Source organism: Merops nubicus, unplaced genomic scaffold (assembly GCF_000691845.1).
Source record: "Merops nubicus isolate BGI_N331 unplaced genomic scaffold, ASM69184v1 scaffold28201, whole genome shotgun sequence".
In the NCBI taxonomy this organism is placed as follows: Eukaryota; Metazoa; Chordata; class Aves; order Coraciiformes; family Meropidae; genus Merops; species Merops nubicus.
The window spans coordinates 17,114-87,318 of NW_008591205.1; the positions used below are offsets into that span (position 1 = coordinate 17,114).

At 41.5% G+C, this 70,205-nt stretch overlaps 1 protein-coding gene across 1 annotated transcript; it reads right to left on the reverse strand.

Moving 5' to 3' along the window:
• Positions 1 to 3,886: 3,886 nt before the first annotated feature.
• On the reverse strand, positions 3,887 to 43,258 carry GRIN3A (glutamate receptor, ionotropic, N-methyl-D-aspartate 3A; the record flags this gene model as incomplete). The annotated part of the gene is made up of 8 exons (XM_008950166.1): positions 3,887 to 4,508; positions 6,600 to 6,673; positions 7,433 to 7,597; positions 16,937 to 17,088; positions 19,475 to 19,590; positions 21,031 to 21,176; positions 36,115 to 37,162; positions 42,654 to 43,258. Coding segments are annotated over 8 exons (2,643 nt in total), but the record flags the coding sequence as incomplete, so codon positions are not given.
• Between the last annotated feature and the right edge of the window lie 26,947 nt (positions 43,259 to 70,205).

A 70,205-nucleotide genomic window follows, 5' to 3' on the forward strand; every position in this document is an offset into this window, starting at 1 on the left:
CTGCTTAGGCTGATCACTTAGCTTCCCTCACTCGCTGGCTGCCACCCTGGGGCACTCAGTGTCTTCTCAGCTGACCTGCAGTCTCTTCTGGACAGTGTGGTTAGGGTGTGGAAAGAAACAGATTCTGGATCTTGGTTCCTTTCTTGTCTCTTTTCTTTTATACTTGCCCTCAGTTTTTGTGGATTCTTTGTGCCTGAGAGGGCATTTCCCACCTGTCACTTCCAGACTCTCAGGTTGGGAACATCTAACTGAAGTCCTGCTTTGATGGGATGGAAGTTGTCTGTGGTGCAGCAGGGATAAAGGAGTCTTTCCATTTGAAGAGTTTGCTTTGGATGTTAGTTATAAAATCCTAGCAAGGTATGGTGGTATTTTTGAGAGTGAATAGTTTCCCAGTTAAAGGGACAAATAACAAATGAACAGGTACATTTGGTAGACTTCATTGGAGTGATTCCTTAGACATCTGTCTTCCTGAGTCAGGGCAAGAATCTGAAAGCTGGTGTCCTACTAAACATCCTCCCTACCCCCAAAATCAAATGTGCAGCTTCATATACAGAAGAGGAGGAAGGTAAGACATAGGAAAATCTTTGAAAATAGCATTCCACTGATGAACCCTGGTTGATGTGGGCATATTCCCCTAGATTGAAGCATTGCTGTCATTGTCCTTAGTTTCCAGGAAAGAACTTTAGGGGTAGTAATCCCTAACTTTGCCACAAAGATTAATCTTGTAATGCACAATCTAATAAAAGCTATTGTCTGGGTTACTTTTCTGTTTTTCTTATCTCTGGTAGTATCTGTCTGTGCTCCTTCCTTATTAGAGATGTTTTTCACAAGCTTTAAGTTTCTAAAATAGGTTAATTTCTTCCTTCACCTGCTTTCAAAAACTGGTTAACTATAACAACCTTTTTCCTTTTGGCTGTATCTTCCCTACCTTATTCCTGACACAACAGAAGGGCCAAGATGCTGGGTTTTTTGTGCAGTCATTTTGTCATGGCTGCTGGGAAGTTTGTGACAGGGCGTGTCATAGATTATAATTTCTGTGCACCCTGTAGTGCAAGACTGTATTTGAAGTCTGCTCCTAAAATCAAAATGAAGAGTTAGTTACTTGCATCATTCCTTCATAGCGCATAGTGGTTTTCCTGTGAGCTTAATTTTCTTGGAATGCATAATTATCAGAGGTTTGTCTGATCTGTGTACCTTCCCTGAATCATAAAAATCTGTATTGTCTTCCTGTATTCATTGTAGGAAATAATAGAAAAAATAGTAAAGTGAAGCAATTAATCACAGACTGTATATCATATGCATTATTATTATTATTATTTTTATCTTTATCTTTCTGAAAACATTCAGAAGAAATGAATTAAACCTTGTGAGAAAGAACACACGACCCTGTCTTGGTAAGGTGAAGCTGGGATGCTGAGAGTTTGTGCTGTGGGCTGAGGTCTGTTCCAGCATGTGCAGCACAAAGAGAGGCAGAACCTCTCTGCTGTCACTGAGAGTTGCTGCTGGGATTAGTCTGATGGCAAGGTGGAGAACGAGCAGTACATCAGGAATACTAACACTGACGGTCGATTCACCAAAACCAGGACCTGGGTCACCAGCAGACACTGTCCAGATCTTCCAGTGGTTTTAGTGTAACAGCAGCCCTCCTTTTGCAGCTGCAAACAGAGGTAGGCAGCCCTTGTACAGGTGCAGAGCCCCTTTACCCGTTCCCAGTCATTAAGTCATGTCACCTCCCTACTGAAAATCAAGCTTGAAACTTGTGTATAGCGGCAGCATTGGGTTCACTCTGGTCATGGCAGGAAACATGTGCAACAGTTGAATTATGTCTCACAGATGAGGTTTGAAAACTCCTGTCTTCTTGTTCCTCACCAAGAAAAAAGTATTCTTTTTTTAAAACAATATTTTAGTTTTAAGCTCAGGAAGTCATTGAAGCTCATGGTGGGAAGTGATTACATTTCTGTGTTTATAATTTAAACACTGAGAAATAATGAAAATTTTAGATGGTCTGTTTTGACTTGCCAGAATGAGTGGAAAAAATTAAAAGTTTGTCAAGACTAGAAGTATTTTGGGGTAAGAAATTATTAAAGTGGCTGTAAATTTTTTTTTTTTACTTTTTTGTTTTCAAACAAAGGGTGATTTGTTGAGAGATTGAGTGTTTGGATCAGAACTTTGAACGATAAGACATTTTTGTGAAGACACTAGCATTTTCAATGACTTAAAAAAAAAAAAAATTCCAGGTCTTGCACATAGAGATGAGGACCTAACAAACTGTTGATAAATGTACTGATAAAATTGGGCTGAAACACTTATTTCATAGTGTTTGTCTTGTAATAGTAAAAAGAGGCAGCGTTTATCTGTTTTAACCAAATTATCTTGGAGATTGTGAGGTGCTGGATGCTACACAAAACCTATTCTTAAAAAGTTGATGAGATCTAAAGGAGGGAGGGAGGGTAAGGGAAGGCAACAAAAGTGATTGGAGTGACTTGCCCATAGCCATCTACCATGTCAGGAGCAAGGAAAGGAGGGACAGCATAGGTCTTTCAGATCTATCTGATCTGCAGGGATCTGGATCCCATTTTCACCTCCTATGTCCTAACCACTCTTCCCTGTGTTAGTGACTATTGAAAGGAGGAGACACAAAGCAGAGGGCAAGGACTGAGCAGAGAACAGAATAGGAACTCCCCTTGATAGGGCTAATTAGTCTGCATGTTGCCGCCATTTGGTGGTCCATGCAGAGCTTTTCACTGGCAAGTGTTTTTCAAAGGTTAAAGGTACAACAAGGCAGACTGCCTTTTTCAAACCACGAAATGCAGTTTCAGATGTGCCTGTAGCCTTTAAACCATACCTGGTGAGAACATCACCCCTGGCAACGTTCACACAGGTGGCTGGAAATACAGAGTGTAAAAATTACTTCAGGGATTTATTTAGGAGACCAGAGTTAGTTCTGATAGTGTAACAAACGTTCTTTTTCCCTGTAATATGGGATGTGTTGGGAACCGTTGTTTAAAAATTCATAGAAATCCTGTTTAAATAACAGAGTCAGTTGGGTTGATGCAGTATTTATTCAGATGCTGAACAGCTTACCCTTCCTTCCCCTCTACTCATGCTCCAGGTGGGAGGGAGCTCCACTCAGTACATTGCCTTTGAAACCACAACTTTCATTCACCTTCACAATGAGCCCTGGTCCACAGGGAGGCTTTGGTGACTCCCTTTGACTTTGTTGGGAGCTTGGTGTCAGAATAAACCACGGACCAGAGCCTCTTTGTGTCACTTTGGCTGTGAGAAAGAACCTTATGTCAACTGAGCACAGAGAACATTAAGCGAGTAGTTTTGCATTGGTAAATAGTTCACCTTTGGCAGTAGGGATGATTTACAGTACTGCCCTCCCTCCCTTCCCCCTCATCCTCGCTCTGTGAACCCATCTCCTCACATCTGCCAGTGCAGCTGTTTGTATGGCTTCTCTCTGGGCAGGAGTGGAAGCCAAACCGGGGCTCAGAAGCAGACAGAAGTGGTGGTTTGGTTTTTGGCAAGTTGATTTTAAGCTGGGCGAGCTCCTTTATCACAGTCACAGAGCAGCCACATCTGCGTTTGTGCTGACAGGGCTGAGGGAATGGTGTGTACTGGGATTGCCACCAAGAATTTGTCTTGTGGAACCACAGCCTGTGCCAGGAGAGAAGGGATTGCCAACACAGAACTAGCACCTAGTGTAATGAGGCAACCGTAAGGAGCCTTGGCATGAACGGAGACTAGACCCACAGATACCACAACAAAAACCAACAAGGAACATGCTTCCAATGAGCAGTTTAAATTTCCTTTTTTTTTTTTTTTTTTCCTCTTTTTTTTTTTTTTAAATTAATGCACAGAAAGGGTTAAAAAAGTGGGACCCTCACTATATTATCAAGTGGAGGAACCAGGAACTCTTGCTGTTCTGATGCTCCTTGTTTCTCCAGTCCCTTGGGAATGGCTGATGTTTGCCAGGAGAATCAGAAACTTATGAAAGGAGGACTCAGGAGGGTGGCAGTGGCTGTGGGCTGCTGCAATTCTGCTCTCAGGAAGAGCATATTGCCCGTTTTATTTTTGCACCACTTTCTGGCATTACAAAAGTGTCTTACAAATTTTACAGAGGAAGGGGAGAAAGGAAGAAAAGGGGAAAGGGCCCAGGTATGCTGGCCTAAGGCTCTACAGTCCTGTTTGTCCTCTGAAACTCTTCCAGCTCTGACTTCCTGTCCATTGCAAGCTGGAGCTCCTTCTTGATGATTTCGATCTGCTTCTCCAGCTCCGTCAGCTCTTGCATCACTGAGGTCCTAGCCATGCTGAGGGACTCCGCCTTCCCGTTGGTCGTTAGAGAAGCAGGAGGGTCTCTCCTCACCTGTGGCAGGGGGATGTCCTGGTGCTGCCGGGTGCTCACCTCGTTGTGCCCCTCGTCGGCGCAGGTGTATTTTTTCCGGTGGCAGTTGCCCAGACTGGCCATGTTCCACACAGCGTGCTGGCTGTTCCCTGCGTGGGACCTGAACAGAGAGGTGACAGTTAATGTGGAACTGGACCCTACTCTTCTGCGGAAGCAACCCTCCCCTGCGAGCCATCCTACTGGAAAAACAGGATGCTGCTATTTCTATTACATAGAAATATTATTCCTTCATCCCTGGAATTGCTTTCTTCTTGAGGAGCACAAATCACAAATGTAAATGGCTATATTTTTGTGATTAAACCGTAGCAGAGACTAGAATAGAACCTTATAATTCATCTTACCCAAAATGTTCTTTTTGTTGATGTGAGTCCTCCAAAGCTTTCTGAAAGTGAAGTACTCCTTGTGCTTTTTGTACAAAGCACATTATTTCTGATTTGAGAGATGGACATGATGATGCATATCCAAAACATGCACGTACAGACACAGGCGTCCCTTCTGCACAGTGAGGGTGGTAGGGCACTGGCACAGGTTGCCCAGGGAAGTTGTAGATGCTCCATCACTGGAGGCATTCGAGAACGGGCTGGATGGCAACTTGCACAACCTGGCCTGAATGTGTCCCTGCCCACGGATTCTACCCTTTACAAGCATAAAGATATCACTTGAAAAAACAGGTGGGTTTTCTTCCTTGAGGAAAACAGCAGTAGCATAATATAAATTCTTTCCACCTCTTTTCATCATGGTTTTGTTTTTAATTCCACATTTCTCAGCAGGCATAAAAACTATAATAATATAACTGATTTCAGAACTGTGGGTTATACCTTGTCACATCAGTGTTCATGATAAGCTGGGCACCATGTTACTAAGTGTCTTGAGTTAAATTCCCCATAATTTTATGCAAACAGCAGCTCAGACCATGAGAAGAGCAAGGATGGTGAGTGGGTGTGTATGTGCAGACATGGGTTGGAAGCTGTGTGGGCACAAGTTTTGGGGCAACAGCACATCTCTCTCAATGTTAATATTTGTGTGGTTCTTTTTCTAAGCCATTCTCCGTGGGTCTTATGGCCACCTTATGAAATTCTTGCACTGCTCAATACCTGGCAGATAATTCAGCTGGTGCTTTTTCTATCATCAAAGATACAGAGAGACCTCTCCTCTGGAAGACTTCTCTGGCTAGGTTAGCACCTTGTGAATGCTGCCAGCGAGGAAGGTGTAGAAGGAGAAAATGTTTTGCACCCATCAGCTCCTGGTACTGCTGTTCAAAGACTGAAATCGAGGAGTTGCTGCATGTGAGGAGGTCCCACAGTATGGGGTTTTGTGGGGCAATGAGACGAAGGAATTAACCGTGGAAATCAATTGCATGCACTTTTATACATCTCTCTATAGACAGCCTAGAAGCTTACAGATGCAGGAATGGCAAAACAAACACAACATACATTTATATATGTGGGCTTCAGTCATGACGAATATCTAGCAACAGCCTAAAAGACATTTTTTTCCTATAGTCTGTGGCTGAAGTTATCTCTAGAAGAGCAATTCTGCTGCCTGTATCCTTAAAAAGTGCACTAATAGTTTTGAGTTACTGAGCAAATTTGTAGTTTAAAAAAAATGCCTTGTGTTTCTGGTAGCTATAGATAAAGACTGTCTCCTCTTCAGAATACACAGGCTGTGAAAACAAGGCAAAGTTGTTACCTACAGTTTTTCTCCAACAGGAGTTTGAGACAAAGGTTTCTGAAAAGACTGCATTTTCCTCAGCTTTTTTTATTTCTCATTCTGAAAAATAAAGCTGAAAAGGTTTCCAACATACACACTTCCTGACCTCTCATTTGCTGTGAAGCTAACTCCCAGGACCCTAGTTTCTGCGAGTGATTTATTATGTGAGTAATTAATTACCTAAAACCAAGTGTGACAGACTTAAACTGCAAAGCCTGTATTTAGAATGGTGATGCTCTTATTAGCTTTACGTGAGACAATGAAAGATCATAATTTCTACATTTAATACTTTCTATTGGAAACAATTAATTTCTGCCTCCTTCCACAGTCACTTCTATATTGTTTCTTATTTTTTTTGTTTTGTTTTGTTTTTTCCCTATTATTTTTGGAGTGTATTAGATCCATAAGCAGATATGCAGATGCAACATAATTTCAAAGTAATTTTTGTAGTTTGTGTTTTACAGCATGCAAAACTTCCTACCTCTTTTCTACTCGTTTGGTTTTAGGCTGGCGTTTGTCCTCAATAAATGAACTGTTCAGAGCACGATGCAATCTCTAGAGGGAAAAGAAGAAAATAAATTAGTAAAAGCAAGATTAAGACTAGCTCCATAAATAGGTAAAATATTTGGGCTTTATGTGGTGGACCTAAGCATAAATTATTTTGCATGTTCAAGGATACAAGCAATGTCTGTGCTTTGTCATTACAACAGATTTATTTTCCCATGGTTTCCCAAGGAAGGGCAGTCTGAGAGGCTGATAAATAGTTTGCAAGCAATTCCTGGTGTTAGAATTCGTCAGAAAAATTGTGGATCTTGGCAAGTGCCATTAATTTCACCGTGCTGCTTTAAAGTAATAGAAGTGTTTCGTTTTTGCGCCTTTGGCTGCAAAGTAACCTCCTCCTTTAGAGCAAACACCTAGAGCAATTTTCTTCCACGGTTTTCCCTAGAATAACGAAGGAGGCTACCTAGCACTGCCTGCATGCATCAGAAGGTTTGGAGCTTGTAACAGTGGGATATATAAAATGTTCTCGTTAGCCACTTGAGGATAAGAACACTTGTTTCTGGTGTCCACAAGAGCTGTCAGGTTAAAAGTGCAAACAGAAAGGTCTCTTCTGTAAGTTTTGCAATTGTGAATATTTGAACCGTTTCCCGTGTTTCTAGTTCCACCATTAAGTAAGCCTCTCTAAATTCCAGAATCTCCTGTCACACTTCAAATGTCAATCATTCATGCCCCTACAATCTTTTACTCCTTGTTTTTGTCCAGTCTTTCTTAATCACTCACAGAACTTTCACAGGGCTCCTTCTGAATACATACCTGACTTGTATGGAGCCAGTACTTCATCTTGGATTTCTTCCTCATTCGTGGCAGGACCAGTCTGTACATGATGTGTTCCCCAATGGTAGTGAGAATGGACAAGCCGAAGCCAATGCACAACATCACAAAGAGCCCAGAAAAATGTTTTATCCCCATTTGGAGCGTCTGTGAATTAAATCAAAAGGGGAAGTTCATGAAATAAGCTGTTAGTAGTGTCTTTTAAGAGATGCTTCTGTTCTGTCACTTTGGAAATGTGGTCTGACAATAGGGAGTGGTGAAATACTGCAGAAGACTCTGGCTACTGTTCACAACAAAGCCTTTCTGTGCTGCAGAAAGCTCAGTGTTCAATCAGAGCAAAAGACCTGTCATGGGAATGAGAATCAGCCAAAGACCAGACAATTTTCCCCTTGTGCTGTTTCCCTAATGAGACTGTGTTGAACATGTACAAGAATCCAGTATTTGTGGTGTCACTGCATTTGTAGAAACAAATACTGCTTGACAGAATACAGTCAATGAACTGCAGAGCAAGTCCTTCAGCAGCAGTGAGCTACGACCAACTGTTCATATTTTCTTGGAATTGATCATTAACTTCCCCTTTTTGTGCTTTACCCTTCACAGAAGGTCATGGAGAAAATGTCTTGTAGTAGCACAAACACGGGACCTCTCCACTCTCTACATTAATGGGACTGAAATTGTGCTTGTTAGGAACCCTTCTGAAGAAGAGGCACACCCTCACCTTGCTCTGCTGGCCCACCCTTCTCATGCAGGGTAGGAAGCCTTTAATTTGAGTCTCTTACTGGCACTAATTCTGTCTGAAGACCAAGAAACCATCCACAGTCTGTACTACAAACACCTGCGCCCCAGTGGGAAGGCCAGATTTGCAGGTTATGTGTAACCTTAGCACCTTTGCTCTGATGCCTCTGTAACTTGGTTAGGAGTTTATCAGTGACTAAAGCCACTAATAGTTACTGCCTATGGACAACTTTGGAAATACTTCCAAAACCACAAGTTCTACTTGTGCCTTTCCATTAAAGAATGTTATTCCCTAGGTCAGAAAAAAAAAAAAAAAAAAAGCAGGAAATTGTTTGGGTAGTGTTGTGTGTCAGGAGATGGTAGCTGGGGTGCTACCACCCTTGAAAATTGACCTGTGGGTTTCTTCATTTTATTATTGGTTTGATGGGTGGGTGGATGGTGGTGGGGATTGTGCTTTGTTATGAATATAGCTGTGTAATCCAGAAAATAAACTGGATTTAGTCGAAAGATAAATCAGAGAGCATTTGAAAATTCTTGTTATGAGGTCATTTAAGCCAAAGAGGTGATGAGTGACGAGGCCTTTGAAGCTGAAGGCTTTCCCTTCGTGTACTTTTGTTGGGCCACTGTGAGCAGTATTTCTCTCTTCTGGTTTCTGTATTTGATTTCTGTTCTTTAAAACTCAATGATATGAGATAGCATATGACAGATTTTCAACAAGAAATGTTCAGCAGTCTAGCAGAGTGAGAAGTTTTGCACGTGGCATTGGCAATGATCTCTTATTTCAGGGTTTTTCTGCCAAAATTGAACCTGCTTGCCCTGAAGTGCATTAAGCAGAATTTCTGGGAAGAGAATTTTTGTACCAGTGAATAAACAATTCAAGGGTCTTGCAGGGTAAAATGGGGGTGTAAAAGCAATTTCTAAAGAAACTTACTGCCACCTGGAAAGGGAAGTGGAAAACCATGTAGAGTGGATCTGGGATAGAAGGCTCTTTTAAGTCTTGGCACGAGGGTTTTCTGATACTGAGAGTTCATCAGTTCAATCCAAAAGCAAAACTTTTCCTATACTTTGTTCTTTTAGTTGGGGAAACAGGAGGGTCACACAAAACTCACAGCTGCTAATGCTTTAAACCATTCAGAAAACAAGGCTTTTTGGGTATCTGGAGGTCTGTGTTACCTGGCATGTTTCTTTTAACTAGCAGTGAAGCCCAACTTTTAGCCCATGTAGTGTAGAAGTAGAATGAGGCTTCCATGTCTGACCTTTTTCTTAGAAGTCTTCAGAGCCAAGACCTCAGTATGGCACATCTGTGAATTCAGCATGTATAAATTTCTATCAGAAGCTAAAAGATTGCTATCTGTACTAGCTGAGCATAGTTAAATGTGCTTTTGCTAATTCTTCAGGAAGCATTAATGCAAATCACTTGCTTCCCAAAAAGGTTGTTCAAGGGCAAGTATAAAATAACTTCCTTAGAGATGTAGAGTTAACAGTAGCTCTAAGAATAAACTGAATGAGAACCAGAATAATGATTAAAAAAGAAACTGGTTTGCTTAGTCATCTGAAGAACACACCTGTCTGTATATGATATGTGTGTATATAAATATATACATATACATATCTACATGGTCCTGGGCCACTGCTGTTTGGTGTCACATAGAATAGTAAGAGTGGGCATTGCCATAAACTCCCTCAGTGGCAGGAAGCAGTGAATCAGCTGGGTAAAGATTATTTTGTTTGTCATACTTCAAGTATGCAGAAGTCCCCAAAAGCAGGGAGAAGAGTAAAGAGGCCTGATCTGCTAGCATTAGGTTGCTGTATGTAGGGAGCATTAATGTTGTTCTGAGAATAGAACTAGCTTTAATGAAATACAATAAAACTCTAGCCATTCAAAACAATAATTTTAGAAAAGAGACATAGTAGCAATTTCAGTGGGGATTCCTGCACGCATGAGATGTCTCCTCCAGCCTGAGGTCAGTGTTTGATGCCATTCCAGTACTGCTGCAGAGAGAACACTTGGCCAGCTCCTTACATGAAAAATAACTCTTCTTGTCTTCAGTAAAACTGCTCTGATTTATGCTGATGAGGGTCTGGCTCACTGTCCTGTTAGCTCTGCAGAATAGTTTTCTACCTTCCCTGGAAACAGGTGAAAGAAATTCCAGCACTGGCATCTCAGATGCATTTTTCATTTATAATGGATAGCTTTTGAGGTTGTCCCAAACAAGACATCTTTTCCTAGGAAAGCAAATGCCAAAACAAAGCATCAATAATATGTCATCTAGCAATAAAGAAGATAATGCATTGAAAGACCTGCCTGGTAAAGGCTGCAAAGGAGAGGGAGTTTTTTGAGACTAAATTAATTGGGGAAATGCAGTAGGGGAGAAATAATTAGCACAGTCATACAGTGTATGGAGTGATTATTTATAGCACTATCAGCACATTTACGTACCATTTTAAAAGGGCAATTTATCAGTTGTTCATAATTACCATAGACACACACGTTAAATAACAAAGGAAACCATCTAATAGAGGCACTTATTTTCATACCTCCATGCTGATTGCTACCAAGGCAGCAAGCTCTACTACTTATTTTGTAGTTTATGTATGTGTTTGTAGGTGCAATGTATATGTTTGGGAAGTGCAGCAATAAACTAGAATCTCTGTATTCCTCTCTGATGAAGTGCTAGGGGTCAGGCGTGTGCGTTAGATCTTTGCTGCCAAGAGAAAACCAACTGATAACTTTCTCTACTGCAATCATCTTATTTTCCTTTTTTATGTTAATTTTTTTCATAACATGGTATATTCTCTGCTAACCCAGGATAAAAATAACAGTCCTTGCTCCAACTCTGTAATCATAAATTCAAAAGGTAGCTCCCTGCATTTTTGGAGAAGGAACTCAAATTAGGCCCATGTAGTGGTTCTGAAGCAATAAGCACCCTTAGTCTATCCTGGGATAATTACAGCTAACGGGTGCTAAGCACCACGCTGGCAACAGACTCCAAGTTACTTGTTGTTTGCAGATTGGGAAATTGTCAGTTTCTGAAAAACAACAAATACAAGAACAGAAGTGGTGGTATCTGCTTTTTTATATATCCTTGGAGAGACTTTTCTGATTTATCAACCCGTATCTGCAATTGCTGCCTAAACAGGTCCTCCTGTCTCCTCTGTCGTTACAGACTTTTTCTTTGGGTCCTGAACAGAAGGAAGGGGATGCAGAGAAGATAGTTTGGTGTTAGTGTTAAGGGGCTAGCAGAGACAAAAAGCAACACTCAGTGGTTTCATCACTGGACTCCATAGGCAAAACTCCTGCTTTACTGCCTACTACAAAAGACTTATAAATGCTTCACTCTCCCTGGCTGTACTGAGAGCAGTGAGTAAGTCATCAAATTTGGCATCAAATATGCCAAATATAGTCAATAGCTTTGACAAATGAGAAGCCTCTAAAGATTTTCGTGGGTACTTTGCAGGCTGGCAGCACAGCACAGGTATTGGTGCTACTCTGCTGAATCCAACACTAAATATGGATATTGTGTTTATTAGCTATAATAATGAGCTATCCTTTTTTGATAGCATTTTCCCCTCAAGGATTTTAAAAAGCTGTGCTGAGATCAGGAAGTTAAATTCTGCAGCGCCTCTGTGAAGAAGGAATTATTTCCAGCTTTACTAGGGATAAATGGATAAGAAGGGCAGCTTTCTAGACTCATTTGGGCATCTCAGTAGGTTTTCAAAATCTAACCAATGCTGTATGTGTTTAGGTAAATAAGCAGTATTGAAACCTGTCCCTGTCTCCAGACTCTGGCATTCCTTGTAGCTGCAGAAAGTCTGTTATTTATTTATTTACTTATTATTAGTTCTTATGCCTTTCTGTGCTTTCAAAGAAGTGGCAGCAATGAAGTAATATATATATAACTTCTTTAGAGGGATGATCCTTAGCAAAGACCAGTGACTGTGGCTTAAGGGTTTCATGTGCCAGACTTCAAGATAGTGTAAATCTCACATTAGCAAGGCAAGTTTATTTTCTCTCTTGTTTTGAGGACTTTTTCACAGTTCTGGAACAATACTCCATTTTGTAATAAATCTTTGTCTTTCAACTCATCTATTTTCTGAGCCCTTTCCATAGTGGGAAGAAAAACAATACACATATATCACCCAAATGAGGTACTGAGAAGATGTTTGCTTCTGTCCTATTGCAGGCTAGTAAATTGGGAGCAACAGCTTTGTCTCCTTAGATACAGTGAACTACCTTTTTTTTACCAGTTTTGACAGATCAATCTAAATCTGTTACTCATTCCCAGGATCCTCAGAACATGCTTCTCCTGATTCTGTTGTCAAGACTCAGTATTCATACACACCCTTCTTCAGGATCGTTGTGGAAAGTACTTTTTCCTAGAGCAAGTCCAGGTGCCATTGGTTCTCCCCACACTGAGACAACCCCTTTACAAAGCAATGTCTGTCATTTTGTGATAACCTTCTTCATAATGTTCTCAGTCCTCCAGTGGGCAAGGACCAGCTCTCCTCCCCAGACAGTACATGTGCAGACTGAGTAAATTGTCTTGGCAGAAAAGTCTTTTTTTTCCTGTTCCTTGTGTTTGTTTTCCACACACTGGCAACAGTGCCCTGTGAGAGGTGACTGATGGACAGGTTTATTTGTGAGCACAGGGCAGTTCATTCGCTGTGTGGAGGGCTCTGCATGGCCTTCCCTTGACACGTGCACTGCCCTGGAGACAAACCTACAAACCAGAGCTTCAGGGTAATGGCTAGAAGGCTGACTGTTGAGTAGTCAGGTGGTTAGTATAACAAAAGCGTAAGCTAACTTTTGACCTTTAGTGAGACTAGGCAAAACAAAGGCACAGTTTGCTGGAGATAACTGGATAAACTCATGGCAAGATAAAGGAGACACTGTCTGACTGCAGATCCCGGGTGATGCCAAGGCCAAGCATCTCCAAGCCACAACAGGTCAAGTTTGAGCAAGTTTCTCCAAAGACTCCAGAAAGCAGCTGTTAGTGGATCCCACCACTGATGAGAGAACAGGAGAGGATGTGTCAAGGATTAAGGCTTTTGGCTTGCCACTGAACAAATGACAGATGCTCTCTAACAACACCCCTCCATTCCCAGAACGGGAAGAGGAAGGGAATAAGGGAGAGAGCCTTATAGGTTGGAAAAAAAAATCCTAAAACAGCTTCAGTGTTAACAGTAACAATAAAAAGAGAAGATAATAATAAGACAATAATAATATACATGTAAATATATACAAATCCAGCACTGAATTATCCCAAAGTCCAGGCCGGACTCAGCAGCAGTTGCAAATGGATTCAGGAACTGGACTCAGTAACTGGATTCAGGAACTCACAGACTGGGATCAGAGGCAGAATAGATGGAGTCCTTGGGCACTAGACACATAAAAAGAGAGCTCGATTCTCATGATCCCTCAGCTTTATACTGAAGGTGATGTATATGGTATTAAACACCTTGTTTGTCAGTTAAGGGTCACCTGTCCTGGCTGCTCCTCCCTGCACGTGTGGCCTTTTTACTTACAACCCTTTCACTTACAGCACAGCGCCCACTGTGGCACACAAGATGTGGCAGTGGCCATGATTTCTAGATGAGCAAGCATAAGCAGGAGCCCTTCTGCGTAAGCCAATAGTGTGTGTGGTAGCAACTGCAAACATGGAGTGTTACCGCTGCTAGAAGCAGACACTGTCTGCAAAAATCTACTGTTAACTTCAGCATCTGCAGTCGGTTAGAAGAGACCTAGCTGAGAGGTAAAATCACTGAATGGAAAATTGGTTCTGTTCCAACTCAGACCAGGACATAATGGGAGGACTTTGTTCTTGCTGTGTGCCTGGTCTGGATCAGAAGGAAGCCCACGGTCACTGCCCAGTCCCTACCACTAGCAGCATGGACCTCCACCTCAGGCAGTGGCAGGGGGTGCATGGCACTGTGCCTTCCACGGCGTCACCAGCGGCGGTGAGAAGTAGTGGGTCTGCAGTAACAGTGTCAGTTTGGGACACTGTCATTTGTGTGGCTGCAAATATGGTTATTATAAATGTCAGGTTAGATGCTGTTTGTGTGAAGCATCAGTAAGTTGTTGATATTAATAGCTGGGGTGTTGTTATGTAATAAGATATGATTCTGTATTGGTTGTTAGCTGAATAAACTGCCAGCCTATGTGCAGTCTCTAAGTTCTAGAGCTTCAGCTGTCCTGTGACAATTGTGAATAGAGAGCACAAAAGCCTTTTAAGTGAAACATAAGATACTGTGTCAATAATAATGTTTTTAAAAATGTAGTTTAAAGGCTGTGAAACAGTCTGTAGGCATAGTTAGCTCTTCCCAAAGCCTGACTACTCCCTGTACAAGGAGATTTCTTCTCTTTCATACTGTCTTAAGAAAGCACAGTGTGCCAGCTCATCTCCTCTGGACCCTGCCCTGATCATTACTGTCTCATCTGAACAGTCAAAACCAGTGCTAATTGACAGGCAATGTGCCTGTTCAGCCCATCCACCCTGCCTGCTGTCATAGTGACTTAGTGCTGTAGCTGTTTCACTACCATGAGCAGAATACTGCAAAGCTGCCAATTCACTGTATTTTGGTTCCCAAAATTGCCACAGAAAGAATCTGCAGCCTCTACTGGGCTTGGGTGGAGCTAATGTGCTGGAGGGGAAAGTCCTAGAAGCCTGGCCCCTGCTGAAGTGGCATTAATGAGAGCAGCTAGTGCAGAGGAAGGGACAAGAGTATTGTATGAGAACTGAAAACAAACAACAGTGATTATGTCTGGATGGAGTGTGTGCAAATGTGACTCTGCCCACCTCACTTTCCTCCTGCACTACACTCTGCTCTCAGTAAGACTTAGCAAATTTACAACAAAGAAACTCTTGAGACCAGAGCATGACTACTGTAAATCAAGAGTACTCAAGTGATATTGCTGGCAGCTAGCAATCAGCATGAACAGCCTCTCCTACCAACAATTACATGTGACGGAGAGGGTAAGATGCAATTCACTGCAGCAATTCATTCCAAGTTTGGGTTAGCTGCATCCCTATTGATGATCCAATGAGCACTGGCCAGGGTAAGCTGCCTTGGGCCTTTGCTGAAAAGGTTCATACAAAACAATGGAGTCAAGCCGTACTGACCTCTGCACTTTCAAACTCAGTTTGATTTGGTTTCTCAGCTTGAGGATTCACTGCAGATTTTCCAGCCCCACTCTCAGTCATGTCTTTCCACGACAACTTTGTTTTAAAATGCAATTTGCAATAAGCACAGTGCTGGTGAGAGAGATGGAAAGAGCTAGCAGTGATGTCTGCCACAGGAAATATAATTTCCCAGTGTAAGATTAGAAAAAAATAAGAAGTAGAAAGACGCCTCTCCAATCTAAAGAAAAATGAACCTCAGTGGGCAGGAGTGGCAGGTGTAAAAGTATCAGGTACAGCCTAAAGAGGTAATGACAAAAAAAAGAAGATGGATGTTTTAGCCATTTAAAGACTATACTGATCAATTTCATCTACGTATATTCCCATTTTTGGGTCATGACTCTTAGTCAGCAGCTGAAGTGTGTCACAGAACAAATTCATCAAAAAGACACAGAAAAGTACAAAGCCTTTCTTCAGCTATCAAAAGGCAATTGAAGGGTCTTAGCTGGTACATAATCCGTGTGAATGACTACCCACTTAGGAGCTGCGACTTTTTCAACATGAATTATCTGCTTCTCTGTTGAACATTGGCCACACTTCAGTGAATCTGTTGAATGTTACTGTAACTGACTGCATGGAGTTAAATAATGGAGATTTTGGGGCTGCACAGGAGTAAAAGATACAAACTGACATAAAGATAAGACCAGGAATACTTCCTGTGCTTTTTGAAGTAATGATAGGGAAACTTTGCTTTAGAGAGTGACCACTGTTTAGTTTAATAAGTTTGTCCCAGCTGTGAAGCTGCAAATTTTAAAATCTGCAAGCTCTTGGCCAAGATAAGTGGATGAAGAGGAGGGGGTGATCATGGGAAAAGCAGTAGAAGAATTCAGGAAAAGGAAGGTCTGGACTTAACGGAGTTTACCCCACACCAGCATAGACAAGTGGTCTTCTGTTTCTGCTCACTCTTTCTGATTGTGTAAGGCCTTGGAGGATGTGAGGATTTCTTCAAAGACAGTCGTCTGAGTGACGTTTTAGAGTCCTTCAGTTCAGTCACCTGAACCAGCCTGTGGGACCTTGGCCTCTGGAGAAAAACTCACTTGTGTGCGTTGGGTTAGCACAGCTGAAGACCAAATAAGGACTACAGCCAAACAACCAGCCCCAGAGCAACCAGACCTGCCTTCCATTCTGGCCACCACGTGGAGGCTACACTGAACAGGCTGACTGGAGCACAGCATGTCTTCCAGCTGTGACCTCATGCTTCAAGCCTCCTGCTGTCCAACACTGACAGACCCTGTAGATGGTGATACACATAACTGAGTGAAATCAGATGGGTTTGTTGCGCAGTGTGCCAGATCACATTTTTTAATGCTACGTGACGTGCCCGTTTGTCTCCAGAAGTGCCCTCTGATGCATGCACTGCATCCCTAACTTAGTAGCACTCTCTTGCTGATGTCTTTAATGTGCTCTGGTCTGAGCGCTGCTGGGCTTAACATCTGGTTTTGAAGCTCAGTGCTTCTCTCCAGCTGCAGCTGGTCTCTGTCACAGGTGTGTGTCTCCTGCACCCTGTGAGGGACAGGCAGCAGCGGGTGTCCTGAGCAGATCCCTGTTTATGTGGCCCCGGCTCATCGCTTACCTCTGTGACGGCAAAGCTTCTCTTCCCACAGGGGACAACCTTGTACCACTTGTCGTGCAGAACGTCCATGAAACCATGGGACTTGTATTGGCTTATCAGTTCAGAGATGTTTGAGGTGAGCGGAGAGTTGGGGGGAAGACCAATGCCATAGCCTAGGAGGAAAACCAGTACAATCATCTCTCTATTATGTCTTTGGGGTTTTTTTTGCTAAACTACATTCATTTCAGTTACCAACTACCAGTGTGACTGACTTGGCATTCTGTTTCAGCAGGCCAGTTCAAACCTGGCTGCTGGCTTACTGTGGACTGACAATGAGACTTCTTGCTGTTTAAGATAAAGTAGCCTTATAAAAACAGAATAGGCAAACTCAAAATTATTAAGACCAAGAAAATAGTATGTAAAATTGGAAGTTCAAAAACTGAAGAAGGAGATACAGACAGATGAACAAATCTGTCATCTTTCTAGAAAACACAACCTTTTGGATGTCCTTGCCATGGATTCTTCTTTTTTTACCTTGTTTTAGCAATGCAGAGGGCCTTAATGTCAAGTAAACTATTCTGTAACCCCATTATATTTTTAGCTCAGTGGATGTGACTGTGGTGTCAGATGTGACATTTTCTTGCTATGTATTTTCTGATGAGGAGCTGTGTGCATGGAAATGTATATGAGAACAGTTTGCATTGTTGGCAGAGAGCAATTTAAAGCCCAGGGGCTATGCTTTCCATTTCTGCAGTTCTGCTCCAGCAGTGACATGCACCTTCAGATAGTAATAGAGTTACTAGCTGCTGTGTTGTCTTTTGCCACCTTAAAGTGCATGTAAAGGTCTGAGAGTAGGTGAAAATGCATTCAGTAAGTCTAAATATGGTCTTCCAGACTGCAGAATATAGATTTAGACCTTAGAAAAACAAATATTTAAACAAAGGTTTAAATAGGGCCTGCAAGACATGCAGCTCCATGCAGAGATGTCCTGACAACTGTCTGCAGAGCTTCCCTCCTCATCTACCACAGATTTCTATTTTTCAGTTCAGAATTCAAAATTTCAGACTGTCTCCTTTAAAACAAAACAAAACAAAACAAAACAAAACAAAACAAAACAAAACAAAACAAAACAAAACAAAACAAAACACAGGAAGAAAGAACATCACCTCCCTCCCCCTAATGCACCTGACTGGTAAATCTGCCATCGCAGTAGCTTCGTTTTTCATGATGCAAAGTGATGTGGTGGTACGAGTACCTACAACACAACAGCCTCCCTTGCTGCTGATTATTGTACACTGTGCTTATATGCCACCTGGATGTCTTTGCTAACATTGAAGGAATGGTTTCAGAGAAGGCACAGCTACGCTTCATGAATACCACATTTTCATCCTATTTAAGTGTTTTGTAATTAGGTGACATAAAGTCCAGTTATGTAAAGAAATAAGTTGTTTGTTTGTTTGTTTGTTTGTTTTCTGTGTTAGAATTTGCTTTACTTGATTCAAAGTTGTGAAGTTCATGTTTTACTTCAGTAGAGCTGACCTTTCTTCTGAAATGGAAGCTTTATCAGGTCGCAAGCACATGGTGGAAGATGCAGAGGCACACACGCAAGCCCTGCTACAGCCTGAACTGCTCTCTCTGCACCTGTCCTCCCTGATAGCACAAAGAAGAAAATGGATTGTTTTCAAGTCTCTGATGTGAATTCAGATGGGAGGCACTGATGAGGTATGGCAAAAAGGAGCGTTCTACAAAATGCCTAGTGCTGGTGACTTGTCGCTGAAATGATTAAAATGCTTATCTTACTCTGGCCTTCATTTAGGATATTGCCTTCCTCAATCAGGTTTGAGGCTTTTCTAATGTGCGATGGGAGCGGCCAGAGTCATTGCCCTTGGAGGGGAGGAAGGAGGGAGCTTCAATCATTTTCATTGGCCATCCATCACAGAAGTGATTCCTGAAGTCTAATTGCTGATGAGCTCACCCATGCTGCTGCAGACGGCTCCAGACAAGCCTTGCCCCCAGGCTGCCTTCCGACCTGTCCTTGCTGATACACCCGGGCTCCGGGAGGCTGCAGACCAGGGTGGGCTCCCTCCTCTAGCTTCAATTAGCTACACAGTTAGCGGGAACCTCAAGCTGCCCTTTAAAACGGGAACAGTATTTATCTGCTTCAGATGAAACTGTAGAACAGCATTTTGAACATGCTCCACTGAGATCTGAACACGTGTACTGACAGGGAGCCTACAAACAGCAAGCCCCATTTCAGGAGCTACTTTTCATTGTGAGCAGTGAAATGGACTGTGCCTCCTACTTGTCTGGAGATGGGCTCCCTGACCTCTTCAAATAACTCCTGGATAGACCATGGCAACAGATAGTACAAGTGAATTGAAAGCTCAAACCCCCCCTGAAAGGGTGAAACCTCTGTTCTGCTTAATCACTCAGAATTTTACAGTAATCTTCAAGGGTTTCACAGTTTCACTTGCATACTTTAGCTGAGAATATTAAATCACAATAAAGCAAATGCAACGCATGAGAAATAGAGCAATATTTTATAAAACTGATTATTACCTTCAATGGCAAAAGGTTTTCCCACAGTTAGAAGCTTGCAGTCAGCATCTATTGATACTTCATAATCTAAGAGTGCTTTATCCATGATGAAGGCATCGAGTTTCTCTGGATCATGCCTGTATTCAACATCAGAGTCAGAAAGAGAATCTTTTCACAGTCCAAGACTCAGTAATGTTCACTGAACACTTATCTATACAGTTTTCTGGCAGATTGTCAAATGAAAAGAGACCAGGGACTGCTGTTTTAAATCTAAAAGTGATTTGTATTTTCCATAGCAGAATTGTGCATGAAATACAAACCTGATGCACCTACAGCAGTGTAGGACTTATTTTTCTTCCATGAAATACTACTAATCTGAAAGATGGAAAATACTACAATATGTTACACTTGACTCAATTGAAAGGTAGCACAAAGCTTTTTTGGAAAAACAAAACAAAACAAAATTGCTGAAGTGCTAGTGCTGTCTTGGTTTCTTTGTGATGCTAAAGTTGTGGTCACTGGAGAAAAAATGCAGGAGGATAACTCATACAAAGGTGTTTCTCCTCCTTTCTCCTTGAATATGAGGTAAATTAATTTCCTTCACCTGGCTCAGGTCTTCTCTGTGTTCAGCTTTCATGAACACAGAGGACTGAATTTTACTAACGCAATAGTTAAAATAAAATAGTTGAAAAGCATGCCTGCATAAAATGATGATATGAAAGAACAGTTGCAGTGCCTGTTCTCATCCAGGGACTGCACCCTTGTCACCTTAAAGGTCTAGGTGTTCACCTGATATGAAGTTACATTACTTCATTGACTTCAATAGATTGATTTCAGCTTAACTCAAAGGAACTGCCATTATCTTAATTATCATTAGAATGGGTCTGAGAAAAATACCTAAACGGAAGACAACTTCTAGTGAAAAATTCTCAAGCCATCTGTTACTCAGCTTTTATGTGTAAAATGAATGAATTATTTTGGGCTTATTATCACCTCTCCCATTTACTGGCAGAGTCAATCAGTTAGTTGTGTGACCCTGGATTGTTAGGCACAAATGTCTCTGAAACACAGTGATACCATGACTCCCTGAAGCAAGAAGACTTGGTGTTTATTACTTTTTACCAGTCTACTGCTTCTTTTATTCATTTTAATGATAAATGCTTTAAGGTTTCTCTCTGAGACCCTTCTCCCCTCCCAGCATGCTGAAAATGCTGAGGAACCTCATTTGCAGCTTTTGCTTGGACTGTGATTTTTTTTTCTGAATGTTTCTCATTGCCTGATGAAGGGTCCCAAGCACAGAAACCTGCCAGGACTTCTACACTGCCCGTGCTTGACGGCACCTTAGCAGTCAGTGCAAAGTACTGCCTCCCCTAGAAACACTCCAGCTGGTGCCACGCTAGCGTGCTCTCCAAGTGTCTCTCCCTCCAGGTGACTATGTGCTTTCTGCTCTGTCTGCCATACTCTCTCCAACAACTGCTTTGTGGGACAAGTGACGCCGAGCGTGGGGAACCCCTCACCACCTCACAGCCGTGCACCCTGGCCCAGGGGCAGGCCTGGTGCTGCATGCAGAGGCTCACTTCAGGTACGCCACTCCATCCGGGGTGGCGGGCACGTTGTACCGCCGCATGTACTCGTGCATCTCTGGGAAGCTCTGTCTGACGTAGTCTTCTGCGCTGCTTTCCCTCACCGTGCCGAACCGAAACCCTTGGGATGGGTGGTGGAGCTGAGGAGAGGAAGTTACAGGTTTAGCAAAATCATCTTTCTCCTTCACAACTGGTATCTTGCTCTTACATGTGAACAGTTTGTCAGAAATTCTCAGCCTTCAGAGACCTGCCTCTGATGTTTCCCTGCAGTCAGCTTTCTGTATCACAGGAAAAGTTTGAAAAGATTTACCAGGTGGCTGATTAGCCTGTTTGTTTACTCTCAGGATTTTCTTCAAATGTGAAAAACGTCTTCCTGGAGACACCTTGAACCCTCAAATCTAGGTGTTTAGTTGGAAATAGCCTCTAAGGCTTGATAGCCACCTTCTGCGGCTCCAGGAAGGTAGTGAAGGACCCAGTCTCAATTTGTTTCAGCAGAATGTCTTTTACTGACTCCTTAAGGATAAGATTCAGTTTTCTGCAGAAAGGTAGCACCATCGTTTCATTCCTAGAAGCTCAGACACCATACCACAGACTGCTGCTGCCTTTGCTGCCATTCTCCACAGAATGGCAGAGAAACTAAGGACTGAAGTGTTGCCAGGGAGAAAAGTCTCCTCTGGCAGTAAGGAGGGAGTATACCCCTCAGTATAGCCCGGGCTGTAAGCTTGATTACCAGGCTATGCGTATACAATTTTTGCAGTTCTGTGTCCTTTCCTTTTCACAACTGGCCTCACCTTCTGTATTAAAGCCCCGAGGAGTTTGGGTGTTCACTAGTTTCACAGACCTCTGTTTCTAAAATACTGTTTGTCTTTGGAGTGCTTAGTGACATGGGGACAAAATTCTCAAATTGCAGTGGAGGTGTCAGGCAGTGTCCTCTACCATGCCAAGCACTTCTTGAGATGGCCAAGTGTTGCCAAAACTAATTGGAAAGCCTTCAGCAATGTACCACTCTCTAAAAGGTCAAACTTTCAGAGAACAGGCAGCCAAATGGAGTTAATGCTTTAGTAATCATGCTCCATTTGCTTCCCAGGAAGCTCATGGTCTTCACAGCAGCTTGCAAAGATGATCTCACCATGGCCATGTTCTGTTTTGCAAAGACCAAGCAAAGAGGCATTTTGCCAGTCCATCTGGCTCTCCGCACTACCATCTGTATAAAACAGAGTAAGGCAACACAAAGATGTACAAGAGACCTTTCCTACTCTTCTCTTCAATGAACCCATCGATGAAGCAGTATTCCTAGCTTTTTCAAGCGTAGCAAAGGTAGCACAGTCATCTAGTTCAGCCTGAAAAAGAACAGGAGAAGGCCTATTTTGATGTTCTGAAAACATTGAATATACTGTATTCCTGCTAATTTTTAATGGGAAAGTGGGCAGGTGCTTTCCACGTTGTGCTCTACTGATCTGGTCCCTGTGTTGCAACCCAGGGATGAGATCTGTGGGTAAACACAAGACTGTGGGCATGGAGGGAGTCTTGGCATCTTTTCTGAGGTGTTCTGGTCTAAATAACCTTGGGATGAGCCATGCAGGGTGTGCCTCCACCCAGAGCTGGCCACAGCACATGCTGTGCCAGAAGGACTGTGGGTGCAGAGGGAAATGTTCTTGCCTGGAAGCGTGGAAGCAGCACTGAAGTGCCAGAAGACATAAATAACAGAGAGCTGTGCTGTGGCAATGCAACATGGAGACTTTTCAGCACAATGCTGTCAACTCAAATCTAGCTCTAGTCCTAAGATGCTGAAGATGACCTGCTTAAAGACTGAGCTTGGTGTGGGCTCTGCGGGCTCTGTGTCCCAAGAAGCTCTTCACCACAGTCAGTACTATTTTCTTAGCTTTTATTTCTTGGCAGTTTCAGTGAAGAGACTGAAACACCCACTGACTCTCAACACTGAACAATACTGCCACCTTCCAAGTCAGCTTAGGTGTTTGTTGTGGTCCTGTGACCCATGCAGTGATGCCAAGTGCAGAGCAACATCTGATCTGCAAAGACCACTGATGTCTGACTTCAGTTGAAAGTATCCCTCACTTAGACTGCCACCACTGTCTACACCTAGCTAGATTTAAGTCTCTAGGGGAAAGGCTGGTACAAAAGAGAGAGTAAATTGCATCTCCACATGATAATCTGTCCCAAATGCTTTATTGAGAAATGCCTATCTTTGCTTTGGGCACATTGTCAAACTTCACCACAGATGATGACATTAGAATATATATTAGATCACAAGTCCCACTGGCTTAATATCCTGTCTCAAGCAACACCAGATGTCTGACGGGAAGTCTTGGAAAGACTATGTAAGGAAGTTACCTAGTGATCCTTTGCATCCTATGCTCTGTCTGCTTCTGGTAATCTATGTTTTTCCTTAAACATAATTATGTGTCTGCAACTTTGTATTTGATGACTCCTTTTACGAAGGGTAAATCTTAATAGTGTTTTAATCCCCTGTGTCTTTTGGGACTTCTATTTTCTTCCTGCTGCTGCTTATCCACATGAGGAAAAGGTTTGTTTGCAGCTGTATGAATACTGAACAATACAAAATGCTGCCAAAAGCAGATAATGGATTACCTGCACTACCTTCACTGTTAATTTACTAACATGTCTAAGAGTTAGTCACTCAACAGAAGATAAAAACTTCAGGATGGAAACAACTCATCAGTTGTCACTGCTGCTCTCTTACTTTCTGTAGTACTCCCCTGGGAAGATTCTGTGGAAAAATGAAAATCATAGATGTCTACGCCCTGACAGGATAGGTAAATATTACATTATTGTCTTGCTGTGAGTCTTGCCCTATTGGTTGTCTCTTTTTTAATTTATCTTTTCTAGTTCTCATGCTGCTTCTTTTGTGTTATATTTTAAGAGTCCTATTTTGAGAGAGTCTTTCTGTTTTCTTTAAATCAGTAACAGAATCCTAATGCCAAAATCTTCAAAGAAATCATGAACTGACAAACCAGCACTTCAAGAGTCACAATTTAAAGAATCAAGAATGGATTATGTTTTTTTTTTTTTTAACTGGTGATCTGGGGGAGACAGTTACTTACTGTTTTATCAGTAATAGCAAATATAAAAGCTATCTTATTGAGAATAAATAGCTGTTCCAATTATTGTCACTTCTAGTAGTGGAGACTACACTTCTATGTATAGTGTGTTTTTTCACTCCAAGCTCAGTCAGTGTGAAAGGTGAATACCCGTCGTGAAGCAGGTAACGGGCGCTAGGAACTTCTGACACCTTTGTATCCATAGAGTGCCTGGAAATTTCCTAGTGATTCAAGTATAATAATAATAATAAAAAAAAAATTTAAAAAAAAAATAAAAAAAAAGGCAATAGCTGCAGACCCACCTCCAGACATGAGTTTTCTTGGCACACAAGGTACCTTACAAGGTCCCTCCAAAATCAGACACCTATGGCTGTAAGAAAGCAAAAGAATAAGATTTTGTTTGACCTAGAAAGAGGCTTTCAGGGGACAGTGAAGTCCTGGCTTGAGAATTCATTGAACAAGATGTGAAGATAGTTATGGGTACAGATGATATACCCCTCTTTATTCTTCTCTTTAGCTGCCAGACCTTCCTGTTGAAGACGTGGGAGCAGAGGAAAACTCTCTCAAGAAACCTCTCAGTTTCACACCCGAAGCACCGGTGTACCATGACTGGCCACACTGCTTAGGTGCAGCCCAGATTTCCAAAACCATCTCCCCAGTCTACTGTGAGAAAGCTTTTGCATATGACGTTGTGAGACACGTGGTGACTCCCATTTGGATCTGGGTTAGTATGTGGGGCAAAGTCAAAAGATGGTCACGAGTGCCCTCATAGCAGAGGGATGTAGTGCCAGAGCTGGCTGAACACCAGTCATCTTGAATTGGTACTCTGACTTCACAGGTTCAGGGCTGTGGAATGACAAGACCAGAGGATCTTGCTGCATAGCTCAGGGACAGAAGGTTCAGGAAGATGATCAACTCCTGTGAAGACAGAGTTCTTGGAAGAGAGGACTAGGAAATGCTTCTGGGAAATGCAAGATGAAGGCGCAGGAGAAAGGCTAAAAAGCTTTCTAAGTGAGCATGCTTTCTGGAAGTGGGGTATCAATGCTGTCCCTGTGACCTCTAAGGACAGTATCTGCTGTGGGATGCATGGGCTGTGCCAGTACTTCAAAGAATAAGTCTCATTGTTTAAGAACACAAATAAGGGGCAACGTTTTCTTACACTAAGAAAACAAGGGTTAAGGTGAATGCCTTCAATTGCTGAGGAGGAGAAATGGTTATTGGGTCACTTGAGCACTGAGAGAGGGAGATCAGGTAGTTTTTAAGGAAACTCAAGAGCTCTGCAGAACATCCAGCTTCTCTCACAGTACCAAGAAAAGCTTTTGGACTTTGCTCAGAGTCTTCTGTACCTTGTATAGCATTCTGCTACCAGACAAATTATGTTTGTGCTGCTTACTCTCAAAAGCAAATACTGCAGCTATCAGTTTCCTTGGCTTGGCACCTTACTTCTAGACCTTGCTTTCTGTCTTCTGTTGTTAAAACATCTGCTGAGTGGGAAGCGGAGAACTTGTTTTATTTGGGAAGATGTTGACAAGAATTTGGCATCTGCATATATCTATGGCTTGGGGTACAAATTATGCATGAAAACACCAATGTGATAAAACCACAGCAGCAGAAACAGGAAAATACAACCCTGAATGTCAGTGATTTTGCATTACTTGGCACATTCCAGTTTATGTAACACAGTGCCATTGCATTTAGTGCCATCAGCTAGGCTGAGAACACCTGGTTGCAGACTCGAAAAAAATCAGGCATAGAAATATCCTATGCAAGTTGGGATTTAAAACTGAAAATGCACGAGGTGCTGCCAGCAGTTATTCTTGACATACTCCAAAGTTGGGCTGTTGGGTTTTGAGGTCTTTCTAGCAGGTTCTGGCTTCTATATGACCTTCCAGTGCTGCAAAGCTAGAAGATATTGATCAAAGACTTTCCCCCCCTTGGTGCACTGCTGTTAGAGCTACTACCATTCTGAGGTTTGCATCACACGTGGTTGTTGTTTATTTTGCTGCACTGTTGTGTGTGTTGACTTAGACAGTCACACAGTTTGTAAGAACCCAAGGTGTTCAAAATATAAATACAGTGGAAAGGTGGTCTCAGCTCCAGAAAAGCTGGATACAACACAGTATTGCCTTCTGATCCTGTGGAGTCTGAGCTTGCTGGGAGCCGTGAAGACACAAGGAAAGTCTAAACAAAGCAACTGCTGGGAAGCAAAATTATGTCTATTTTCTATAAGCAATGAGGTGACTAAAACATAGGAAATGCTCTCCCAGTACTAGATTGATAGGGTGCACCACCTACCTCACTGAATCTGATTCTGAACCATTCTGTGCATCTTGACAGCTTGCTGGAGAAAAAAACTGCTCCAGGAACCCAATTTCTAATTGGCACCTCAAATCATTAAGCTGAATTCATCATTCAGTTAGCCTCTCCTTTCCAAAATTAAACTCCATGAATTATTCTTTGAGGGAAATGAGAAAAGGGCAATGCAGCGTGCAGTGGAGTGCAACACCAGCAGCTGCACCCTGCAGTGACAGACACAGAGTTAACACAGATTCAGCTTTTACCACCAGCTATGATACTACTTTTAAATTTCAATAGGATATAGAAAGGGGGAAGTTTCAGGGGAAGAAGAATAAAACAAATGAAATAAATAAATAAATAAACAGAACCCTACAACTTTGCTCATAGGCTTTTCCATACTTATCTGCAAAAGTTTGTGAAAACTGGCTAATGAATATTTATAGGGTCCAGAGGGAGGTGAAAGAAAATAAAAATATTCACAGCGAAGTGCATGATTTTCAGATTTTAGCAGATGAAAATTCACAGTTGAAATTCTGGAAGTGGAGATTTTGTTCATAAACTGTCCCACATGTTCAGGCTTGGGAAGTGGAGATGTTCCCAGGGCTTCCAGGAGATGGTGTATGCAGGATACATTTGAAATCTCACTTTCCCTTCTCTGTTGCAAAAAGTGACATGGAGCTGATTCTTGGTTTGCCAGGATAATGTCAGATTTTGTTAAAATCCTGTTGTTTTCAATCTAACTCAGCTAGGCCATTAGCTGGCATAAATCCTTACAGCTGTGTTGAAGTCAATCAGCAGCTTCAATCCAGAAACAAATGCACAGTCTTGTCCTAGCAGTTTATTCTCCTGCACTGCAACAAGAGCAAATAGATTCTGACTTGGGTTTCTGTTCAAAAATATAAACCCTGTGTATTGATGGTCCCTGTGTGAGCGCTAATAATTAATTACAGGATCTGCTCTGCTCCCCTGCGTGGTGCAGAAGCTGCACAGCTAAGGAACGACACAGGACCCCAGCCTGGGGTAGGCAGGTTAATTTCTGAAGATTGCCTAACTGATCCAGTTGCTGGATAGTGTTTCAGTGCAAAAAGCTCTGCAAGAGCAGAACTCTGGTGTGTTTATCCCTGTTTCTTAATAGCACTTAAAGTGTCTTCTAGACAGAGGGATCTTTGAGCTGGGATTTATTCCAGTGGAGCTGAGAACTCTGAGATAGTAAGTGTAAATTATTGTAGGAAAAATGGGTAGCTTGAGGAAAAAAAGGGATGTAATTCCCAACAGGCAATATATCACTGTTTCCAGTTGTATCTCCAGAGCACAAAGCAGCTGTAAAAATGCTCCAAGACTGAGTCACTTCATCAACCATGTTCTTCTGCTTCCCAGCTGTAAAATAAGGCTAATGCTGTTCTAAAGCAGATTAAGTCCTTTTCAAACTAGAAGCAAGATAAGCAGAGCTGTTGGGCTGAATATGTGCTCGAACCACGATGGAGAAACATGGGAGACCCCTGGTTAAATAATTCCTCGTCCTTCCATTCCCAGTCTCAGGTCTGTAGATGAAAAGCTATCATAGTTCTCTACAAGCAACCGAGGACTGGACAGGGAAACGAAAGCGTAGGTACCTTTCTCACCTTCAAAACAATCACCTTTCACATACCTTTTCTTGCAAATTTCTCCTGCTCCTGCTGTTGACTGGGGCAGCACTGCCAAGTCCTCCTGCACCCTGGCCATATGGCAAATGTCCCCCTGGTACCCGGGCTGAACACAATCCTCTGTGGTGACACCTAGGTCTAAGCTTGTAAGGCAAGGTTAGTGCTCTGTGGTTTCCAGGAAAGGAACAGGCTGTGGTTTTGTGTTGCACTGGGGTTGCCAGTTACTAGGACAAAGAGGTTTCTAATTGCAGATCTGTCTACCAGTGAAGCCCTAGTTTCTTAAATATGTTATTTGCTATTGGCTCTTGCTTCAAAAGCATCAAATGAAGGTAAATCGGAAGGAGTCCTTTGCTACTGACAGATCCAACATTGGAACTAAATGTTTGGGTTTGGTTTTTTCTTTTTTTTTTTCTTCTTAGAATCAGTTTGGAATAGCAAGACATGTTAAACACAAAGTGTACAAAAAGAACAGTGGGCTCAGTTGGATGCCTTGACCTCTTTTACAGTGAAATATGGACAACAGTATTTGACTGTTTACCTGGTGTTCAGTCAAATCTTATTGTCATCAATGAAAACTACTTTTTTTCTAGAGTGCTTGACCCCTTGGCATCCCTGAAATCCAGGGGATCAGTGTGGAAGCTGACTGAGGACTTCTATCCCTAGGAAGGTGAGCCAGGCTACTATTCACATCTCTATAGATCATAGTGGCTGTGACTTTTGTGAACAATAATAAATATCCTCAATGTTGCAAAGTCAGCTGCACAATGATCTTCGGCCTGCTAGGCAATAAGATTAACCTTATGCAACTTCACTGTTCTTTGCTCCTCTTTGCCAGTTACTTCAGTAGCATCTTCTCCTCATACTTCTCTGCTTGGATTATTTCTTGCAAGGGTCTGAGCCCCATCTATGATGCAGTTACTATTTCTGGTGGTGGGTTTTTCCTGTTTTAGAAATGACATGACATAGAGGTATACTGCAGCTTGAGAATAAGAAATAGATGTGATAACAGCTGGGAAAATGCTAAAACACATAAATTCCTTCTGGTGCTGAAAGAACAACCTTCATGATCTGCACCACATGGAATGAAGACAGCAGGACTACCCCTACATTCTTTGGATCACACAGTTGGCATGGTGAGGTAAAGAGTGGCCAAGATAGTAGGTGATAGTACAAGGCATTCTATGTAGGTGAAGACTTGGAGCAGTAGGGGTTAAAATGGAAAGATACCAAAAAGATGATTGTTGGCAAGAAGGCATAATAAAGCAGGTCTCAATGGGAAATGAAACTTGGAAACTGCTGCAGTGCATTGTCTGATAAACTGGGTATCAGAATTATAAGAATCTGAACTAGAAAGATTTTGAGCCTTCAAAGCCATGACTTTAGAAGAAAGCTTTAATGAGGTGATGGGGAAGCTGAACAAGGCAAGTGTTCACCACCATAAATTGCATGGGGAAGCTAAAGAAGCCAAGATTTCACCTCCACAAAATGTGGGTGTATTTCACTCCTGTGTAAGATTGCTCTGCAACACTGATTCCTTACTCTGACTGGAGACTGCCAATTTCTCCTTCCTCTAAGGTTTTTCACTCTGGTCCCTGTGACACTTCAAGTCCTCGAGTTCAAATCCTCATTGACGAATACTCAGAAAAGCACCATGTACTAGCCAGCAGCCTGTGATGCTGTTGAGTCATGTCCTCCTTGTATCCAGTGACTTCCGGCACAGAAACATATGCTCTATAGATTTTGCACCCAAATTCTTCTAATTGTAAAAATAAAAGAAACCTGCAGTCCTGTATATATTCTAAACCCCATGGGAGCAATAACATTTCTGTTAACTCACTGGGTTTGTTTCTTGTTTTTTTTTTTTTTTTTTTTTTTTTTTTTTTTATTTTTTTTTTTTTTTTTTTTTTTTTTTGCTATAGTTTAATGCATTTAATGCATATTTATGTGCTCTTTCATTATATATTTAATACACAGCAGTGCAAGTGGTGCTTCTTATAAGGATTCATCTTAGACTGCTGCAGAGAAAGACCATGGCAGCCTTTAAGAGCATTTTCTTCATTGTAATTCTTACAAAACTTCCTTCTTTCAGGAACAAAATTTATCAATAAACACACAACAGTTATGGCCTCACTCTAAAGACTGATGAACTTGAGGGACAATTCTGCTAAATGTAGGGGTATTTCAGTCATGCTGCTAAGGACGAAAAAGGCTTAAAATGTGGCTGGGCCTTTCCTTTGCTATACTTTGGTATTGCTAAAGCTCATCTGCAGTTACTTATCAGTTGGCATTTCTGGACTGTTTCAATACATGTAAGAGGGTTTTTAACTGATATCATAATAGCCATAAGGCCTCTAAATAAACTGAGATTTTAATAAAACAGAAATGAGAGCTTGTACTCTCACATTTATATTTTAAGCCTAGAAAGAAAAATCTGGGTGATTTTACATATTGAATTCCTTAGTAACAATCTCAGACATATCTTGTCCAGATTATTTAAAGTGCCTAGTTTTGTAATAAAAAGACGGACAACTCATAAGAACAAGTGTTCAACCAATGGACTGGAAGAGAAGCAGAGTTTTCTAAGGACTAAATCTGAAGCATGCTAAGGCTGTTGAAAGGACTTGCTGGATGGGGTTTGTCAGAGTAATTGTAGGTGTCACACTGCAGTGTATTCCTTGGAGCACCTGTGTTTTCTGAGCCATCAGTGCTGGCCGTGCTAGTACATCATCATGCACAATGGAGAGAAGCAGGTGTTTTCAGGGAATGGTTTGGGTGATCTCATCTTGAAATTGTGTCTTCCAACAGCATCCCAACATGTGTACCTCTCCCAGCTAACTGTGAAAGCATATTACACCGAGTAAATCATACATTTACTTTTTTTGAGTAAAGTCTCCACTGCAGATATGTAAAGTGAGGTGACATAACACATCGAAATTGCTGAAGGTGGCTTTCACAGGTGTAGCCCTTTTTTGTTAAATCTCAACAGGTTTGACATTTTCTGTCAAAATACAACATGGAAAGGAACCTTGCCATTGTCAAAGGGTGTTTTGAAGGTAAAGTGATCCAAAGAAGTCAAATATAACCACAATAAATTAACAAGCGTAGCTACTCAAAGGTATCCTAAAGTTAGTGAAGAAAAGCTGACAGCTGTCACAGCAGTGACAATGGTTGGGAAGTAGGTGAAAAGCTCGTTATATTGTTGAAAAAATTACACTTTTAACAGAGAGGAAGTCCAGGTATTGGACCACCTTATGGAAAATCAATCCAGCTCCTCAGATTCTGCTGTTGTATGCTTTCTTGTTGGCCTGGTTGAAACGTTTCTTCTGTCCTCTGGGCTCCCACAATTATTTTGCCTCAGATAATCAGAACTACTCAGCATGCTCCCGACTTTACACTGCATCTCCAACATGTGCTCTTGCACTAAAAGACTGAAAGCAAAGATCCTGATTCAGGTCTTCTTGCCACTAAAAAAACCTCCACACTCCCTGGGGAGATCATGTAATACAAGACCCTATTTTTGGATTAATAATGAACAGTGTTACTGGATCTGGGCTTTAGTTGCAGGCTCACCGGGCAAAGGAAGGCACTGACATTGCTATGTAGTTACAGATCATTTCTTCTTCTCCCTGTCTGTGGTACTGAGACCTAGATTCCTCAGGTGCAGAGAGCAGTGCTTTACAGAAACCATACTGGCAACTGAAACAGAAAATATCTGGACTTGTCAAACCTGGCTAAAAGAGACAACAGCCACAAAGACACATGCTTCTGGAGCAGAATGGCAGCAAATTCTCTTGTTTGCACCTAGAGCCCCTGGCTTATCAACGTGCCCCTTCTCTGCTCAGCCTGTGCCTGGGAGGCTGCCTACTCAGTGCTGTAGATCTGTAATCCAATTACCACCTGTCAATCAGGAAATACATGACAGTCCAGCTGTCTTAGACTTATCTGTCCTCATTTGCATACCTGCGTGCTCTAGCTCCAGCTCTGGTTTCAGGAGATACCCACTGCAACCTAGTCTTGCCACTGTGAACATGAGCATTGGCCCCTGCAAAGGATAAAATCTTTAGCTGGTGGCTTTTCCAACTGCAACCGAGTATAATGTCACTACCAAGGGGCTAACGAGCTATACAACAAACAAGGTGATAAGCAGGTCTGGGAGATGGCAGGAACAAAGCCAACTGTCTCCAGGCCATTACAGGACAAATAGTCAGACAAGCCCAAAAGCAAGCTGCTGGTTTGCATGCCTGCAGGCTGAATAACTGACCCTGTAAAGATGCCATCTCCTACAACAGCATACTACAAAGAAGAATGTTGGAAAATTTTGTGTATACAAAGATATAATGTTAGGAGAAAACCTGAAATAAGCCTCTGCCATCCAGATGAGAGAAGAGATAAAAGTATAAAGTGATCCAAATACAAGGCTTTTCCTCTGTCTTCTTTATCTGCATTCTTTATCTGCAAACAAGCTTTTAAACTTCTTTGCCATGGACTGTAGAGATCTTTCTACGGGGGAAGCAGGACACTGCTGCAGCTTTCAGCTGGGTAGGCAGCATGATCATCCTATAGCTATCCTTCTGTGCTCAAACAGCAGAATGAACAGGTTCAGGTGAGTTTCTGCCCTAAAAGCTGTGTTTTCCAGTTTCCATGAGCAAGAGATGATAGTCTAAAATGTGTAAGATTAGGAAATGTGGGGAGAGGGGAAAGCAGTCGCACAAAATTGCCTCATTCTTTTAAAAGAGTAAGGTTTTAAGGTGGCAGGATGTTGCTTTAGTATTTCTGCTAATCACTGGCTATGTTGTACTTCCTCCTGTAAAAAGTCACCTGGAATTTGACCTAGTAAAACGAGTAGCCAGCTTTGATGGAGACCTTTGGGGTTAGTGACCCATGCTTGTTAAGATTCTTACACAGAAAATACACATTAATTTCTCCAGATTCAAGACATATTTCAGGAACTTAATTCTGCAGGCTCCCACTGCTTTCCTTCTGCTCTGCTTTGACCTGCCTTACTGGCCTCTCCTCCCTTCAGCTGCGTGATAAAGGATTCTATGATTCTATGATTCTACATTCCTTTACTTGTACTGCATCGTTAGTGCATTTAAAGGTCCAAGTGAGATACCTCTAATCCTCCATTCCACTTCACCTTGTGATTAGTGGTTGTAGTGCAACTCATTTTCTTTTGATATCTGATGAAAATATTGTACCTTCAGCAACACAGGAGGACCATGTTTCCTTTCCAGCACTGCAATGAGGAACTCCTGAAACACTGTACTGCTTAGACAGTTAAACATCTCTGTAGTAACATGAATTCTTTCTAGAAAGGGTGATGCTATTTATTCAGGCAATATCTAACCTTGTCTTTTTTAAGTGGAAGAGAGTGCACAGATACTCCTGGCAATACTGACTTTAGATACCAGGTTTCTAGTCTTGAAAAATGCCTTGAAACTCTTCCCGACTTGCCCTTCTTCATGACTGTTTGCAATCTCAGATGGGATTTGCTGTTTGTGGCTGACAGCCTGAAGAAATAATATGTTTTACATCACCTCAAGGACGTTGCTTCTTTATTTTGGACTTTGTTTTGAAAATACATTTCAAAAGCACAGTACAAGGGCATATGTATCCTGAAAGCAGCAGGAAAATTTTAAAAAGTATATTAAAATTATTTCTGTATCCTGCTGCCCTCTTTTTGAAGTGAGTCTCCACCACTGAAAAGAAAGAGGTAAGCAGATCTGGAAAAAAATAAAGTAAAATGTTTGAATCAAATAATAAATGCTTTAAGTAACTAACTAAAAAACTGATCCGTGTACCTCAGCAAATGTTGTGGTCCAAACATTTCCTAAACCTAAGCTTTAAGTAAAACTTTAAGTTCCTAGAGAGAACTTTGAATGGGCGCAGGTCAGGCTTTGTGTGAGAAAAGGTTAAATCAGTACATTTTCTATTACAACTGCTCTTACAGACTAAGACTTTGGAGATGAATGCATGAATGAAATACATGAAACTATGTTGTAGTTCCTGTAATGGCAGGCAATCCTCTTCTATAAAATATACCTTGCCTTATTCCCACACTGCAAACTGGTAACTACTCAGAAGCTTAGAGCTGGCCCATGAAGCAGAGAAATGCCTGCCCAGAAAAGGCCAGTAATGCCACTGACCTCATGGGATCACTGAGGTTACTATCCATGAGTCACTGGTGTTCCTGTTCAGGACTAAGACCGGTGTTTGCAGCACCTGATAGGCTTCAATACTCTGCACCCGACTTTGTAACTCAACAGCCAAGCTCTACAGCACAGCTTTAGGGTAATTTCATGTTATTGCAATTTGCAGAAACCTCCCAAGATCTGTCTTAGGAACTCCATGTGTGGTCACAATAATGATGGAGAAGAATAGGACGTAATCTGATGCGATTTGATTTGATGGATTAGCTGATCCCCATGCAAGAGTAGAGGACTAACCTCATTTTCAAGCCAATATTACAACTCACACAATGACTGTTAACAGAGATACGCCTGGAGTTTGGGAAATCCAGCCAAAAGCTCTCATTTGCTTATTCAGAAGGCTCTGAATGAAAGAAATACATGATTCCTCGCCTTCTATGGCTCTAAATTTATTATGTTATTGATGTAGCATTTATATTTTTTTTTCTGGAAGGGGCAGGGCAGATTATTAGTAGCAATTTGCTTTCAGCCATAAATCATTTTTAGAGTGCCTCAGGCCAACCACAGAAAGTATTGTCCTTTGTTTAAAATATTTTTGGTAGAAAGAATCAGATAAAGTTGGAAGGAAGTAAATCAGAGGTTGCACTCACAGTCAAAAATGTATGGTCATTAGTTTGAATGCAAAGATTTGCTAAGATCTTCACAGGTAGAGCTTCACCCTTGCTGTCTGGAGAGATATATTTAACCTTTATCTACATAACTTATGAAAGCAAAATATATGTTCACTTCTTGAGATCTTAGAATTACTTTTTCCAGTGGCACAATGTTGTATCAGTTCAGTTACCCAAGAAAAATTAACAGTGGATGGTTTCAAAGCTATATACCAGCACTTAGGTCATAAGTATAACACTTTGGATAATACAATCACATCTTCACTGGAGAAAGTGCCAAACAGACAAGGGAAATTTGCTGTTGCCACCCTGTCTCCCAGAGTGACTGTCAGGTTAAGAGGACTCCTGCTCTTGTGTCACGTGAAGCCCTGTTATTCTTCCCACAAACCATTCTGAACAGGTATTTTCATGATCATTACTTACTGGCAAATAAAAACCAAATAGTCTTATAAAATGACTGGACTAAAATTCCAACTGAAGCTCTCTTCATTCCCCATTGGGAGTGGGGAGAGTCTGGGTGGTGGCAGTCCTAGTCTACATTTTGCCTTTACTTACCAAAACGTATGAGGAAGTCTGAGCAATGTGCAGATGGGTTGTCTATGACATAATTCATCTCCTCCAACAGTTCCCCAGCAGAAACAACATTGCTAATCAAGTGTCTGGCTACTTTTAAAGTTAACTCCACTGTTTTGATGCAGGAGGTAGGATTTTTCAAAATATTTCAGTTCTGCTGCACTTGATTTAGCATTTGTAGGGAATTTTGCCACTGACACCTTTGTTAGCACTGTTATGGCCTGTGAAATACTTGCAAAATCTTACCTAGAAGATCAGTCATTTTGTTTTTGTGGTGTGTGGTGGTTTTGTTTGAGTGGATCTCAAGATGGCACAAATCATCCTATTGATCAAAACAACAGCCAAAGGGACTCAGAACTGAAATCAAAGCCTTAATCTGTGTGTTGAAGCCACTTTTCTACTCTGCAGTGGGTAACACCAAAATCTTTCACCTTCCCCCTCACCCTCAATCTTTGAAATCCGCCCCCCCCCCACTTCTGTGGATGTTTAAAGATACTCTCTCACTGAACCTTCCTACTGAAGTACTGTCAGGTAGTAACTAACTGTAGTGCAACTGCACTTTTGCAGTTTTTTTCTGATTTTATTAGAAACCGTAAGTTATGCAGCAGTGAATTCTGACTGGGAAGAAGAAAAGGCTGAGTTAGTAACAGCAGACTTGCTTTACCTTTGGGTCATGTATACCAGAAAGCTCTTCATAGATCTTCTCTCCGACCATGACAGCAGCTAGGTTGGCTGTGTATGTGGACAAACAAAACAGACAGAAAATTGCCCACAGGTTCATTAAAAACCTTCCAGTCCAGCACTTTGGGGGTTTGATGGCAGCTGTTCTTCCAAACAAGATCGCATAGCAGACATTCAGGGCAGAGGAGAAAGAGAAGACTTTGTTCCTATTCCTTCCCTTGGGGGTCATCCCAAAAGGACTTTTCCACTCATATAAGGTGAGGAATATAGCTGTGATGTGTAGAGCAACAAATATCCCCAGCCACATAGTCCAATGAAGTGGCCACATAAAGGCTCCAATGGGAGCTGCTGTGTCTTTGGTCCTCACCAAAATGCCCAAGCTCGTTGAAAAGAATGGGCTGGTGAAATCAATCACCTGGCTGCGGGCGGTGTTAATGCTAAATGACGTCACTGCCATGTGAGCTGTGCCAGCAAGAAGGTCTCCCACCAGCCCTGTCCAGTGGCCATTCTTCCAGGCTCCGTATTTTCCATCACCAACAATGTACAAGTCAAAATCAAAATTCATATCCTCAGCTAACTTCTCCAGCAGGTCAATGCAGTAGCCGTAGCAGCACTTCTTCAGCTCAATGGGAACGGTGTCATTGCCTCCTTGAAGGGTTTCAAACAGGTTATCCAGCACGGCTGAGTCATTGGTCAAAGGATCCAGGCAAAGCTGCCCTGCTGGGCAAAGACCTTCATCATCTACATCTCTTGTAAAGACAAATGGATGCTCAATGAGAGTTACTACCCTGAGGTGCAGCCGGGTGGGGTGCTGCATGTGATTTTTATGTCTCTGAGCCTGTTCTGGCCATATCCCATAGTCCATGATTATCTTTCCTTCTTGCCAGCTCCCTAGACGAGTCCACATTGGGTTTCCAACAGGATCATGCTGCAGATTCCAGATGAAGAAGTTGTTTTCTGAGCTGACAATGGAGGAGCCTTTCACCTTAATGTGGCCACTAAGTCCATCAAAAGTCGTGTTGGCTAAAAACCTGTTGGAGGGAGAAAGCAGAGGAATTGGAAGCAGTCAGTTAAAGTCATCATGTTAAAGCACAGTCAGACACCTTGAATTTATGTTTAAGAGAATAGATTTGGGATGTTGTTAAACATTTGGATCACTAATAGCTTTCATATGGCATGATAAACAAACTGCCAAATTTATGACTAAGGCACTTGGGAATGCTCTTCTAAGTATCTAATGTAACTGAAAACTCTTCAAGGAAGATATTCTTTTTACTTACTAGAAAAAAATGAGTGAGAGAACACCAATTTTTTCAGCTACATTTGCCTCATAAATTAGTGAAACACAGGTTACTTCTAAGCCAAACTCACCAGATCTGTAGTCTGTTTTCTACACAAAAATTTGTAAGAAAATGGAAGAGTGGAAATTATGTATGAAACGTCCTTCCATGAAAAATCGTATTGCCTCGGTAAGATCTAACTCACTTAAGAGAGGCTACTGAAGTGCTGTCAAGTTTTCAAGCATTGTGAAGTGAACCAATCTCGATTAAAAATGCAAATTTGGCATTGCTTAGCCACTTCAGAATGAAGAAGGGGACTCGGTGAAAGATGTTTGCTCTAGGACCATCAGTTTTAATCATTACAAAAAAAAAGAAAGTTTCTTAAAATATCTGCAAAAGTAATGTTCTTAAGAGTGTAATTTTGACACTGTAGCAGGTCTCATGAAGTGTGCCAGTTTTGCACTGCATATTTTGCACTGAGATTTCTGGGCTTTTATTCTTCCAGATAGTCACAATAAAGTTAAGTATTTCCTTTGTACTGGATGCCAATGTCTGCTAGTAGTGGTCCTCCCTGTATGTTGAATTCAGCTTCTGGTAACTCACTATCAAAGAGCCTAAAATGTCATGGGTAAAGGAGCAGGGAACTGCACAGAAAGTAAATATTAAAAGCAGAACATCTTTTTTACTGCAAACACCCTGATCAGCTGAACTGCACTGTTAATCAGAAAGCTGCTGTGCATTTTGCAGGGGCTGCAGAAGGACCCTACTAAGACTGCATAAGTGTATGGTGATTCCACTAAAAACAACTGAGTTGGTGTAAGGTAAGTCAGGGTCACATTTGTCAGTAAGAGCTATCCAGAAGAAAAATTATTTAGCTGCCATAGTAGAATGTAACACCTCACATTAGTTCTGGGAATTAGATGAAAACAAGTATTGAAAGAAGCATAAAGGCTATAGCTGTCATTCTAGCCTCAACATGCAAGACATAAACTTCAAGTAGTGTTAATTGTTTATCAATAGTTAGGGTGGCTAAAAAATAACCTTAAATTGATTTGAAAAGGATAAATCCACAGCAGGTGTGTGTGCATATGTACTTGTGTTCATTTTCTACCTTTTGTTTTGATGACTTCCAATGCTTTTTGATGGAGTTTCAGTAGTTAAAACTTTTAGCTGTGTATATCATATCACACAAAGATCATGATTTAGCTCAAGATCATATCACTTTTTGTCCTCAGCAAAGGGTAAATTTACAAAACTAAACAGTCTAGTTTTGAGAGTGGTTGTGTGTGTGACAGCATTCTCTGAGGCAGCTTCAAAATTCTTCTTACACAGTCTATTTTGAGCAGGTTGAGTTTGGAGAAAGATGATAAAGCTAATACTGCCAAAAGCAATTGATCTGTACATGTGTTAACTTGGGCTTGAAAACTATACCTAGAAACACACATAGGTGTTTATAAGTGGGTCAGACACATAAATGTAGTTCTCATATCTAAAATCCTTTAGCACTTAGTCTAGTGTTAGCTAAACAATACAGTAAATTCATTAAGCAGTGGTGTCTGCCATTGTTTGACTAGCCCTTTCCTCCTATCCTGTGTTTCCTATTTGATGGTAAACTTGTATATTTGTGTATGTAAATACTATCAAGACAAAGTTTATATAGGGGAATGGAATCTTAATCACTAAAGAAAGGCTTATGTGCCCATAAACATATCTGGTTTTCATCTCTTGTCATTAGTCTTTGTAAAAAATTGCACAACTTCTTCCCTACAAGCCTGGCTGGGCTTATATGCTGAAGCCATCACTAGGACAGCAACAGTAAAACTACTGCATGTGTAGATTGGTCTGTGTGTAAAATTTTGAAAGAATTGTTTAACGGTGTTAACAGTTCACAAAATGCTAAAATACAGGGAGACAAGTCCTCAGATGGAACAAGCTAGCAAAGTTCTTATGAATTTGGTCCCATGTTGGTACCATAGCATGATAGCAGAAGGCTGCAGAGGAAGTGCTTTGGGAGTAGATGAAGCTGTGGAGTAATCCATTAAACTTATTTTCTGCAGGTAGGATGAGAACAGTGGAATTTATGCACTGTGTTCTCTGACTTCCACTGTAGAAATAAGTGTGCCCATGAGGGTGAATCAAGCTCTCTGCATCTGTCCTGTGGTTGAATTGTGTTAGGAGGTGTTACCTGAGAGATTTAGTAGCATTGAAATGAACGACTTTGCTACCTTATTAAGTTAGTGGCTTACTTCTGCAACTGATTTGCATGTTCTGTATTTTTGGTAGTGACAGGACATTAATCAAAATAAATGAGGGGAATCATGTGGGAGATGCATTTTAACAACACTTCATTTTATACACGAGTGGCTATGGCTGCTAATCATTTACATATGCTGTATGCAGCACCAGTGGAACTCATGCCAGGGACTTCACCTAAAAACTCCCTTACTCAGTAACTTTAGGAAATAGGAAAGAGGACTGGACTACACTATTTAAGCCATCAATCTCTAGTGTGAATCTTTGAGAACTGCAAATGCTGAGCACTGCACAGGCACATTGGCCATATCTGAGCAGTATCTTTTCAGCAGGGCTACTGACAGGTTTACATGGAAAAGACGATGTGTAGAAATTTCAGAATGTGAAGAGCCAGATCTGACAACTGAATGATTTTCCTTGATGCTGTGTCAATATGTGTGAGCTGAAGATCACACCAACAGGCTGCAACAGCTGTATCAAAGCTTTATGAGCATCACTTCAGTTTGATCTAGGAGTCCAAAGTGTGTCTTTGCTCATTTCAGCTTTGTTTCTCATGTGTTCTAAGAACTGCTCATTAAAGCTTCAGCAGTACTGCCATACTCCAGCAGCAATATCTTTGTACTACCTTTAAGAATCATTTAATTAAATGATTTTATTTTATTTCAAGCTTGACAGCTTGATCATCCCACATCTTTCTTGGAAAGTTTTACTGGAAGCAAGAACTAGAATGGGCAAGCAAACATCAGGCTCCTAAAACTACCCAAAAAGCAGAGTTAAAGCTGTAAGACTAGTTAAAGCTGCATAACTAATTAAAGAAGTATGACAAGATGAGGTTTTGAAATCTTAATGCTTTTTTAAGAATGGTCCCATGAGCATGAAGGAATAGATCAGGGAATCAAGCTCATCATTAGAGGAATGAAGGATGGAGACTTTCAACAGTATAATCTTCAGGGATTTGTACATCTATATCCACATCCATATAGGTAAAAGCATACTTTGCCATGAACCAGATCTTGGTCTTGTTCAACAATCATTATTCTGCTCCTGGGTGGCATTTAAATGTCTGCACAGCCAATGTACGAGTGCAGTGCTGGCAGTGAAAGCTCAGGTGTCAGCTGTGCCAGCTTGTGGGGCTGCTCTTTAACAACACCCTGCAGTGCAGGGAGGCAAAGGTCTGTGTCACTGCGCCTTCTCCAGCTCCCCCCATGGCAGCTCCAAGGCTACGTATCACAAAGGTTGGGTTCATTCACACATAAGAATGCCCATGTTAGTAAACTCTCAATTAAGCACCAGATAAAAGTTTCATTTTTGGAGGGACACCACTTGCCTAAAAGCACTTCTGCAATGGACAGCGTTGGTCACAGTCAAACCCCTCATCAGTGCTTGACGCCCCAGAAATTGCTGGTACCACTCAAGAGTTAATAGTCACGTGGCTAACTCAAATATATCAGCTTGGCCGTTAGGTATCTGTCTCACATACATCCTGTACAAACAGCTGCAGTGATTCAGGACAAGGGTTCACCTAACCTGTTATTTTGTCTTTAATAGGGTCCACAAGCCGATGCCTATGGAAAAAAAAGACTACACATACGATCCTTTTTTTTTGTTTTCCATAATACCTTTATAGAGAGAAAGGGACAATAAATTTCATTGATGTGAAATTGCATATTGTCTCTCAAAGTATAAAAAATGTTACAGCAGTCACTGTTCATGAGAGAGCTCATAGTTTTCTGTCAAAAGCCATGATGAAGAAGTATTTTGCAGGAATACTTTTTAAGAGCTACAATTTTGCTTTCCTTTTTCTTTGTCCTTTCCTTAGCCCTCAGAAAGTCTGTTCATAGAAGGACTGTCATTAAATACTTGTCACTTTAAGAAGCCTCTGCATGAGTTTTACTTTTCAGGGACTTAGGTATGATCTAACTAAAACAATCAGCATCACGAGACAAAAATAAAACCACAGGTCAGTGGGGATATTGCAAGGCAGTACAGTATTTATTCCCACGCCTTTTTTCGCTCTTTGGAAACAGGGAGGGGTTGACCCCTAAGTTTTGGATGAGTGCTGACTAAGGAACTGTTAGGATCTCAGATGGTTACCACATTATTGTAAAGATACATCTCAGGCATTCATTTCAAAAAATGTTGGAACCATACAAAAAGCTTCAATAACTTTTATCCTAACTCCATCCAACAAAATCAGTAGGCTGCAAAGCAGGTGTAATGGGAGGAAAATGTGCAACAATCACTGCATATAAGCTAGCTGATGAATTCTCATACTTAGCAAAGACTTTTTTGTTTGTTTTCAGAAAGAACCATGCATTTTTTCCTCTCATATGTTAAAATCCAGAATATTTCTAGATGTGAATCCCAAAGTGGTTTCGGGAGTAAGTTCAGTGATGTGCAGTGGTCTACAGGAATAGTTTTAGCAGAAGCTGGAAGAGAAGCCTCCCACGTGAGGTAACAAAGAGCACTTTGTAGTTTTGAGTGCTCTCACCAGCATCAGTGGCCTCTCAGGTGGTCAAGGAGCATCTTTTTTTGTTTCTTTTCTATGGAAGCATACTAGCAAGGGTTAAACATCTGCTTTTATACTCTGATTGCTTTGTAAGGACAAATATTCTGTGTTTTCTATTCTCTCAGGTATCTCAAAACCTCAGAGAATTTGACACTAGGCCCGGATTTTCACTCCTAGACACGTAAACATAAATACAAGACACTTTGAGTACAGGATCTATAGTCCAGCCTACGTTTACTGTGCAATCTCTACTTCTGTGGAACAGTGTCTTCTACAACTGGCGTCATCTCCCTGTGTGGCCAAATTTAAGTTTCAATGTTTGCGCAGAAGGAATGACTGAAACAAATGTCTGTGTGACAGAAGGTTAACAACACGACAGCTGAGAGAATAGTGGGGAGGTCAAGGAAAATTATTTTTCTTGTATACAACAAATATTAGCCACCAGGAAAAAAAAATAAATAAAAAAAAGGAAATACTTACTTAGACAAATACTGTCCTGAAGTGATGTTCCTTTCATCTGTGTCCATGCAATTCATTGTACTTGGAATAAGAGCTAGTTCAGGTTGAATCATGGTGGCTGCTGCTACAGCTCTTGCTACCAGCTCCATGGCATCCTGCACATAATGCTCAAAGACTGACTCTGTTGTCTTGCCATGAGCGATGAGGCCAAGCGGCAAACCTTCTGTCCTCAGCTCTTCCACGTTTTGTGAATCCCCAATAATCCAGTGAAGTTCTGGAGGCATCACACCAAATTGGGTGGTTATTTCAAAAATCCTTCGTGTTTTTTCCATGTCACATCCGAACATCACCATGGTAGATGTTGTGTCTTTGATGCTCTCCAGGTAAAACTGTAAGTAGTTCAGAAGGTCACTAGCTGAAGTGAGGTTTGCTGTGATGTTTATAATGGATCCTAGGTGGAACTTGGAGCTCTGTTGTGTGAGGAAGAGAAAATCTGTGATGTTCCACTCCTCCTGGCATAGCATCAGGCTGAAATTATACCAGTTGTTCATTGCAAGGATCGAGAAAGTGACATCAGCATCAGAACTCAGTGAGTTTTCTAAGCTCATCTGCAGATGAAGGGGATTCTGTAGTTAAAAATATGAAAAACACCTGATCAGAAACAGGCTGGACACAAAGTTAGTGATTTTGTTTTTTTTTTATTCACTCAGTTAAAAATAATCACCTGTCAACCAAATCAACCTGTCAAAGTGTGAGAAACAGGGAAATTTATACCTACCCAGCTTAACCAGACCTGTGATTCATGGGCTTCCCTGGCTTGAGTCTGAGCCAACTTCAGTAGTCACTAATGAGTCTGTTTCCATGAATCTGCACTTCTTTCAAACCATTTCTACTTTTGGATTTCTTGGAATACTCAGGCAAAGATCTCCCTGTTCACCTAACAGGGGTATAAGAAGGTAATGCCCCTACTTATTCAGGTTCAACCCTGGTGTTAATGTTAAAATTCAACGGATATTGACAAGTTCTTTGGCAACCAATATAATTCTGAGTCCTCAGGGTTTTTTTGTGTGTTTTTGTTTGTTTTTTTTTTTTTTTTTTCCGAGGTGTCACAGTCTACAATCAGTGCACATCATGAACTGCCAATATACCTCAGAAGACTTATTCTTTGGTAAAGGACATGTCATTGAATACTCAAGAGGTTAAGATGTGCAGACTCTGATTTCTGAGCTGAAAATATTTGATAAGTAAAAACCCCATACTAATTTTTTTCCATAGCATTGATGATATAACAGAATTTAGCCTGTGTGATGTACTCTAGGTGATCCTGCTCTGGCAGGGGGGTTGGACTAGATGATCTTTCGAGGTCCCTTCCAACCCCTATGATTCTATGATTCTTCTCAATACCATGGCCTTCAGCTTTATCTTTTCCACAAGGAAGGATGTGAGGCTAGTTCATCTGTTCTCTTAAGGTAAATATTCTTCCTTTCTTAACAGTTGATTCATAAATACTTCTCCCTCATTCTTATTCCTCCTCCTTCCCTCATCACAAATTTTTAGGCTACATACTTAGTAAGGAAAAAAAAAATTAAAGAATCTATGCAATGTCTAGCATTTTGCCATGCAATAATTCTCTGCTCTACCAACTACCAGGCTTTCAGGTAGCGCATTATGGACTGTTCCAACTTTTGGTTTCAAGTGAGAACTTGACCACCTTCAGTGTGGCTTTGCTAAAGAAGAAAATAAAATTTTACTTTACACTGGCATTTGCTTCCAGCCATGAGACTGTTCAAAAAAGGGAACTGATGACTGTTTCAGTGCCTCTTTTGGTTTATGAGATCTTTGTTGTGACTTTATGTCAACTTTTCTATATTCATGCTCCCACAAATTATATCTTACCCTACAGAGGAACCTCTTACTGAGCACTTAAGGTCTGGTCTTCATTCTCTTACATTTTCAGTAATTAGTATGCATTACTTATTATGTATTTTTTATATATATTATATGTATTATTAACTGTGAAGGATCAAACCTTTGCTGTTTTTAAAGTTAGTATAAAATGCTGTTATTTTAACAGTATTTTACTGTTCATTATGGGCTCCAGTTTGTATGAACCTTAGAATTGCCATTCTGATTTTGGAATAATATGATAATCACTCAATTTACACTAGTTCTACTAAAATAAAACCTTGGGCTCTGCAATAAGGTGTAGAGGGTGTAATGATAGAAAAAAAAGAATTAAACACCATTTATAAGCAGCAAGCTTTCATTGTGTTAACTTGCAGTTACATGAACTCTGTTTTCCACAAGAGATCATTTCAATTCAGAGCCTGATAAAGAAAATACTGTAATTGAAGATGCTCTTCTCTCTTTTTCTTATCTCTTGGTTTTGGTACCTGTAGTCTTTTTTTAACACAGGCACATGAATAAGCTAACTAAATAGATGGCTGTCCACAATCAATGCAGATCATGTACTGCCAATAAAACACAAGAGGATTGACTCTTTGATAAAGGACAAGCTACTGAATGCACAAGAGTTACTGGATGCTGTGCAGAACTGGTGAGGTCTATGTTGGAAAACAGTGCCTACTAATTAAAATACATGATTAGTTCAGAACAAAAAAAAGCATTGTGTATAGTATCTTGGTTTGGGAAGCTGACTTGAATAAATTAGTTTCTGGAAACTGAATCATTACAAACTTTTCTGAGGTTATGAGATGATTGAGTAAATTAACTCTACTTTGCCTATCGCTCTACATAGAAGGGCGTAGAAAGGATTTTCCTTGTGTCCTCTCTGTCCAAGATTAAGTAAAAGCACGAACACTCTACATGATGATCTGCCTTCAGTCACCAAAACTTGGCAAGCCTATTGTTTTAGCTGAGTGTTAAGAGAAGAAATGAGTTACTCAGACAAAGAACGATTTGAACCAGACCCCAGTCTGGTTTTGGTGCATGCCCATCATTGTTCTGGTAACACGCACTGGCACTTCATGTCCTAGCACATTTTGGGGATCGCTCCCAGTAAGCAGTATGGATAAGATTACATGAGAACTTGCTCTCCATCTTACCCATCAGATTTAGATCTTTAAAGACCTCTATGTCCTCCTAGTTTTACAGACACAACATGGCTTCTGCTCATCTATAGCACAGTTTTTCTAGCATTAAAACGCTTTGAGCTGATAAACTGTACACAAAGGGTAAAAATTACACTTTAGGGTCACTGGGCATCAGACTGGGAGCAGAGCAAACACAGAACTATGCACACATAGTCTAGAGAAAGTGAAACTCTGCCCCAGGGCCAGGAAGCTGGACATAATTTGACTCAGCAGTGCAGGTGGAGGCATTTTCCATCCGACTTGCTGTTCACAGGTGCAGGTCTGTAGCCCTGCAGATGCAGGCTTAATCCTCAGGAGCTCTAGCCTTGCTCCCTGCCTTACATGTAACATACTTGGATGTGTCAACGTGGTCCAATAGACCCCTCTTGTGCTGAGACACTGCTCCTCACTGAAAAGAGATGGTTTTAGGATGGACTAACTAAGATGGAGCTTGCCTTTAAAAACTGATTTTTGGTGTGAAATGATCTTTGCTTCAGCTGTCACTTCCAAAAGCCCACAGGCGCATCTACACGAACACTTAACCCCACTGTGATTTATTAGTTGCTGAATTCCCTGTTAATGTGCTTGAAAGGTAAACATTCAGCCCTGAAGAAGCAGCAAACAGTCTCTTTTTATGAAGTGTATTGGGACTGCAAACCTGCCTTCAGAATTCTTCTGACACAATGATACATATAAAATTCAGTCACTAGGCATTTTTCCTCTGCTTATCTTTCAGCTAATTCTCAGCCCACCATGCAAGCAACCCTGTAGATGTTGGGGAGGAATAGCAATTAATGAGTGCTTTGTACAGGGAGTAAGGGAAGGGGATGCCTGATTGATAGGCCATGTTGTTTCACATCCCAACCAAGACGAACTCTCTCTGGCCTTATCCAGTGAGTGGTTGGTTGAATTCACTGCTTTTGTATGCCAAAGAAGATCCCTTTAGAAAAGGATGTGGAGATGCTTGGAGATGTTTGGATCTAGTATGGACTTAATTTTATTCTGAAAGGTTTATTTCTACTTGTAGGATGCAGTTGAATATGGAAGCCCTGAAAAAAAATTACACAGCAGTCATATCTTTATACAGCCTTTGATATTAGTGTTCTTGATGCTTTTACATATTTCCATTGGTTTGCCTTTCTTTAAAATAAATAATAATAATAAAAAAAAAAAAAAACCACAAACCTGCTTTTTAACAAGGAACTTAGGAAAAATATTTATTCAGTCATTCAGTAGCAATCGTGGAAAGACCATAATTTCATAGCAAAGGCTTTTGACAATGTCAGTGATAGCTGAGATGTCTGCACCTTTGCACTTTTCAAGGAACAGAAGATTTATTACATGTTTTCAGTGTACTGAACTGTGCCCATCCATCCTTATTAAAGTTCTTCAGCAAACTCTTTCATTACCTCACTATGGATATTAGTAAAGTTTGACTATTTCAGTTAAATTGTCAATTAAAGCTCAAATGGAAATTCAGTTGCTTTAAGTTTGACTTTAAGCTGCCTTTAAAGATGGTTTGACTTGCATCATTTTTTCCTCAAATTGCACAGAAAAATAAACATTTGAATAATGTTGATTGTGATCTGTTTTTAATAATGCATTTACATTTACATACTGTCACTAGGAAAAACATTTTCTATGTCTATGACAGCTTAATTTTTTATTGCATGTCATTAGCTCCTGTTTTATAAGCCAGCCATGATCAACAAACTTCGGTATTTACTGAGTAAAGAACAGGCCCAGAATCCTTAATTTCTGACTAATTGCCTTCGGACTAGATACCAGCAGTCTTCCCACTGACTGTCAGTGGGCTTTGGACCAAGCCATTCATGGAATATTAAGCTTTACATGGTCTGATATATTTCACTCCTGTGCATCAACAGAGACTGTAACGACTTATTCGCTTTTTGTACCCCAGCCTGAGCAGTTCTGCAGTTTCATTGCCTAAGACACCTAAGATAGCATCTTCATTTAACAACTGAAACATGATTTGCAATTCATTAATGCAGTGGTTTTCAAGCCTCCATTTCAGTAGTCTCTAGACCCATCCTTAGCCCTTGCAGATCTTCTGAGCATGAACGCCTGGAGCTGGACTGACTTACATACCGAAGGATCTGTCCATTTATCTCTTCAACCAAATTTGTAATGCTAATTAGGCATGGTCACAGTGACATTTTATTTGACATTATGATAGCTTCATTAGCACAGTTAAAAACATATATGTGAATATTCTTTCTCTAACTGTGGAGAAGTAAATAACAAACAGAAAATATTCTCCTCTGACTCTCAGGGGCAATGGCAGTACTCAAATACATATGTATGACGAGAAACACAAAAGAAAAAGACTATATAATTACATCAGAGAAAGCACCACTGAAAGAAAAAAAAAAGCCTTTTGGCTTACAGTGCAACTGTGGGGACTCACAGCTTTACAGACATACAAACAGAGCTGAATGGCAGCTGTGAGCAAGCTGAACACGCAGCTTCAAAAACTGGGAAGCTCTTTCTTCCACGGTTGAAATTACAAAATGTAGTCTTAAAACCCAATTCCCTAAAGGCCTCGGGCACACATATTGCTTCTTCCTTTCATGCCATGAAAAAAAGATGCTATGAAATGTTATTTTTTTTAGTATCTTCCTTACTGCTGAAACGGCAATGGTTCAAGGAGGATTTTGTGCTGGCGGCTGACAGGCAGTGGGAAGGACTTCGGATGGAGAGCTCCTGCTACCCTGCCCAGCCAGCTGTGCAGCTTTCCACCACCTAAGCATCTGTTTAAGCAGCAGCATCAGTATGATTAAAAATACCAATGGTAAGTTTCTGCTGCTATTTAGACTTTTCATTCTCTGGGGAAGAAAATCCCAGACTTGCTTTGGCCCAAACAGAGGAGGATGACTTCCTCTTTTTCTTGTCTTGTACATGTCTCTACATACACACCTGTTTGACCCAGACCATAATTTGAAACACAGGAGGCTCCCCACTCTAAAGGCAGTTTTTTTCCAGATGGTTTAAAGGCTTCTGAGGGAAAAAGGCTAGCTTAGACTAGCCAGAGCTACACTGATTCCTGCAGAGAAAGAAGCCTGGCATCCATCCAGGCAATGCTTATAAGCAGACCCTAAAAAGGCAGCGACTGTTGATTTTAAAAGCCACAAAACCACAGGAGTTAAATTAACTTAAGTCTTGACTTAGTTTGTCCTGAAAATGATCTCTCTCATTAGACCAGATGGTCATGACTTGAGGTTGCTTAGCATCTCTAATGCCTACATACAACTACTCCCAACTAATCTGAATATGTACAGCTCTCCACAAGGTCAAGGAGGCAAGATAAAATATGAACTTTCAGCTGTTCTTGGAAAGTCCCATTATTTATCATCATAGGCACTTATAAATTATCATAAGTAATGCTATTCCAAAAACTTCAAGGTGTTCTTTGCTCCGGGAGGGGAAGAGAAATCTAACATTTAAAGTTTGACAAAGAATATTTCATACAGATGACAAGACCCAAAATAGCTTTTCCTTCCCTAAAATTCGTCATTTTGGTTAAAAATAAAGGCAGATGGTTGCTAATACAAATAGATCAGGAGAAGCTGCATTAATTCTCCATGTTAGGCTTTCCTCCACCATTCAAGTGGCAATGCAAAAATGTAGAGAACCACCTCTGCTGTGTGGTACAGTTCAAATGGGAGAGAGAGGTGGCCAGGTCCATGTCTGTGACTCTTGCTCCCAAATGCTACAGCATTGCAATCAATGTCTGCAAAGCCCTGGCAACTACTTGGGCAAAAGATGCTGGAGACACTAAGTGTGAGTACCAGCCACAATGGACAACTCATTACAGCATGGTATTACTACCTAGAAGCTCTACACTGTTAGGAACCAGGCTGTCACAAGTAAACGAGCACGTGCCAGCAAGAGCAAGGAGACCTTGGCTAGCCCTACCCCAGGCGAATTTCTGTCTAATGCCATTTCCCAGTAAGACATTTCCTCACGGCTGGCCTCATCCAGACTGTCACGTCTGCAAGAGGGATTTCTCACTTTGGCATTCGTGCTGCAGCTACCCCACTACAAGTCTCCCACCACGTGTAAAGGATATAAAATACTGTGGCTGCTCCACAGAGGCGTTATCTTTTCTGGGGTTCCTCTGATTGCCACTATAAGCCTGAGAATTCCTCCTTTAAGGAGATGTGGCGTTCAACTAACTCAAAGCTCTTCAGCAGACTGTCTAGGGGTGTTTGTGTGCTCTGCTGTGGAGAAGCACCTCACAAACATTGGTGCTTTTCACATGCTGGCCACCAGTCAAAAGGGTTATGTTTTAAAGTGACTCGGAAGCAGGCAGTCTGAGTTCTTCCACATGAGTTACCTGGGCAATGCAGAGAGGAAGGGCTTTTTTTTCCCCCAGTTTTTGATTCATGAGGGCAGGTAGCAATTCAGCTTTTGGTAGAGCCAAAACCATGGCAGCACCTGGGAGTAGACACTGCATGCACTTTGGGTTTGCTGGGATCTGCCTCCTTGGTCCTGGCACTCCTAATGGCTGAGGTGTGATGCAGGAAGACCCTGCTGTTGTAAAGAAATTCTGGTAACACACCAGTGGTGCTGTTTTAACCTGACGAGAATTATTTAAGCAGCTACTAGAGCATTCTGTGTGTATGTCTGCTAATGGAAGAACTCTTGTCAGTTTTAGAGTTGTTACTAACAACCCTAAATCAAGGATGTAGATGTGATCAGGCTGCAGTAATAAAGCATTACTTGGATTATCAAGAAAGCACAATTCAAAGGCTGAAGGCTCCCCAGAAGATATCACAAGTTGACAGCAGAAGCCTTAACACTGCAAGAGCAGGACAGAACCAGAGGGGCCAGGACTAAAAATCACAGCTCCCAGTGGTCAGCCACTGGTCACTAGGAGTTTTCAGCCTTGGGAGCTGAGTATAATCAGTTTAAGGGAGTGCAAAGAACAAATATCCAGCATGTAATATGTACCAGATACCAAACAAACGAGGAACAGGCAACTAAATACAGCAGACATGCAACCAGCATACCAAACATATAGAAATGACCAAGAGCAAACCCAGAGGAGAAAAAAGCTCCTGCCGTCAAATAGAATTCTTCCCTTCAGAGATCATGATAGATAAATGACTTGCCACAAACAACCCTCATCCCCTAAAACCACACAAACACCTCTGCTCTATCTCCCTACAAATTTGTTATACTGACCTCAGTACCCAGAGGTACACTGAAGGATGACCCCAGCATCTGAGAAGAGACACGGGAACTGCACGTATGGCAATCCGAACAGTATCTTTACTGAGAATGAGCTGTAGTACTTGGATAATTTGCCTATAAGTATTAGCATCATTGGGACCAATAACACTACTTAGACAAGACAGCCAGGATTTTAATTAGACCAACAGTAAACTCTTGGCTTCGCATATAGAATGGGTTTCTAAAGCTCACGTTAATTGCATGCCATGTTTGCTCTGACGCCTCACTCTTGAGAACTACTGTTAACACAGTGCAAGAGTTGACAAAGGATTTGGCAACCAAGGCTGTAATTACAACACACATTGCTCCCCACCGGGCTCCTTGGCATGCCAGCCCTGCCAAACTCCTCAGCATAGAGAGCTCTTCCAATCCCATTCCCATCCTTGCCTAGTTACAGCAGCTTCCACCTTCCCACCGACAAGATGGACACAATATGCCACTAGAAAATGCTGCTTTCTCACAAGTACAGCAGGCTATGACTAAAATTTCCGTACTACCTGGATTCTTAGGCATGCACAAAATTCTAGTCCAACAAAAAGGAATTAATTCTGGAAGAAAATGTAGGCTACAAGGAGCGAAGATATGGAGAAGACTAATTCATGTTATGTAGGTAAAAGAAGTTTGATCTCATTTTTGTCCTTTCTGATACATATTCAGTGTACCCACACAGCATTTAATCTAATTAGATTTTATTTACTATTAACACCTGCAGCAAAGAGTAAACTCTGGAGCACTGTTTTCACTCACCAGTCCAATTCCAGCATGGCTTGAAATCATCTTCAACTATTCCTGAGCTTTTGCATTCCCTATACCCTCAGCAGCTGTGCCCCCGTGTCTCATTATTTTTACAAATGAGCATGTGCCTACCAACAAACAGGCTGTGCAACCTTATCTGGTGTTCGCAGCTCAGCCGAGTGAAACGAGGTCGTTTGATTTTGGAGGCAACTGGGGAAGGAGGTGGCAATTCAATAGAGACACCTTCCCCATCCATCCTGAGCCAGAGCTGTGAAATGGTGCTCTTGGTGTGCAGGGCTGTCCTGCTGCAGGCAGCACCGCCAGGCACAGCACAGCACTGCCTGCTGTGGGACTCCCCAAACTCCTTGCAGGGCACTGGGTGCTGCTCCTCAGGGACACTGACCAGTGACCAAATTGGCTTCTTCATCTCGACTTCTGCCTGTCAGAGAAATACCCATGGGTTGTGCTGCATGAAGTTGTGCATGGAGCAGTCACTGAAACAATAGAGGTATAGAGAAACATATAGTGGGAGAAATTAATGCTGACCCGTGTCCTGTTCCCCAGAAAGCCAGCACCAGCTCCTTGTCGTATCTTCTTCTGCTGGGCTTTGCTTTGGGCACGCTCCACAGGATTAATTTTGCCTACAGGTGCATTTTGCTCTACATTGATTTTTCCTGTGAAAGAAAGCTGCGGATTAAGCTTGCGAAGACTGATCTTTTAACTCTATTAAATGAGGCCAGGGTAGATTAAGTTAGTACTTCATCTTTCTGAGGCTAGACATTTAAATCATGACTCTAAAGTGAATTCTTGAGTGTACTTGCTCGGCCCCAAATCAGAAAGAGAATTTAAACAGCTCCACTTGAGACTTCCTCTTTAATACACCAAGGATTTAATTAGAAAGACAGGAAATTAGAAAGAATAGTTCCAACTGGTTCTCAGGGCGGAGGGTGAAGAGGGGAAAAAAAATTTTAAAATCAAACGTCTTTTTTTAAAAAAAATACACCATGCATGTGGTGGGGCAGGGAACTGACAGGGCAGACCAGCCACCAGGACATGCCATTCCAGGTGGCCATGAAACGCCACTTGCTACCTGCTCAAAGTCCCCACAGCTGCCCCGCCATCTGAGGCAGGAGGGTCTGATCCTGCATGGGCATCCTCACCTTTCACTAATGGTGCCACGCAGTGAAGCTACTCTCCTCAGCAGAAGGCAGCTTGTTTGCATAAGAAATAGTTCAAGGATAAGTGCCACTCAACACCAGCAGCTGCTGCAGGAGTCAAAAATAAACAAACTGCGAGGTGTGATGTTCGTTAGCTCCTGGGATGCAGACTTACTGTCTTTCAACAGAAAGCAACAATTTTACTTTTAAAAATGCAGCAAAGCCTAGTGGCTTTGTGGTAAATTCTTTAATCACTGCCCCCCACTCTTTCTTCTCAGTCCTCAGTTAATATGTCATCATTACAAAACAAACAAGGAAAAATAAAAATAAAAAAAAACCAACAACTGTGCAATTTACCAGTTTTGTGGCAGGGTTTGCAAATTGCTTTTCTGGGGATGGAAAACACAAAATAAGACATGATCCTGTAATCAGGAGGCGGTTACCCCCCACCCCCAAAGGCAGAAGCACCTGAGTTTCCAAGAAAGTGTATAGCAACTACCCATAAAAGTGTGTGACTGCACAGAGCCAGTTACCAAGGCACATGGCAAGAGGAGGAGGAGGAAGAGAAGGAGGAGGAGGACGTGGCACTGGCTGGCTGTCAAATATAGAAACTGAGTGATTGGTTTGAAATCCCTGCCTCATCTTGCTCTCCCTTTGGGAGCAAACCCCTCTCTGTAAGATGGGGATACCCCCTCCACAGTGCACAAAGGGGGCAGAGGTCACCACCATGCCAGTACCATCCTCCTCACTCCTCTGTGAAAGAGCTCTCTGCCCATCTAAAGGCTCACAGCAAGATAAATATTTCACACACTTTTTACACAGGGAGGGATCAGAGGGGAAAAGGAAAAAAAAGCCCATCAGAGGTTAAATAACACATCTTGGAGAATATACCAAGATTTTGCTAGAAGCAGAATCTAGGGCTCAAATCTCCTGTTCCTTCCTGTGCTAGACACAGCAACCTCAACAGATAAAAGAATGTGGAAAGTAACAAAACTGACATTTATTTTATGGGTTATTGTTAAATAATTTGTGCATTTGCACCATTACACTACTCACAGTGCACTGGTCAGTCCTTCTAGACTACTGTCACCCATCCCACTGATACTTGTCTGCAAGCATTTGGAAACTGTGATTTCCTCATTAGTTTTAAGTGCATAAGCAACTAATTAATGACCCATTGTATTCCAAAAAGAGTCCTGGGTACAGAGTCATTAAATGAGGCCTTACTGTAATAAGTAATTCACAGAGCAGAAAGTGTTTTACAGCAAATATTGTGGTGAAGCTTGGGAGAATGTACCAAAACCCACATTTCATCCTTTCATTTGTAATGTAGAAGGTCGTTGGATGAACATTTACAGCTTCCCTTGATAGTAAGAAGCACAGTCTCAGATGGATAAAAATAACTCAGCATACTGCTTTTATTAACAAAGTATTTGGTGGTGGGGAAGTCTAATACACTTTTTACCCTTGTGGAAAAAAAAAAAGTGAGAAGTAGCTGGATAAACTTGTGATGGAATGAAATACCATATTTATTTCATTGTGAATAAAATTCTTCATCCTATCTATTTATGCAAAAACTTACTTATACTGCAACCCTACACTTCTTGAGGCAGAAAGGGAAAAAACTGTTGTGGCAGGTTAATAGGGGTTGGCTTTGTTTATGAGAAAGTAATGAAACTAACAACAACAATTTAACAGGCTGGATGTCATTAATGGGAAGAATTGCAGCATGGAAATTAAGGGGAAGGCCCTTACAGATCTAGTTTTCAATACTGTCTTTACCTTATTTGCTGCAATTCCTTTAAATTTCCACTGCCTTCGTAACCCTCTCCTCCTTAAAGTTATGAAGGGTTTGCACAACGCCGTGACAGCTGAAAAACCACCACACTCACTGCAAGGCACCAATTACCCCAGTAGATTGGCTATTTAATTTATTCTTTAAGAGCTCTGTGCTCTAGGATCTGCTAGGGCTGCACGATTCTGAGAGGCTCTCAAATACTCTGAACCAAATGAATCAATGAACTCCTGTCTGTGCTTGAGCTTCCTACGGACACACCAGACAAGCTCCTCCTGCTGTGGCCCCTGTGACGATGCGAACGGATGCTATGCTCTCTCTAGGTCAGCTCCTTAACCCTGACGTTAGCAGAGGGCTGAGGAGTGATGGCAGCTGGCCAAGAATCCCTCAGCTCCTGGAAAGGAACTCTGCGAGTGTTCTGATGCACTTGGCCAGCCAGACCAAACTCTCTGTGGGTAGACTGGTGCAGCGGAAGCAAACAGCATCTTTATTTGCGTAGCTGCAAATCCAAACCCATCAGACCTATTAATGGATCTGCCTGCGTACGGCTGCCACCCTCTGCACTTCATGGCTTATAAACTCTTGAAGCACAGCAGCTGCAACTCGTTTTGAAGAGCACCTTGTTCATCAGAGCCACCATCCTTCCTACAGCCTCTGCCTGTCCAGTGTTACAGGCTAACACCACAGTTGAGTCTAGCACTACCAGTATAGAACTAGAACTAGAGGGCTAGAAGAAATACTAATATTTATGAATTTAACAAACAAGACAGATGTTACAAATGTAATGATCCAGGAGCCAGTCTTCAGTTATGCAAAATACATGTAGTTAGGTATTCACAAAATTGCTTCAGCATAATTGTCAGCATGTGGATTGTTTGCAAACAGCTAGCACAAACTACTTAGTGTTAATCATTTGTTCCGTGACATAGTTAGTCATGCACTATTTCTGCTTCTTGAGTGGGTGATTGTATCCTCCTGAAGCAGAGGGTAAGAACCAGGGAGAATGAGGCGCGCCCTGGGAGTTTAACGTTGATAAGCGCTTGTGATAAAATGTGAAAGTGCCATGTCTTACTAATCTCAGCAAGCTGTTTGCCTCTGTCCACCTCCATGCAAATAACCCACGATGACTCTGCAGAGTCTCATGAACCAAGCCTAGAGATCAGGAATTTGTATCAACTGTTTTTTTTTTCCTTTTGTGCCATGATTCTTTTTAACCCTCTGAACAAGGGGTAGTGTTGCAGAGGAGTACCTAATTCCCCCAGACAACCTGAAAGGAAGGGATGACAAACCACTGCTCCTATGAACTTGGCAAAAACCTGCAATCCAAGCTGCTCTCTCTGTCTGCAAGAAACTGTACTGCTTCAGGGTGAGAGAACCTGTAATATGAAAATCACACAAAAGAAGTGTATCCCTAAAGAAACAGGATTATTTTTTTCCCCCCCTTCATCAGTTTTGTCTATTTACACTCACTTGAATGTAAATCTTGGGTCAGTTTTCCAAAAGATAAATTATACTGCTACACATTCCAGTGACCTGGGATGAATCTAAGGCAGGCCAATAAACATAAGCTCTGAAATTTGTTGTAATATTGCTTTGGTATTTTGCATCCACTTAGAGGCTGCACTGCCCCATCTAGGCAAGGAAACTGAAATATTCTGTAAAATTCCCTGCTTAAAACCCTTTACCAGCTACCACACAGAACACCAGGATGTATTTAATAAATTGGAGTGAAACACCCAGTCAGCTGTGGTAATATAAAGGAGAGAGACACTCACAGAAAACAGGATCTTCTGTGAAACATTTGCTTTGCTTTTCTGAAAAGTAAGCAACATTTGGAAACCACTCCTAAAATTACTGAAGATTTCATACACTCTTCATCACACTGATTGACACACATGTGCACTCTTAACCTGAGTGGGGTGGGGATGGGGGGATGGACAGAGCAGACAAAGAGGTGTGAAGGCTGCTGGAACAACACCCTCTAAGCTCACGGTGAAGGCCCCACCGGCTGGTCCCCTGGCCCATGCTGTGTGACTGGAAGCACTGCTCAGGTCAAATGAAGCCCTCTGCAAAAATGATTTTGTGCACAACAGGGAACTCGCTCTCTGGGTTGGCTGTTCCTTCCTCTTCCTGCTAACACTCTTAAAAAGGATGGATGCTGCAGCCCCACAACAGGTCCTATGGTGAACATACCATCGCTGTGCTGGGCGGCAGTGGTCAAACACCCACACAGACCCCACACTTTGTTTGCAGACAGGTAATGGGTTGCTCCTGGTTTGGGCAACTTTTAACAACATTTAACCTTCCAGAAGAAACCTCTGGCAAAGCAGAGAAATTCAGCTGGACTTCTCAGTGCCTGGACTGGTAGACCAGAAACTATTCCAGTACTCAGCCTAGTGTATCTTCCCATATTTTTCTAAACTCTGTTGGAGAAGTCTAAATTTCCAAAGTCCCCTGCTCAATGGTCAAACTGCATACTCATTTCATCCCCTCTTACTGACAATAGTAAGCTATTTTGCTGCTTATTATTCTTTAATAAGACTGTAATAATTTTGTATGACTCTCAGAAGACATGCATTTGCTTTCAAGGTGCTGGCGTAATACAGATCCACAAAAAGATGAATTGTCTGAACTACCCTTGATCTGTGTCAGTGAATGGCTTTCTATAGATTTTTAATTAAAGGGAACTCTCTAGTGAAAAGTCAGGTAAAATTTAAGGTTCAGGTTGATAGAAGTATTAAGTTCACTGACAAATGTAGTTTTAATATTGCAGCAAAAAGCCACAGATCGTGTTGGGACTAGTTCCTCACCCTAAGCAAAGCCGTACCACACTTAAATGAACAGGAAGCCTGAATATATTGGTTTGCTTTTTTTTTTCAATGGTAGCAACTGCATCAGAAACGACACGCAGATACTCACATGAATGAAATTATTTGCTTCAGCTGTTCTTGTTCTCCTCAACATTTGCTTTTCATGAACATTACAGTAATCAAATTATACTGGGACAAATACTTATAGAAGATGAATAGCAAAACCAAACACTCCCAGTATCTGCAAGTTCCAATTTGCATGTTCACAGAACATGCAAACTCTTGTGTTTATCAGATTGGAAGAAAGGAAAAAAAAAAAAAAAAGTCAGTTTAGCCAAACAACCAAATCTGTATCTGAAGCTGGTCCCCATTCAAATCAAATGAAGTAAAGGAAAGCATTTTCATGTTTTTTTTGGAAGCCTCTAGCATGCACCTATTCCTGTTTGTGCTTGTTCCAGAAATTTTGGGTGGTTTTGAGGCCAAAAAAACCCTGTCTGTGATTACCAGATGTATTATTCACTGTGAGTTCTCACTTAGTTTTCCTCTTAAAGTTCACTTCTGGGGAAGAATACAAGAGCAGCATGATCTGCCCAACAAGCTCCCATTCTCTGTCAAGCAAAGCATCTTTCTTATGCTAATCATGTGGTGTGCTGCCTCCCACCACAGATTTCAATGTGCAGTTTATTCTTTTGCTGTAAACCTGTAAGGGCTGTGAATGCCCAAGGAGGACAGCACAGCAGAGCTAACCACCACACAACTACATGTTACATATTTATATGCACTGTCAAAATGGTGGGAAGATACGAAACTGAGTTTCGCTGGGATCTAGCAGGCTGAGCTATTTATAAATAAGTGTCTTATTTTTGGTGCTCTTCAGAGAATGTGATGAACAGTGAGTGATGAGCAATTTATGTTGCTGATCATTTCTATCACAATGGAGCCTTACGGTCTTTTTCTGGAGTCAAGGCTCTGTTAATTTAGGATCTGTTTTATCCTACAGTGGAAGACAAGACCTCAGAACAAAGATCAAGGGGCAGGATTAAGAAAGGGTGAAATAAGCATGCCACACTGAAAATGGAAGTGTAGGCAGAAAATGGTGTAGCTGAAGAGATTCTGAGGGTTCCTTGGGATTCTGGGCATCAATATTCAAAGCAGTCCAGTCACCCATCTCTCCCTCTCTCTCAAAATAAATTCTCAGTGTGAAGGAATCCTTTCCCACAAGCATTCTGGACTGAAGGATTTTCTATTTATACAATGAAAGATAACATTAAACAAAATATGGCATAATGGAAGTTAAATAAACGCTGTCAGACAGATTACATGCACTGAAGAGATCTTAGGGGTATAACTGAATGAAAACTGAATGTTTTAATTAGCAAGTGTGTAAGTATCCTGTACTATGTACATAATTTATGTATATAAAAAGCTGATCATAAGGGTGACTGAATAATCACCATTTTGGCTTCCCTGTGTTGACTGCTGATGCAAGATTCCTAATCAGAGGCCACAAGAGTATGAACTGTTCCAACCTACCCAGCCTATTTCTATACTGATAGATGGCGGTATCAGTTTTTAAAGAGGTGATTCACAGGTGTTATTTTTCTCCCACTGATGTCTGGGGAGCAAACACTGATGCCTTGTTTTACCATTTCCTCCCCATTAGCTCTGCAGCGGACAATTTTATAGATGCCAGTGGGAGTTTGGCATGAGCCTCTCTGTGTGGTCAGTGGTAGCTGGTAACAGCAGCAAGACATTTGCCTGCCACACCAGGCACTGCAACTGGTTTTGCAGAATTGGCAATTAAAGGGGGACGTGGGGATCATACAGCATCACACCACCTCATTCTGTGGCCCTGGAGCAGGGAAACATCACAGAATACTGGTGCACATTGTGTGCTTGCTGGATCACTGGGGAGAGAGAGGTGGCAGAAGAGCTTCTTCCACATGGTGCAACCACATCTTAAGTTTTAATGTCTCAGAGCTTAATCCAAAAATAGTCAGTACTTTTTTTTTGCTGTAGCTATTTACTGTATTTGCCTCAAGGATGCTATTTGTTAAATATTTGTCCCCTTGGAGCTCTATAGTTTACCACCCATCTCATGCAATTTAAACAGAGGAAACCCAGGCACATAACTCACCTTGTTGCCCTTCCAATGTAGGAAAAAATTCAGCTCCATGGTATTAGTGTACTAAGAAGGCAGCTATCAGCTCCAATTAAAGCTTAGCATGTTTTGATGCTTATGTTGAATACATCAAATTCTTAAAACCCTTCTCCTACAGAGAGCTGTTTAATGGATATATGAGTGACCCACACACGCTGAGAAAGTGATAAATAATTATGTTTTCACCTAAAATAGCACCAGAAAATTATCGAACTGTGAACATGTAATACTGACTTTTCATCTGATTTGAAAAAGAAAGTTCTTTTTAAGCTGGTTTGACTGTGCCCGTTATTATGAGTGTAATGTGATTGCTCTACCAGTAGCACCATCAAGAAAGCCTGGTGCATAATACAGCTGCTCTTGCTGGCTATTAATGGCTACATGTAATAGTTCTTTCCTTGTAACAAATGCAAAACTTCATTTTTTAAAATCTCAGTTTATCCTTGAAGATCCGTCTTGTCTTTTAACTGTGTCTTAAGTTAGCCTTGTAAAATGTCTTATGAACAGCATGGGCAATCATTTCCTTCACAGTCTCAAAAAAACCTGGAAGTGGAATAGCATGCCTTTAGGGAAATACTAAGAGTTTAAAATATGCCTGTGCAGCATATTCATAGATTTTTATAATGCATTTCAAATACTTTCCACATTGTAAAACAGGCTTTGGAAACTATCATCACAGATGAAAGCTAGTGAAGATAAAGTAATAAAAATACTGTAGCAAGAAAAGGGAAAAATGCCTGCTTCTGAATTCCCTAACATTTTATTTCTCCTATATAATAATAACAATCAAACGATCACAGTAATTTCCTCATTTACCATGCTTTACTGGCAGCTGAGGGTGCACTTGTGCTCACATTGACTCTTCTTCCCCTCCATCTCCACCTCCCCATCTGCTGCCTGAAGCCATGAAGATTCAGGTGACTGAGATATTTCAGGAAAAAAGTTAATTAGCCAGCGCACTGCACACCAAACCTTTTCAAAACCATTTCCAAGTGGAAACCTTCCAGTCAGCTCTGGAGGACTTTCCTAGCTCACCTGCAAGGCTGCACTCCACCACAAGGGAGACGCTGCATCCAAGAGGCTCAGCATCGCCTCTCAACTTGCTGAGAACGCTCTCACACACCTCACAGACACAGGGATGGCTGCTTAGCACAGCAGCAGAACATGCATGACCTCTGCTTATACCAACGTGGGAGTGGCCGTGTTGTACTGTGCTGTGGGGAAAGGCTGCAGTAAGCTCAGGACTGAGTGGTGAACATCAAGCCTGAGCTGAGGTGTGTTTTGAAACCCTGTCTACAGCCAAAACCAAGTCCCAAGGCCAGCTGCATCTAAGCGTTTGGTTGCAGTGCCCTGCAAAGGTGGCACATAATGACTGGTTTACTGTGGTTTGTGTATGCCATGCTGTTGAACCCCTTCTCAGTTCCTCATGTAGTTGTCCACAATTACCAGAGGTAATGTTAGTAGCTTGATGCGACAGCTGTGAAGCACTTGGGGCCAGATTGTGAACTTCTTAGTCACACTGACAAGGAGTCTCTTGCACAAATGGCTTTGCCTGAGTGTGACTCCCTTAATAAATGAATCATTTATCAATGCTTCCCACTCAAGCTTAAATCTTTCTCCCAGTTCTGCTGTTTCTTCCACCATCTGCACATCCTCTCCCCATAGTTTTGAGAATGAATTTGGCTGGTTGACAAGGCGTTTGGGAAAATGTGGAGACCTTCAGCACTGGACCAGAAGTAAGGAACCGTTGCTGATATCCAGAGGTGCAGTCCTAAAGCCACTGTGCCTTGGGAACTTCCCATTAATTGGGAAATCCCTTTTGGATACCTACTGGTATGATGCTGCATATATCCAAGCAACCTTCATCTGTATCCTGGTGCTCTGATGAGCTGATCATAAGATGTCTGACCCCAACTGCCAGAGCACTGCATGGGACTGTGTCCTGACATGCCCAGGTATGTCTCTCTGGTAATTCTCAGCACCATGGAGGAAAAAAAGGCTTCCACTAATTACACCCACCCACACTAAGGCCTCACATCCCTTGCAAGAACCCCCTCGAGCAGCAGCAATAAACCTTTACCTACCTTTGATCTAATCCCTCTTCCTTTCACTGCTTCCTAGGTGTTGGCTGAGCATTTCCTTGGAAGGTCTGCCCTATTTTTTGGTGAAGCTTTACCCACTGGAAGTAGCTGTCGCTATCAAGACAGCCCTGCTAATTCAACCCTGTCTTGGGGAAGCTGTTTTGCTCTGTGCTTGGTGACTCCAGCTCTTTGTACAGTGCTTTCACGTAAAATTCAGCTCCCTTGTTTTTATGCTTCTGGAATCACAAAAAGTAAAGAGACAGAGAAGGGCACCTGTTCCCTTCTTTCTCAATTCAGTTTATTTTTTCTTTCTCTCTCCCTGTGTCACTGACATTTACGTTTTTAATTTTCTTGCTTCCTTGTTTTCTTCGCTTTCCCTGGCCTGTGTCAGCTATTCAGAATAAACTCTGCAATGCATAGCTATTGGTACTGCAGTGAGATTGGATGTACTCTCTTGTTCAATCAATCTGGGAAGATGATTCTTCCCCTGTTTAAAAGCCTTTTAGTGAGATCTACAGAATCATGGATTGATAGCCTGATTCTTCCTTGAAAGACAAGTCTACATTTTTAAAAGAAACTGTGCTTTTCCCAGTTTTCTGTTAATCACAATAAATTATACATAAAGTCCAGCCATGCTGTGCCTGGATTTCTTCACATGACAAAGTCACAGAATAATAGAATTGTTTAGGTTGCAAAAGACCTTTAAGATCATTGAGTCCAACCATTAAACCAGCGAAGCCAAGTCCACTGCTAAACCATGTCACTACGCACCACATCTACATGTCTTTTAAAACAACTCCTGGGATGGTGAAGACTTCACTACTTCCCTGGGCAGCCTGTTCCAGTGCCTAACAAACCTTTCAGTCAAAAATTTTTCCCATTATCCAACCTAAATGTGAGGCCATTTCCTCTTGAACTATTGCTTGTTACCTGGGAGAACAGCCTGACTTCCCACCCCACCACAGCCTCCTTTCAGGCAGGGCTCCCCTGAGCCTCCTTTTCTCCAGGCTAAACAACTCCAGTTCTTCAGCTGTGAATGGAACCCATGAGATAAACATTTTATTTGATGGTTTGAAACTGTAACTAAATCCAACATAGCCTAAAGTTCTAATACTGTGAGTTTCCAGTATTTCCTGGGTTTAAATAGTAAATAACTCATGAAGTATACCCTAGACTTTATAAGGAGTACTTGAATTTAATTATGAGCATCAAATTGAGTAATTTCCAGCATGACAAGATCCTTGGCTGTTTTCTGTTTTCCATAGTTCTGCTTCCATTTTTAGTGGAAAGATGGGGTGCTTTCTTTAACTCCTCTGGACAAATTCTTGAGGAAAATTATACTGAACACCCCAGCTTCCATTTCTACTGATTTTTTTCTTTGTTAATAATCTGTTTGGCACTGTAACTTTTGCATTCATATAGTATCTGCTAGCAAACTGCCTTTAAATTTGTCCTTTTCGGCCATACTTAGCCAATAAAGCTAAGTACTCTTTGGTGTTTCTTCTGATAATGCACATCATTCACCAAAGTAATAATTACCATTTAAACCTGTCATAATTTAATTGCTCATTATCAACATGGATTCATGCAGGGTATTATGAAAGACCTCTTCCAGGCTATGGAGTGAGGAAGACATTGTGAACACCCTGAATAGTAAAAAGCACAGAAGAAAACACCATGTATGGTGCTGAATTCAATGTTAACTCAACTTTTTCTGCATCAGAGAAGCAGCACAGGATGAGGAAAGGGAAAATCCTGTTAATACCCAGCTCTGATATTTTCTCCAGGATTGAGTATGGTATGATGTGTATAGTGAGGAAACAGACTAACAAACAAATGCACATCGAACTACAAAGCAGTTATCTTTGCTTTTGAGTTTTCACATCGATTCAATACAGGTATTTGTCTTCCTTTGACATAGGAAATGTCTACTGGTATAGTATTTAACTACCAGAACCTCCTTCCTCCACCCCTTCCCCATATCTCAACTCTTTACCACCTTTTCAAATGGAATTGCTATAACAGAAAATACAACAAAATTTATAAAGATAAGTGATTTAATAAAACGTGACAGAACTGGATGTACTTCAAGAACAAAGTGATCATTGGCATAATTTTAGCTAAGGATTCCCAGAGTCAGATACCTTAAATAATTACAGACTCAGTGCACATTCTACATCTGGGCAATAACCCCTTGCTGTATTTGAGATAGATTGCTCACTGTTGACTTGAAGCCATTGAAGTGAGGAATCTCTGGTGTATGCATTTCAAACAATGCTGCACTATGCTGTTTCAAAGTCTGTAGTACCTACATCCCTCTAACTCTGAAGTAAGCAGACATTCGCATTGTGGCATATCCAGCATCCCCCTACATGATAACTGCCAGGAAAAGAAAAATGTACAGAAAATTATGGATGGTGAATAATGCTGTGCATGGTCATTGTGCAAATTAAGCCTCACGACCTGTATTACAAATTAAAAATACTGTAAATAAGAATGCCTTTATGCTATCTGCACTACGTGTCCAAGACAGAAGCCCGCTGTAAGATTCACTGAGACTTGGTTAGTATGGAATACTGATTAGTATTACAAACAGCTTCCAAGTCTTGAACTAATATACTTGAAAACACTTTCTCACCTCAAAAATTTGCTCCTCCATAATCAACAGAACAGCTTGGAAAAGAACTGATTCTCATGCCTTAAAGAGTTGCATATGTTTACCATATACCATGCTAAAATATTCTCAGCTGCAAAATCCCTCAATTTTAAAAGCTCATTGACAGAATAGCAAATTCAATGGGTTTCTGAGGGGCTTTATTCCAAAGAAGAGGTGTTGGAAAAGTTCACCCCAGCAGAGTGCTGGCTCCTTCTGTCTCAATAGTGTATTAAAAATTAAGGATCCAGAGACAACTCAAAGTAAAAATAGAGTCACCACTTTCCTGCATTCTGAAAAAGGATCTTTTGCATGATGAACGGAAACCTTCCACTGGAACTGGAATAAGAGACTAGTTGTGTTTTTTTTTCTTTTCATTGTCCCAGACTTCTGACTATGTCAAGCTTGTTGATGGAGGAACTATGCTTAAAGAAGTTTCCATGGGTAGGTAGGCTGCAATGTTCTGTGTCACATGACTGGATGCCTTCAGTGGTGTTTTAAATAGTGTTTATTATGATTCTGACAGTTTAGGGGACAAGGATGACTTCTTGTATTATCAAGCATGCAACATGCGGGGAGAAAACAGACCCTGAGCATTAAACATGGTGAAAAACTGCAGAAGAGGTTTTTTTTGAAGGTGCCAATGCAACTCCCGAATGTTATGCCAGCATCATTTTCACAAAACTTAAGGGCTTCCTGACCACAGACAAGAATATAAACAAGGACTCCTTTCCCTTCAACACACATCTTTTATCAGCTTAGAAGTAAGACGGATTGACAACGTAAGTGAAGTATGAAAACCGTGGTACTCTCACAGCTAGCAATGTTTAACACAGCACAGGAGCACAAGTGAAAACCATTCACAAAGTAACAACTTGAGGACAATGTATGGATGTTGGGAAAAAGCATGTGAGAGGAAGGAGGGTAGACCTGCGAGTAAATACGGTGTAACTGCTTTTTAGCAGAGGACTGTTACAATGAGGACACCTCTCCCATGATGCTAGGACCATGATGCTGCCAGAATAACACCAGTTTTGCCTCTGAAATCTGTGTTTAAAATGACTCTACAGGATGCTTGGCTATGGAGAAAGACTATTAGTTACACAAAGCTTTTTTACATCACCTGGCAATGTCAAAGGACTCTCACTTTATAGCAGATCAGTGTCCTAAATTCAACATGTTTCAAAAGCTCACTATGAGCAAAACTGCACAGAGACCTCTGGCTGAAAGAGAAGCAGCTGAACATTTGTTTGCACATCCTTTCAACTTCCATCCTTTTTTCCCCAAAGGCACCTCTCATAAATCCTCATGAAGTGCACAAAAGGTATGTGCCATACTCTTTATGCAGCGTGAGGTGAGTAGGGTTGGTGATCACAGGGAAAGACTGAAAACATATTCCTCATCTACACAGTAGCTAGTACAAAATTCAACATTTGGACTAAGCTGGATTAGCAATGGCAGTTTGAACTACCAGGGCCTGCAGCATGTGTTCTGCAGTCTTTCCTGGAAAATGAGATTTAAATTTTTTTTCTTTTTGGCCGATCAAGAACACTTTTCTGCAAAAATGCAGTTCTGGCTCAAAGGAGGAAAAGAGAGTGTTGTTGGACAGAATCTTTTCCAATTTCTGCCTGCTCTTGCTGGTGCCCTGCGTAGACAGTGACTTGCAGGTCAATACGACTTCTGGGGACGCCACACACCTGTCTATTTCCAAAAGGGAAGAATATGTAATTCCCCATCCAGGGTGGTCTGATATTTATAAAATATAAAGCTGTTTTCAAAAGAAAGCTTAATTCCTTTAAAAACAAACCAAAACCTCAATGTTAATGGTCAGGTTCTTTCTGTAGCATCTCTCCTGAGGCTGAGCCTGCCACTTTACCAGGAAACTCACTGTTTAACCTAAATCTCTGGCTTGATTTATTTATTCTTTTGACCTCCCTGAAGTCATAGCAGTAATCAGCAGTGCTGCAATTCCAGTTCCTCAGGAAACTAGATAAAGCACCGTCTGGCTATACCGGCAGGGACTGATGATTCAGATTTACTTTATTCTGTTTTGTAGCTCTGAGAAGGTTCCTTTTCACGTTAGATGGTAACAGAGCTACTGATTTGTCTGAAACCCACTGAAAATACTCCCCAAGATTTGAAGTTCAGAAAATGCTGCTACAAATAAGATCTCTCCTCTGTTTCTGAAAGAATCACCTATAAAGTGGCTATTACAGGCTACTCTTTCCAGACTCTTGGCTCTGAACTATAGTACTAGAAGTGATCACTGTATTTATTTACAGTTCATGTTCCCTGGATCTTTTCCCTGTTCCACTCCTGGGAAAATTATTAATGATGTTGGCAGTCTTGGAATGAAAAAGTAAAGTGTGTTTTTTCATACAAACATACATAATGTGACAAGCCCTGCCTCAATGGCATCAGTGCTTGTGAGCTGCTGTCTCCAAAATAATGAGCTGTCAAAGCTTCAGTGCAATTTGCATTTGTTAGTGGTAAAGAAATCCAGCGGATTTTTTGCTTGCTGAATGATAGTGTTAAATTGTTACTTTTGCTTACCCAGAGTGTGAAAATTTACTGTAGTGACAGTAAACTTGGAAAAGTAAGCAGCTTTTTTCAGTTCACAACAGCATCTAGATTTACTGTCAGTATGTTAGTCACTAAATCACATATACAAATGAAAAAAGTATGTCATATTTTACTCTGTGCAGAACACCTTGAAGCCATGTGTGTTTTGCCACACGCATCCTGAACCCCTAGCAAAAGCTGTTGTTTTTGAGAAAGTGAATGCTGCACCACACTTTGTGACAGCTGTTGTCTTGTGACTGTTAATTGTCTGGAGGGAAGACTGTTTACTCTTTTTTTTTTTTAAAAGCAAAAACAAAAACAACTTTATAAGAATACAATTTAATGATAAAACAGACTTTTAAAAATGCTTGAACAACCACAAACCCTTTGGAAACACTCTAGGTAGACATGTGACTAGTTGCCCAGCTATCACATGGTGGATTTCCTCTTGATGTTACACATTTGAAGTGTATCACCAAGTGTCACAGAGGCAAAACCCAGTATTATTGAAATGTATTTCAGTTCTGGATCCTTATCTTTCTTTTCCTTTTAAGTATTGATTTTTGCCATGTTAGAGAAGATTTCCTCCAAGATCAATGCACTTTTAAATCACAATTAATATCTGCTTGTTATAAACTTCTGTATGAAGTAATAATGTTAATACTCAGCAGTGGTACAAGTGTTGTGAGTGTACAGGACAGGAATCCTCACTTGTTGTGGAAAATGAGACCTTGTTAGCCATTACTACCCTAAAATCATCCTAAGAAAAATCCTGAATGCTGCTGAGACGCAGCCTGAGACAGCACCAAGCAAAGGTTGAGTTCACCAGCACGTCTGCCATACTCCTCAGGTGGCAACAGTGGGACATGCTCATCAAGGGCAAACAAGTTCTGTGGCTGCTTCTGTCCCTGTTGGAAAGCACACTAACTGCAGGCAGCCTCCCAAGGTGTGCTGCAGCAGTGTTCTGCAGGGAGGGAGGACTGCTCTGCCAAAGAATCAGTGGGATGGGTAACCCCATGGAGGCTGATGCTTCCTGTTTCAGAACCAGGGTTAGATCTCCAGTCTTTTCTTCCTGACTTTTCTTCTCTGAAAAACTGCATGCTGAGCCCATCAGCAAAATCTGTCTTGCCTACAAAGATGGCATTGACACTCGCCTCCTCTAAAACTGCCAGTCAGTAGAAGTGGCCAGTCTGTAGCTCCAGGGCTGTTAAGCTGGTAGAGGTCTGTGGTATGTCCATTTCATGCCAGTGCTGGCATGGCACTGGGCATGACACAAAATCCCTGCCTGCAGCCGCTATTAAGGCACCAGAGGTTACTGAAGCCAACAACTGTGGTGTTCCCCAGGTCCAAGATGCTGTTGGAAATCCTGTAACTCTGGGTTAAGTGTGTGAGGCAAGGCTGCTGGAGCACTGCCTCCAGAGTCAGCTTTAAAATGGTATTTGTTATGTGAAGGTATGAAAAAAAAGAGCATTCAGAAAGATGTCAGGCCCCCCCAAAACAATCTTGAGAGACTAATATACTTGTGCCTGCTGGACTTTGACTATGGCTGAGATGTTTTTTAAATCCACAGAGCCTTGAGGAGCGTTTTTGGTGTTTTTTAGCTCAACTGAAAAAAAAACACTCTATTCAGCAAGGGTTCAATGTCAGGCGTTGGATTCACTGTCACTGAAGACAATGACACTTAAATGTCTGCTTAAGAACAAAGTCCTGATTTGGACAGATTGATCCACCTCGCTTCCCATTGAGAACAATGTGGAAGTTAAGCAGGAGTTGTGTCTGTGGAACAGAGCAACGACCCTAACCCTCTGTTATATGCACTTAATGTATCTTGTGTCCTCAGGCAACTTTGGATGAACTTAGACCCATCATACATGAAAAAGAAAATAATCCCAATTTTAACAGACAGAACAAGGAGATCCTGGGTTCAGGATCTGGTCTTCAGCGAGCTTTGGCTGTCGACTCCAGCACAACTGTGAGCATAGCTGCAAGGCTGGCAGGTGTAACTGGATACTATTAGCATCAAATGCGCATCAACAGTGGCATTTGGTGGCACTGGTTACCCTTGAGTTTCTTCATAAATCCACAGAAACTTCAGTCTGGGTTTTGCTGAGGTAGAGAATACTAGCTGAGTTCAAACCAGCAGCCAGCACTCACACCTTCAGTTACAGGCTAGGAGCTGCCAGGCACAGACTTTTTTTTCCTACTTTTTCTGTCACGATCTAACACAAAAAAATGTAGAAGTCTAACAGTGATCCAGGCTGGGGTTTATATTTGCTTTTGCAAAGTAAATGCAGCTGGTAATCTTCTCTCCCAATTACATTTTCAGAGCAAAGCTGAGCTATCTCTTTCCAACGTAAAACAAATATTTCTCCAGGCTACTTAAATGGAAGCTTCTGCCATTTTACTCACAACTTCCCTTGTGTGGGCCACAGAGAACAGAGCATTTTATTCTAACTATTTTGCCTGAAAATAGTTACTAGCATCAGCAAACACTCATTTGCAAAACATTGGACAATCACCTCTTTCCAGAGTACGTAACACTAACTTGCCACCTGTGAAAAACAGAAAGTTTAGCTTCCCTTGGACACTTCCTACGACGTGCTCCTATTCAGCCAAATACACTGGATTTAGTTTCTACTGTTGTAGCTACACAATCAGACAGACACAGACTTCAGGTTCTAGTACTTCAGTTAGGCAATTGGATTTAGCAAAAAACTGGTCTAGCAGTGATAAATGAGCTACAAGTAAAGAAAATCCTAATGGTTTAGCTAGCTCAAGGCAAAGTTAGAGTGAGCAAGTTCCCTGAGAAGAGTCACCTGGTGAACAACCTACCAAGCCCACACACAAAGAATGCACAGTAATTAGACCAATAATGAACACCATAAAGGCTGGTTTTAGACTTTTGGGGTTTTTTTCTTCTTTTTGCTAAGAACCTTCTTTTGGTCTGCGAAGTGCATCCTTCTCCCAAAGCCCAGCTAAGGGCTTCCAGAAGAGCAGCTTCTCACCAGTGCCATACGCTAGACCCCCGTTCTCTCAACTCTACAGCTCAAAGCGGCATTTGACTCCAGGCTCGGAACTCAGCTTTTGCCACCGAGCTCTGCCTTTCCACGGAGCGGATGCTCGACCCCTTCCACCCCTGACTCGAGGACAGGAGAGGATGCAAGAGGAGGGGAAGACAGCGATTCCGGTGGCCCCAGGATCAGGACGCTTCTCCCCGGGCAGGGCTCGGGCAGTGTCCCCCCGTCGCCCCGTACGCTGCCCGGCTCCCACG